The sequence below is a fragment of the Haliotis asinina genome, chromosome 10 (genome assembly GCF_037392515.1).
Source record: "Haliotis asinina isolate JCU_RB_2024 chromosome 10, JCU_Hal_asi_v2, whole genome shotgun sequence".
Classification (NCBI taxonomy): Eukaryota; Metazoa; Mollusca; class Gastropoda; order Lepetellida; family Haliotidae; genus Haliotis; species Haliotis asinina.
Window position 1 is genome coordinate 13,380,485 of NC_090289.1, and position 60,948 is coordinate 13,441,432.

Genomic DNA, 60,948 nt, shown 5'->3' on the forward strand with positions numbered 1-60,948 from the left:
GCTGTGTTTGAACAGGTAAAAGCTCTGAATTCATCTTGTTGAATCAGAACTCAAATGTGTGCAATCGATAGAGACTAACTATATGCTTTAGTGACCGTATCTGGAACAGAGTCGATCTATTGAAGAAGGGCTATATGGTTTAATCCCTCAGTGCTTCATCTACCTTGATAATACGATATACGATAGCTATATGTATTTGAATATCATTTCACACTAGTCAAATTTGAAGATGTCAGTCATAAAAGCCAAGTGTATTTTTGTCTGAAATTTAAGACTCGCCTACTTGTACAAGAGAATTCTTTAATCCGTGTTCGAGTAGTCCTTCTTGTTGCTACAGTGATATTTGAGTAATATTATGATACCAGGTGTTCACGGAACATCTCATGTTCAGTGAGTAACACCCGTCAAGTGTCCAGGGCAAGAGAGTTGCGCCGTGTACCACAAGTAAGAATTCGCGATGATACACATAACATGAACTGCTGGGCGCAAGACTTTACCCATGTTTGAACAAAGAAGAAATAGCTTTTCCATGTACATTTGATCTTTTTATAGGGTTTTGATGTTCATGTGTTACATGGCTGGTGATCTCACCTACCTGTGACAAACCCTACTAGGATGCATGACAACATCATCCCTGGGAGAGAGATATAATTCCAAATTCGACCCAACTTTTAAAATATCATGGGAGGTGCGATCATTGAAAAGTATTAATCTTATTGGCTGGATTTGTACGTGATCCATACATCCATACTGAAAATCCCTCACCTTAAATCTGTGTTGTCAGAAAACACCACCAGCTAACATCACGCAAATGGGCCATTACTAGCCCGGGAACGTCAGAAAACCAGGCCCACTTAAAGCATTCCGGAATTGAGCCTGTACTAGTTTGCATATCGGCGTTGAATGAGCAGACGCGTCCCCCAGTACACAACTGTTGCACCATTGGTCCTGTACAGTTTGTACTGGCTCGTTTAAGTTTAATACAGTTTCTACTATTTAGAACAAGCTGATACCAAAGGAAACTCTGAAAAAGAGCAAAAACACAATATTATTATTTCTGAGTTTAATTCAGAAAACAAGATGTTCAACACAACTTTCAAAATTAAACTTACCTGATAAAGTTTTTTAAAAAAGTCTTCATTTACCATTCAATCGTTTGACGTTTTGTCCAGTGTGACAGGATTATCAAACAATACTATAAGCTATATATTGAATTTATGTTCTTGAATGAGGCATGTCAACAGTTTTTTTAATGATCTAACAACATGACACATACTCAATGTTTCAAATGCCCTTGTCCCAGCAAAATTCATGCTGCATGGTATTGTGCAAAATTTACCTCCACACTTCGGCTTAATTGAAAATGTAGTCTTTATAAGTGCTTCTCAATAAATACCGTTCCTTTTTAGTGCCACATTAAGTAAATTTACATTCAGAAATGTAGAAAATATCACACTCTACCTATTTATTGGCCACCTCTCTCGAGCAGACCACGTGGTATAACCCCTCACAATTCACCAGACAGGAGGTGCACTGTCTATAATAGGCTAGTATTGGCCCAATACAGTTTTGGCTGTAACGGGCCACTAACGAAAAACATGCACTAGTCCAATAATAGCTCTGTACTGGGGTACGTTGTGCCAGTACCAAAGGTACAGGTCAGAACGATGCGAGTACTGGCCCAGTACTGTGATATTAGCTGAGCATGCATGACCACGGTTCATCGCAGTTTTGCCAGTTTTTATTAGACGAAAACGCAGCTATTCACGATACTGATGACAAAATCCCCGACTCGTTCATTCTCATAGTTCTGTTGTCACTGTTTTAATTTGAGTAATATGGAAACCCGTGAAGATCCGGGTTAAAACTGATCTTCAGTAATCCATGCTTGTCGTAAGAGGCGACTAACGGGAGTGGGTGGTCAGACTCGATGATATGGATGAAGCACCGTAACCGAGATCTTCACGGGTGATTCCAGCACAAGTATGGGACTGGCAAATCTGAAAACATAATCAGGGAAAATCTTGGATTCGAACGAATGATTGTAGTTTTCTAACAGGTTGGAGCGACATAACTCTCCGAGTCGATACATAACACTAAATCTTGCTATTTCTCATCCACAACGGGGGTACCGCTGCGCAAAACAACCTTATCTATGACAGTCGGCGTTCGATGTTGAGGTTTTGGGATTGAGAATCACTTTAACGATAACATAGCACGTACAGCGGTAAGTCATAAACAGGCAATGACACTTCCTTACTCGTCTGATCCAGTCATAAAAGAAGCCAAAAGAGCAGCGTGAAAACACTTTTAACTGTTCAGCGATATTTTAAGCAGACTATTGTCCAGTAAAACACACGTTTCTTAAACGACAGTTCAATATAGTTTATGATTACCACCATTCTTCATCAACATCGCCCCAATAATATCTAAGTTTGCCTTATCGTGGAAGATACACCAAAAGCACAGGCTTCAGGGTATGCATAAAAGTAAGCACCTCCACCTGTTTCAGGACAGGCCGACGAATTTTATTTGATGCTGATTTATATTTTGCGTAAATATTAACATATGATAGATTCACAAAATATGAATAATACCAAAACAGCCAAAGTACAGTGAAAAAGAAAACAACTTTAAATTGTAGGATGAACAATGGCTACGGTTTCAGTTTCGTCAAGGGTACGAAAAGTAGAATCTCGCGAGAAACTTAAACAGACCCCGTGGGACGATGGGACACGGAGATACGCCCTTCAAACTCTGAAAAGAATGTCCGTTGTTTGTGGAATGCTTTAAGTATATGGGGAAAATGCAAGTCATGAGTAGCCGAAATACAGTGCTCAACTATTGAAACTAAAGTCCGCGTTGTGTGCACCAAGGGGGTATCCTATGTCCTTCTTTAAGTGACACGTGTGCTATAATCCAAGTTATATTCAGTCAATACCAACGGATAAGCCGTATTTTCTTAGCAGCCGGGCATAAACACTGTCAAAACAAAACTTCGTCTTTCACTTAATGAAAAGGAAGGATTAACCTCTTAGAAAGTACACCCAAATACAATCTTGATCATATCTGATCAGAATATCAAAATCATACAACATACACTCAGCCGTTTCGTCGACTAAAGTGCCTCTTTACTTTCAAAAAACTGAACCCTAAACCCAATAGTCATTTCGCTCCGAAGACAGTATTTTTTACTCCTCAAGACCGAGCCACGGAGCATTGCCTTTCACAAAACTCGAGTGGCCTCTTGCAGATCCCATTACCGGAGTACATTCTGTACCTTTAGAAAGTTTATACACCCAGTTCAAACATAACCCATCGTTTCCAAATACGTCTTTGCAGATTATTTTCACAAAGTCTTGCCCTGGAGTGAACTGTCAACTGTGCGGTGCAGACAGAGGAATGGTACAGGCTGTGGCGTCATAATGTGTTATAATGACTGAAAACAGTACCTCCCGTATTGTAGGTTATCGCTGTGTTATCCTATGATATGCGAACCATATATTGGTATATGTAGTATATATAGGATATAACATCCCATATCACCAGATTATCGTTTAGATGTCTTGCCTTAATAAAGTGAATGCGTGAATGAGTGAAGTTAGTTTTATGCCACTATTAGCAATATTCCTGCATTATCAAAACGAGGGACACGAGGGACACTATGTTTTATTGTTGAATCAGTTCTAAGTCAAAGACTTGTAACAAGCAATGACAACATATGCTATCACATATACATGCACATCTTCTCAAAAAGACTGAATTTACTTCAGAAAAGTTTAAACTTAAACCGGAAGGCAGACGGTAAAGGGCTACATGACCGTTCGTCAGTGAGAACATTATGTTAAAAGGTTATATCTAAATCGAGGAGACTATGATAAGTTTGAACATGTTTTCTACATATCGATGTGGGACAAAGCAAAGATGCAGTTTTGAAAAAAACACCAGAGATACCAGGACAGAGCTATCGGTATGGCTGACATAGAGGTTCTGAATGGTACGTTGTAAGGACTTTCAGCTGGCGTCAAACCGCCAGCGACGTCAACGGTTGCAACGGCACTGAGATACTCAGTCACAAAACTGCACGAATCACGCTTGTGTGGACTGACCTTGACCCCCACTTTGTTTCTTTTCATGGAGCTGCTGAACAAGATGATGACGTGTTTTCGCTTAGTACTTTAATACATGCTGACATATGCTAGAAGCATTTGGATGTGAAACATTTAGAAGTGATCAAACGTGTAGCCTAGATCCTCTCGAACGTTTTCCGTGTGAAACAGTTTCATTGTTTTAGTGATAATAAAAATGACACACTGCAATTCCAATGAGAACGTTATATACGTCAAACGTTTATAATTAAACCTTCAAACATACCAGAGGTGTTACGTGTCCCAGGATATACAAGACGAGTGGTGAGCCACCTTTCCTCATTAGCTGAAGGAAACTGTCATCATAACTATTAGGATCCAGTCGACATATACCTTCAGGTACATAATACCTGGGGCAATAACATTATAATGACATTTCATGATTGCGCTTATAACCGCATGCCGTGCAACATGACAGCTGGTTTTTAGTTAGAGGTGTTGCGTGTGCAGAGTTGAGAAATTAAGAGTGAAGTTCGATACTGACCAATATCAATTTATGTATAACGGCCACGACTGCTGCCAGTGTGTTCTGTGCGTGTTTTGTTTTGGTTTTGTTTTGTTTGGTTTGGTTTGGTTTTGTGTGTGTGTGTGTGTGTGTGTGTGTGTGTGTGTGTGTGTGTGTGTGTGTGTGTGTGTGTGTGTGTGTGTGTGTGTGTGTGTGTGTGTGTGTGTGTGTGTGTGTGTGTGTGTGTGCACTCTGATCGTCTCATGTGAAAAGAAAGATATCTATACGTCCACAAGCAGTGGAAGCGTTTCCAAATGGCGATTTCTTGCGGGATGTTTCCTCTATTCCATTTCGTCTGATGTAACATGAGTGGTGTCGGAAATGATGGTAGCACAATGTTGAAAGCGCTTACTCATCGCGTAAAGATTCTGGTTTGATTCCTAAGTAGGGTATAAGGTGTGATACTTTTGCACGTTTTCCTTCCTCCTCGTCATGCTGGAGTAACTGCCAAGAGCATCGGAAATGCAGAGATTGTAAATTAACGACCTTTAAATACCCGATTTGTGCAAGATTTCTTAAAAGTCCATTTTACGGCTCACACTCCAACGGAATTCTAACGTAACTTCAAATCATCGATACAAGCCTGTTAATGCGATTTTTGACATTAGAGACTCTCTGACTGACTTAAAATGGACGTCCTCCATATTTTGGCGCCAAGAATCTAATTAAAAAATCATCATTAAATCCGCTATCAGCATATTGCCTAAATACTTTGTAAAGGAACATAAAAGAACATTTTTATTGCGTAATGTGGATTTTAATTGCAACCACCCCGTCTCATTCTCCCGAGTTCCTAAGCCTTTGGTGTCCGCTCCGTCAGATAGCGGGACGCAGACGATTTCCTGTTCAGTCACGTGAGGTGATTTACGACTGCGCACTCAGTATCGTCCGGGGCGATACTTCCGGGATGGTTCCCGCCAGTCGGACTCTAAAATTCAAGTCTTCTTTCATGTACATGCGTGACTTTCATTTGGCATTTTTTTCACTGCAGATGAATTTATGTCTAGGAAGCACGTGGAATCGTTTTTGTGGTTTTGTCTGATCCTGTTCTGCAAGCTACCGATGCATCAGACTGCATTCAGCTTCAGACTTGGAAATTCTACATGTTCATTATTGGGTGTTCACAGAAATGAAAGGAACTGTGAAAATACATCAGATAACAATTACACAGTTTGATATGATTCTAACAGGCAGATCTAAACATTTCATACAAGTTCACTCCTGTAAATATAGGTAATTTTGCTTGTCCGGGCATTTGAGTGATCTCTCATTCATATCGATATAATGGGATAACGGTACACTAGTAATATCGTTATCATGTCATAAAGCTAGTGAATGAATGAAAACAGTATGCCTTGGAAGAGGGTAATTTCAAATTTGTCATACGTGTTCCAAGGGTATGTACTGGAGTATTAGGTTGATAAAAAACTTTAATGATTAAATATACATCGAAAAGGGGTCACATGCTGGGATTAGGGCCCCAAATTAGGACCTAAACATTTAAATGAAGGTTAGACCTAGCCACAACGTTAAAGGCATCTGCCTACCAGTCTCTTACAATATACGCTGGTTATCTTTCTCATGACGTTTATTCATTTGTGTGTTTTTTAATGTGATCGAGTCTCTTTGCTTATGTTATGTTATGTTATGTTATGTTATGTTATGTTATGTTATGTTATGTTATGTTATATTATATTATATTATATTACATCGGGACCAAGCAAACAAGTGATTGACAGAAGGAGTAACGGTACTTCCAATTACTGTTGCACACAGAATCATGACAAGAAATTATATGCATCAACCCTAAACCAGGCAACATATAAATGGCAATAAATAGCGACATATTATGCCTGTAACCCTGGTTGAGTTGTCAGCTGTAAGTGACAGCGTTCTTGGGTTTGATATACAGGTATAGACTAACACCTAGTCTCTGAAATGGACATATTTAACTGAAAAAAAGATTCAAAGTTAAAATAGAACAATGAAATGGAGTCCCAAGACTTTCTTCATTTACAGAAGCTAAGGAAATCTAGACTTGCCACATTTTCTAGACTTGCGTGGGCTTTCTTGGATAGATTTGCTTCATGATCTGTACGATAGACTAACACAGATATTATTAAGCTGTCTTCGAAACTGAAAAAAAAGTTGAATGTAAGCTCAATACAAGTCTAGAATAACTGGGCACGTTCTTGACCATTTGTGATAGTTTCAACTCAAGAACTGTTCTGTGCGTTTTATATTATGCATCGATTCGTTTTGCATGAGTTTATGTGAGTGTAAATGTCAGTCTAAAGCACTTTCAACAAGAGTGGATGTACCATTCACTTTACCAATAACATGATGTGACAGTAAAAGTGGGACGAGCGATATTACACAGTTTGAATTCTGAGAAGATTTATAACAGAAGAAAGGAAACGAAAGAAACTTCCACAGAAAGTAATATGTTTCAAGTCCAGGGGATGTGGATTTGTTTCGGATTATACACGGATTATCCCAGGCAGGTATGGGCGTGCCCTGGAACCGAGCACGAGTCGGGGTGAATTTCCTGTCGGCTCTGTCCCGTCCCTCCCCTAGGAAAAGTGATATCGCCAGCCAGACTACCCCGAGACGATCGTCGGCGAGACATTCAACCCCGGCGACTAAGTTACATGTGTATGTTTGTAAATCACAGTCAATGGCTCGCTTAGGATAAATACACAGAAATATAAGAGGCCCTGAATGGGTGGTTGAATTTGTAGACGAACTATACAGCGGTCGTTGAGAAGAAATATACATGTAACTGAATAAACCTTTGAAATACATTCTCTCTGTAGACCGCATTTTCAATAACGCTTGAATTTGGTTGCATATATAATTTATTAGCAGTGTGATTGTGTGTTGTTTTTAAAATATATAGTTGGGTTGACTACACATTTTTATATCGTCAGTATAGCAACTGGTGCCTTTTTTCTACAGGTATGTTATTTTTCAACTGAACAGAAAAAAATGTGTACCCTACCTGAACCCCTTTAACGTCTTTAAATTACCCGCTTGTGAAGAAAGTAAATCTTGCATTGGAAGATCTTTGCACGTTTTAAAAAGAGCTTTTACCATAGATCAGACGGGGGCCAGATAGGGACTCCTTATTAGAATGCAAATCTGGGGATCCTTTCTGTTGGCACTGTAGACAGACATCTCTAAATAGGGGCTGGCTAATTTGCTTGTAATAGTACACCCCCTGTCGCTACAACACATACCCTCCCACAGAAGTCGCGACACGTACGCTTTTTAACCTTTAGAATGTTAACTTGATCGCATTTAACCAAGTCTTCCCCTAACCAAAACTAAATTTCCCAAACATTATACAAAATAGCCTTTGTGGGTAATTATTAAATTCAAAATTTTATGACGATTTAAAAGAATGGTAATTTATACCACAAGCGATGAAAATAGTTGATTTTTCTATTTTCTCGTGACCTTAGCCCTGTGCAGGTTAAAGGTAAGTAGCCTTTAGAAACTCACCTGATGTTATCTGTCTGTGTATACAGTCATTAGCAGCATATGATTGTAGTAACTGTATAACGCTGATGACGGCACTTTGTCGCGTGTTTACATTGTGGCTGGGGAATCTCTGTGCTGACAGATCTCTTCACCTGTCATTTCAAGAATTAACAAGAGGCATTTTTAGGCATGACAGGTGGGGTCCTCTTGTGAGAGATCGGGGTACACCGTTGATTGTCAGCCTGGACTTTTTCTGCCATTGCTCAAAATGATATGACTCCTGTATTTTAAAGGTCCAATCGGTATACACCCCGAATTTTGTTTTATTTAATGTATTCTGTTAGGCCAAGAACATGATATTAAAGACTTCAGATTACTAGTATATTCACAGTATTGTTTTCATAAAAATTGGTAACACAAGTTTTTTCCCAGTATTAAATATTCATGTAGAGTTATCGTCCCTGGTGTATTTTACGACGGATTAGCGCCCGATTCCTATGCCTGAACATTTTTCTCAGTGTCAATTTTTGCTTTAAAAGGAAATAAATTATTATCAGATTAAGTATGTTTTTTCACCTGCAATGCGCATGTCACTGGCCATACGTAGTCGGAAACTAATGCCTTTGACGACCTTTCGGTGGAATTTGCGAAAACCAAGATGGCGTCTAAAAGCAAACGAAATATATCACGAGGGTCTCTGAGTGACAGAACGCCCTCGTAACTCGGAATCACAACACAGGCGTGCGGTACGTTGACGTGCACGTAGTCGGCCCCGTGAGGGTGCACTGTTGATGCAGGGTCACCTGCTGGTGCATACACTGCACCCCCCGTGATAATCCACCACACGGGGACAAATATGTCCCCCAATGTCGATGTGGTTGTCCTTAGAGTCACTTAAGCCGTGAATTACGACACTCGGGCAGTTGTTTACTGATAAATGGGTTATCAACTCAGCAGATAGGAATTTAACTGACTGTGATAATATGGTTGTGGAAAGGGTTATTGTTTTGTTATTGGATGTGGTATTTGCAACCGAAAGAGAAAATTGTCTATAAATCCTCGGGGCAAGGAATATCCTTTCAACAGAAAGGCGGAGATGAGTATTTTAGTACTGCATTGAAATACTTTTGAACCATTAATCCTCATTATCGCATATTATGTAACTACATCGTTCAAACTGTTACAAATATACATGTCTTTCGATATTTAAAAGGTACAAATGCATCATTTCGACCTTTGAACTTACACTGAACGCATCCCATACGCCCACATTCAAACTGGGAGTGTAGAGGGTTTTAGCATTTAAACTGGATTTTATTAATGGACAAAGCTTTTCTTCGCTAAAGTCTATAAATACATCTGAAACGATGAGCTGAACACTGTTTTAGCAATACACCATTTGAAAGCGATGCACAATCGCTTGCCCGTATGGTTTCAGTCAGTATTTAACAGAGGACGTTCATCCTAGTTTTCCTGTTATTATGCAAAGAGTTTCGTCTCTTTCACGTGCATGTCGTCTTGCATGTCCAGCGTCCGTCCAGTGTTACAATAACTGTATACAACATTCGTTAAAGAGCCAAAATAAATGCACCCTGGTTAAAATGCCACTCTGCATATAAGTCCATGTTTTTGCCAGATCGGATTACCTGCCCTTAATATACTCTGGTTATAATGCCAAATTGGATATGGTGCCAGTTGCCAACGTTGTTTGTTTTTATAACAAACGCCATTTCCCCGTGGCTATAACGCCAATTTACACTAGCTACATCTGGTATTCGTACCTCATTGTCTAACTGACATGACACAAATAATCCACTCATGGCTCCCTGGATATATAATGCCATATTTTCTTCTGGACAAAAACCAGGATATACTGGGGTGTTTTTTTTATAACAAACGTCATTTCCCCGTGGCTATAACGCCGATTTACACTAGCTACATCTGGTATACGTACCTCATTGTCTAATTGACATGACACAAATAATCCACTCATGGCTCCCTGGATATATAATGCCATATTTTCTTCTGGACAAAAACCAGGATATACTGGGTGTTTTTTTATAACAACCGTCATTTCCCCGTGGCTATAACGCCAATTTAACCTAGCAACATCTGGTATACGTACCTCATTGTCTAACTGACATGACACAAATAATCCACTCATGGCTCCCTGGATATATAATGCCATATTTTCTTCTGGACAAAAACCAGGATATACTGGGGTGTTTTTTATAACAAACGTCATTTCCCCGTGGCTATAACGCCAATTTACACTAGCTACATCTGGTATACGTACCTCATTGTCTAATTGACATGACACAAATAATCCACTCATGGCTCCCTGGATATATAATGCCATATTTTCTTCTAGGCAAAACGGTGGTACAAAAACCAGGGTATACTGTAGAATATGTTTTGCGGGCGTGTACTCGAGTTCTACAGTCACATGTCCTCAGCGTATTACCCTTAGTCTCTATTTATTGTGAAGAAATGTGTTATCGATCGGGTCCTCCATCGCACATTGATTTCAACCACAGGTTTCTATTAATCGGAATCGATATTTTTCAGTTTACAGTGTTATAGGTATAAACATCTTGATTTCATGGTACATATGACCTTTTCATTCTCCTTGAGAACAGAATAAATCTCTTTAATATGTTGAGTTTGTGCATGTCGTATCGTAAAGCTTACCTTTGGACACGTATTTTCACAAATGATAGCTAAACAACCTTATATCTTAAAAAATCCCAACATATAAACCGTTTGAGGACATTCATAAGAACGTCCGTTTTAAAGAAATATTTTATGTGACAATGTCCAAATTTGACGTGGAAGGTTCTCACGAACAGAAAAATCTATTCTAATATATTCCAGATAACTGTCAGAATGTAAGATAAGCATGTAAGTAAGTAAACACGGGTCTGCCAAGCTTGTTGATTATATACTCTTAAAATAAAGTAGGGGATCAGTAGAAAGATAACTATTGAGGGCAGTACTCGATTCCCCATACGAATACAATGCGTAAGGTCAATTTCTGAAATGTTTGGAATATTGCTAAAAACGGGGTAAAACCCAACTGACGCATTCTATTTATATCTCGGTTTTACTGATTCTGCGTATCTACGTTTACGTTTGTGTATGCCGTTTGTGTATGACGTTTATGAATGACGTTTTGTGTATGAACGTTTGTGTATGACATGCGTGTATAAACGTTTGTGGATGACGTTTGTGTATTAACGTTTGTATATGATGTTTGTATATGATGTTTGTGTATAACATTTTTGCATGATGTTTATGCATGAGCTTGTGTGTATGCTGTTTGTGTATGAACGTTTACGTACGAACGTTTGTGCAAGAACGTGTGTGTATGATGTATGTGTATGACGTTTGCGTATGAACGTTTGTGTATGATGTTTATGTATGACGTTATTGTGTGAACGCTTCTGTACCAACGTTTGTGTATGACGTTTGCGTACATACGTTTGTGTATGACGTTTATATGTGACATTTATGTACGGCGTTTTTTGTGTGAACGTTTCTGCATGAACGTTTTTTAATGAACGTTTGTACATGACGTTTGTGTATGAACGTTTGAGTGAACCTTTGTGTATGAACGTTTGTGTATGACGTTTGTGCCGGAACTTTTGTGTATGACGTTTGTGTATGAGGTGTGTGTGTGTGTGTGTGTGTGTGTGTGTGTGTGTGTGTGTGTGTGTGTGTGTGTGTGTGTGTGTGTGTGTGTGTGTGTGTGTGTGTGTGTGAACATTTCAATATGAACCTTTGTGTGTGAATGTGTGTGTATGGCTTCGGTGTATTACGTTTGTGCATGATGTTTATGCATGAATCTTTGCGTATGACGTTTTTGTATGAACGTTTGTGTATGAACGTCTGTGTATGAACGCTTGAGTATGAACGTTTGTGTATGAACATTTCTGTATAACGTTTGTGTGGGAACATTTCTGTATGAACGATTGTGTATGATGTTTATTCATGATGTTTGTGTATGACGTTTGTGCATGGCGCTGGTGTATAACGTTTGTATACACTGGGTCATTGTCCTTGTTTTAACCTCTTAATGCCGGGCACTAGGTATGGTAACAACGCGTATCACCATTACCGTTTGTTAGCATGCCTTTGACTTTGAAAAAGCTTTCAGAACGACTTAATGACATTGACAATATTCTCTTTAAAGTAGGCAAGACAGTACTTCCGATACACTGGGAGGATACACTGAGATGTACAAAAAACGTCCCTTCTCTGATATGACAGCATAATGGCCACCTTTGCTTGTAACTGGCATAACTTGGCACTTTACACGTTGAATTTCGTACGTTTACCTGCTCGTTTTACACTAACATCAAAGGGCATATAGACATAGGGCGACACCTGCACTGGGCTCCCGACATTATGGCGCTGTGTGGAGTCTGAATACGGAAGGAAACGGTAGGTGGGATTAGAAATGCTTTGCTGCTCGACTGAATGAAAGATGACAATGGGTGCTTGAGAAAATTCACTCGCAAGAAAAGCTTTTCTATTTGTGTGTTAATATATTCATTACCTGCGGTTTTCATTGCTGTCATTCACGAGTGTTCATTGTTGACGGGTCTCTGGTATCTGTATGCATTCTTGAAAATACATTATTCGTACTGTTTATTGAATAAATAAAGGGTTTCCTTAATGGGTTTTAAATGAATGAGATTGTATTATTACAAAACGAATTTGTTTATTCAAATCGCAAGAACGTAACGGACAGGAAATACTTCAGTAACACAGATTTAAAATAAATTCAATAAGTTTAATGTATTTTAAGAATGAAGTGTTTATTAGATATTTTATGCACAATAGTGTGATGCACAATAGCATCGGGGGAGCGGTCTGTCATACCATGAAAATACAGGCATAGAAATTGGAGGTTTCGCTCTGATTCCAGCACAATGAGCGAGCGGGTTTAGTTTACACTGCAATATTCCAGCTATATGGCAGTGGTCGGTCTAGAGACCAAAACGTCGACATACGCAACTGAGATACGACGACACGTGTCATCCATGTCATACAGCCTGACCATCCAACCACCTTAGTCACATCTTACGACAAGCATATGTTACTGAAGATCAATTCTAGCCCCGGGTCCTCAAGGGTGGTTCCCTCTTGGATTCGAAAGAATGATGATTGTTTCCTGGCAGTTTGAAGGGACGCAACTCTTTCTTTCTGACATTGGCTCCCATCTGCGATTCCTCAAATACAGGTGGACAGATTGAGACAATAGAGACAAGAGATTTCCGTTTTCTATCTGTTATTAAGTTCTCAAAAGTACACATGGTCAGACTGAAATGCGTCATTTTAATAATGTGAATATACTCCAGACGCATTTTTCGCATTAATGTCATGATCTACAGTATATCAAATTTGCCATATTTGCTGTCGTTCCTGTTAACGATTCTCGGTGTTAATTATTAGAAACAATAGGATTTGCACATTGTCTTCATTGTAATAATAACAGTGATTACACGTGTATATGGAATAATCAAGTCGGAAGGATACTTTGTTCCTTGTGGGTAAATACGGTAACTATTTACTCTTCAATCTGGTTTTTAAACTATTCACTCTCCAAGATTGTCCGATTGTCCATAATTATTAATAGTTCATATGGTTATTCATAAAAATACTGTCTCGTCATTTCGATGATAAAAATATTTCTGTGTAAAAATACACCTGATTCATAGTGAACAGTAAACACAGGGTACGATGACTCACAATTTGGTAATTATCATTGGCATGTAAAGACTATTTACACAGTGTCTAGAGTGGTGAGTGAACGCTAAATTTAGAACGTCAACGCCAAAAAATGCCCGGTCTAATTATCCTCAGAAATATATCCCTTTTGCTGTAAAGGAACAAATGGCGGTGACATATATACGCATTGATCACTAAAAATCAACGATGACACAAAAAATGGGTAAGCCCTACCGGGATCCTGTCAATTCCCCACCCGGACAATACCCCACCCAAATATATAGGTGTGATTGAAAAAATCCTCGAAAAAGTCCTAAATTTGCCTTGGAAAAAATCATCTTAAACAAGTCTTGAATTTTTGACAAAAGAATAAAAAGGTTTTTTAGTTTTCCATAGCGTTTATTGGCTTTCATGTATTGTATGTCCATATAACAATTGTAAAATAGACCGATCTTGTATACATTACAGACCCTTGTTGGTCTGAATAACTTCCATGGTGGAATCGTTTCTGATGTTGTACTGGGGTATTATTTATACCTTACATTATAAACTGAAACCAGTAAGAGGTAATTTTCTTAATTTAATCAGTCAGACGAAACACTGGCTTACATTGGAATCAACTAAAATCTCTACATGATCAGTGAACAAAACCATGCATGGACACCTTGACACACTTACCTTTGAAAACTTTATTTTAAGGATCATAGGTAAAATTTGAAAAGATTTTAAAAGTCCGTTATAATCACTAAATGTAAGTAATTTACGTTTCTAAATGTCGTGTAAAAGATCAATGACCAATCCAGGTATTTACTAACTCATATGTGTGAGCTATCAATGTTTCTCTAAAATCTTAGACATCAAAGTTGATGAAGAAGAATGTTTACTACAATAAAACGTAACTGTCTTTCCGGTACTTTTTAACCGGTACTGTTTCACTGAAACCTTTTTTCCTAATAAGTATTAATTATATGTGGCCGGTCAGTTTTTTTATTTGGCTCAAATATAAGAATGAATGAACAAGAAATTAATCTTTCACCTGATAGGGGAAAAAACCTGATGGGCAATCACCCTACACCGCAGCTCTACCTTACCTGTTGTACCACCATTCCAAAATAGCAGTATTTTTGGCCTCACCCCTCACAAAAATACTACTGTGGTTTAGGTGCTGATGAAAAAAGTCTTTTTTTGAAAGACAGTGCAAATTACGACTCGACAAATTCACATATGATATCAATAAAGAAATACTATTTGACCTATTAGTGGCATGTCTATTTGTTTGATATCCGACAAATCATTGTTGATATCACATGGTTATCACGTGACAAGAATCAATGGCTGTCGAGACTGGTTAATTAACCCGACTGGTGCAAAACGATTAATCAGCAATTAGATCAATAGAGGCATTTATCTGGGGGATGGTTTGACGCGACTCTGTCGGACCGGCTTCCATAAGCATCCAAACCACAGATTTATAACTAACAAAAGCAGATATTTATAACAATTAACGCGAGAGAAAGGGATTCTTTCTGACATCTGACGTCCGTCACATGGCCACTGGGTTGATTACGGCGCCCTAAATGAACATACGGAGCCGGGGAAGTGTTTTGTCAAAATGGTCTGGTCCGGTCTCGGCTTACCATGAGGAGAAAAGACGTATATCACGGTCTTTCTGCATAAGCCGAACTGTCGGATGAAAGCAATCAGAGCAGCTCGTCTCTTTCCGTGAGTCTTCGCGAAGAACTGTGCCTGATGTCTTCAGATTACGATGAAATATGTACTGATGGAGGTGTGCCGAGTGCACTCTCAGTTCGTAGAGCTCATGTATAATAATCACATTTTTCTTGATCTGTTTGCACTAGCTCTCGTGGGTTGTGGGGTGGAGATTAATTACGTTGCTTGCTTGTAGCTTCATAACAGCTGGCCCTGACCCATGTAGTCTCGTATCATGTTTATGGAATATTCAGTTTTAAAATTTGATGAGACTTATTTCAGATGATAATGAACAAATCTAAATACGCACTGGACACAGTTAGATCAAAGAAATTTCATGTGAATTGTTGTGAATTCATATCTCATTTCATGGAATGAGGCCGAAATGTTCCATTTTGCGAGCATACCGCCAGTAGCCAACGCCAGTGCATATGAAAAAATGTAATACATCAATATATATGAAACATTTCCAACGGAATAGACGAAAGTGCTACATTTCCCTTAATTTCCCTTCAACATTTGTTCCCGCCTTGACATCATCATTCCATTTGCATTTCATCAATCTTGTAAATCCATTGTCCCCATTTTTTTAATGTTTTAATAATACATACATATTACCTCAGTCAACATTCACCTGATTAAGGAGCAAGAATTAATCCTAAAACGTCGAGTGAAGATTTAAAAGACGTTATGCATCAGATGTGTCATATTTTCATGTCCGTGCACCTTCTGTTTATGCCTTTCAAGAACGACATAGATCTGCTTTCATCAATTTGTTAAGGATATTGTTATTCATATACCGTAGCACATGGTACACTTACATGGTACATGGTACACTTACATGGCACATGGTACACTTACATGGCACATGGTACACTTACATGGCACATGGTACACTTACATGGCACATGGTACACTTACATGGCACATGGTACACTTACACGTCACATGGTACAAGTCCACTTCTATGATCCAACGAGAGGTACTCGGGTCAAATTTGTCATCATCGACATCTCCAAGAACACTCGAATGAGTGTAAGTGAATTTTGTTTTAGCAATATTCTACCTATATCACGTCGGGGGATACCACAAATGAGCTTCACATATTGTAGCAATGTGGGGAATCGAACCCGGGTGTTCGACATGATGAGAGAACGCCTTAAACCACTAGGCTACTCCACTACCCCTCGGCGGGCGTAAAAGGGTGAGTGACTTGGGTTTTTTACTTTGGACTTCACCCACTGCGCACAGGTAGGAATTGAACCCGTTTGTTCGGCATGACGAACGAATGCTTTAACCACTATGCCAGCCCCACAGCACTCCAACACTGGAAGCGGGAAGTTAATTTTCACGTCCTGCAGCTCTCAGCTTTGCATATTACAATAAGTTCAATCACTACAGGCCATAGCAACGTGAACAGATACCTTTTCATATTCTAATGAACAAATGGGGCCTGTTACCGTGTAACTGTATTGCGTAAAAATTTCAGAACCTGAAAGCACATACGGTCACTGCGCCGAGTATTTTTTGCGTGTAGAAGAGAAACGCGAAATTCGCAAAACATAAACTGATACAGAATATTTCCTGTTTACAGTATCTGATTTTGGAAACACTTTCGTCGCATCCGGAGTCGAGTGATTGTGTTACTTTTCCAATCTCGAATAGAGAACAAGTAAAACCGAGGCGCGCACGGAAGTACAGTGATCAGTAAAAAGAGCAGTTACAATATTCTCATATTGGCTAATTTTATCATGTCCTCTGAATACACTACACCCATCAGCACAGGTGTTCAAATTTGTGCATAAAAAACCTATAATACCAGAATCTTCCCATAACAAATCCCGACCCTGAAGACCGTCTACATCCCATCAGACAAAACAATTGTAGCAACCGGCTGAGATTATCTGTTAAGTTTGTAGTTTGTACAGTATACACCTTCTGTTGAAGCCATTTTATCAGTTGTTGCTGCGGAGCAAGTCAATTATTACATCACATTGCGCATGCGCTGTAGACCAACTATCTAAACGGTACATGCCTTATCAAAAAGAGACTACGTTTAAGAATTATGTTTACGTAATTTTGTATTTAGAAAGTGATTAGAGGATCGTGTTTGTCGTACAGGCTAAACTTTATGCTTCCCTCAATGAAACGAGGTCGATATAAGTGTTTGGAATTTTGATGGTCGCCGCAGGATGAGACGGTAAGGTTTAACCCTTATTGAACCAAGTCACAATAGACGGGCGCCAAGTTTAAACACAGACATTCGGGAGGGATGGACGGTTGGGGCGAATTTTAATTTGACTGAAAAAAGAAACGTCAAACGAAACCTTTCTATATGACTGAAAAGAGAATCTAATTGTGTTTGTGAAAGGACATTGTTTTAAGTAGGGATAAGCATGACATACCAGTTTATACATCAAACGTATTTTCACAGGGATAGGGCAGAGGCAAAAATAACCTCGAATACAGATTTGACTCTTAAAAATTAATGGTTCTTTTAAAAAGGATTTACCTATATCATATATACAGTTCCTAAGACGGAGAACAAGGGGAGGAGAAAGAAGAAAATATATGGCCGATTTGTCTCCCAGTGAATAAAACATACAAACTACTCAGTAAAACACAGCTTGTCATTTGACCTGTCGTTAACCAGTAATAGTAGCGATACGGGATTGTAAATGACAAAACAATATAAATTCCAGCTTTAAAGATGTACCAGAACGTGGCCCTTTAATATTTCTCACCGTACCTATGTAACTATGTTCAACTCAAGGATATGTTACTGTCAAGATCAAAGGAGTCAAATAACAAAATCGAGCGTGAGATATAGTAACAAACGCACATCTTTTTCTATAACCAGTGACTTAAACATTTCTACAGCAAATCAGCCCCTACTGCTTTTATCAACCACGCACGAAAACTACATACCTCCTGCTAAGCTTAATGTTTAATCTACACCACGTTGAAAATAAGTACGTCGACGGTAAAACCGCTGCAGACAAGACGTCAAATGACAGCGCGTGTTGATTAAATAGGAACTTGAACGTGTCCTTTACATTGAACACAGGCGTGCGTTTGCCGTCTTCTTTCTTGAGCCCCGTCGAATCCTCCCCCACGAACAGTCAGTGTAATATGATCTACACACGTTGAAGTTAGATCTACTCCTTGGGATCTGTGCTGACGTAGATCAAAGTTCCGCCGTAATCTAGATGGACATTCTGTATAAATACCTTAAACGATATCGGTCTTATATTAGGTGTTGGGGCAATGGTATATGAAAGTATAACTGCAGTTGTGTATGTAGGATGTGACTGTTTTGTGTTGATGTGCGCCTTTATTGACGTGAATGCTTTATATATAAGCACATTAGTGGCGGGGGGTGGATGTTCAGATCTCGACTTCAGTTGTCGGACAAGCGGACAGACGTGTCATTCACTGCATGGTTTGATTTGCTCGTATTGAAAAAAAACACTCTCTGCAGAGATTCAGACAAAACCAAGTCATTATTTATTGCCAATATATGACGACGTCATGCAACGGAATACACTTCAAAGCGGCGTATAAACCAAAATCAAATTATTCAGGCTAAGTAATGTCTTTAATTGTTTTATTTATACAGAGATTAACTTTCTTTGAAGAGTAAACATTACATTTCCAATTTCCAAAGTCGTAATTCTTTTTAATTTATTTATTTACTGAGCAGTGTTCATATAGTTACTTAAGATTTGGAAGAATTATGATAAGAAAGTCTATTACGTATGGGTTTGTTTTTAAAATTAGAATTTCTGTTTGTAGTTTCATAATTAAATGTGCCTGTTACCTTTTCGGTGACCTGTTTGAATAGAACTGTTTTATCTCACTTTCATTCATTTTCTGTCTATTCATAGGTGATTAATTACCTCCGTGAGAGTGTCATTATACCAAACGCACCATACATTTGGAGTAGGGATTTCACGTTACCAGTCAACCGAGCAACTGTCTACACAGCAGCCTTTTCACTAAGCGTAAGATCAAGATGAATTGGTAGGCATGAAGTCTTGACACCAAATACATACCCCATGAACCTATCCTACTGACGTCCCCATTTAGCATGCACGTGAATATTACCTTCAAGTAAACGCTAAAATCTTGCCGATTAACATGCGTCGCATCAATTTAAAATCTCCGACGCATTGTGCATGGTAGGTAGGCCCAAGTGGAGATGTCCCTCACTGTTTGCCGAAACATTAATTACATATTTTCAAAATGCTCTGTCATTCACAGAGACTTTTTGGATGAATAGTCGTAGCGATTCAATGGTCCTTATGTAAATGGAACGGAATTTAAAGAATGTGTCTAATTTCAGTCTACTGCAAAATGCAAAACGACTTAAACGAGGAGTTAGCTGCCGCGTTTGCTCTCCGATTATGTTTCATGAAAAAAGTTTGATTTTTGTGTAATGTTATTCTAATATGCATACTCTGGATAATTATGATTTTTTAAAATATTCTGTGTAATAACTGTTTACAGACCTTGGAAACGAATTTCATGTTTATGTAGAAACTTTTTTGAGTTTTCCGTGTAAATGGTGTAGGTAATGAGATATCAGTGATAAACATTCCTGAAAAAGAGAATAGAAATAACGAAGGCAATCAAGGTTGAAAATCGTTACGAATGCTGTTGAATATACTGAAAAGCAAAACAAACTCAACTTTAGCATTTTATCAAGTGTTTGAATAGAAGACATAAATATGAACGCTTACTTTCATGAGATTTCATGTTTTTTGTTTGTTTTTTCCCGAAGACTGACTTCATTTTGCTGTTCAGTATGCTTCACCTGTGGACATATGATTGAAAGAACTGAACACCAGATTGAGCAGACAGTTTCAAAATATTTCTCAGACATTCTTCATACTTAAAAAAGTGACAACATTTTTACTTCATCCTCGGCAATCCAGGGATTAATATCTCAGCTCTATTATGATAAGTACCCTGGACAAAGCCACCAGCATAGCGGAAGTGACGTCACCATGTCCAACTCTCTGATCACAAACTTAGTATAAGCCTTATGTCGTTGATTAGAATGATTATTTTGTAGGGTTATTTTAAGAGCTCTTGATTTTCATCTTGGGCACAATACAGAGCTTCGGGAAAATTAGCCATATCATATTACCATTTTTCATTGATAATTATGACCTTTTTATCATTTTAGTTCATAAGCCATCGTCATCTTATTAGTTCCACTAGCATTTAAACCAAGAAACTCTGACATCAAGCTTGTATATGAACCGAATGTTAACAAAAACTGAAAATTGTTTTATTAATCACAAATCTGTCACCTTTTGGCGGTGTGGCATTGGTTTAGAGCAGTTTGAAAGAGCGAATTAGCGAAGATCGGCATATTTGATTACTTTAATTATAAACGCGATCAATTTTGCCATTATGCTTGAATGATGTCAACGAGAGTTAACAAAACTACATTGGCATAGTTCTGTAAGCGTATTTAAACCTGACATTCCTGGAGAAACTGATGCAGGTTTTAATGGACACATTCCTATTCCGACGCCATCAAGGTCTTCAGGGACGACGGAATCTAAGCAGTCTCTAAGTAAGTCCTTGTCAGACTTCTGTTATAACGAAACACTTGTAAATAATGGAGTTGATTTTTGCCAAACGGGCAGATTTGCTGAAGAGCTTCTGAACACATCAGGAGTTGTTCCTCAAGAACAGGTTTATCAATAATTGACCGGAAGTTATAGATGTTCATCCGAAAAGCTTGTCCAGAACAGTTTCGTGAGTGAATGATCCCCTCAGAGGTGATCACTCCAGAACTCATCCACCCACTCATTCCACAAACAATATACATCAAATACAATTATAAAAAGACCCCGCAAGAGTTTTTTCCTGGGATTTGCATTGTGGAAGGATCATTTGTTGATGAACTTAGCTGTTCTTGACTAGGGGTCATATCAGAGGGATCATATCTTGACGAACCTTGTTGTGATGAATCTCTTCTTATTTATTTATTTATTTATTTATTTATTTATTTATTTATTTATTTATTTATTTATTTATTTATTTATTTATTTATTTATTTATTTATTTATTTATTTATTGGGGGGATGGGGTGTATTGGTGACTCTGAATAGTTTCCTTAAGCACATGGTCACCAGATGAACACCAATCTGAGGTCTCTATTTGGTAAACTTGCGAATCGGGTGTGTAATCCTACCGAACGGCATTCCACTCTCATAAACATCGTTTACTCTTGTTTTGTAGGATCTGGTAATCATATGAAACAATATGGGTCGTGATGTGAAGCCATATTCACCTACAGCTCACTCACGCCAAGATTCACACATCCCTGTTCTGATTGACATGAATATACAAGTTACAATACAATATACAACACTCATCATCTCATCATCAACGAATAGGTGCACAATGCTGATGCTCACTCACTCACTCACCCACTCTATGATTACGTGAAGTAAATATCCTTCACCTGGCAATACAAACATTTGCAGAATGTCACCCAAAAGAGCATGCATTCTCCAGTTATTTACATCCAATGTATATCTATTTATCCCTCGCAAACATCTAAATAAATTTCATCGATAAGACTCCGGTATTTGTGTATGCATATTTACATGATATACACACATATCGTCTACGTAATAGAAACACTTCTGCGAAATGTCAACCTATTAGGTATTCCATGTTTAATGTTAAATATTTCGTCATCAGATCAAACAAATATTTTGTGGAAAAATTCTTTGAGGGTCTTTGATATCTACATATATTTATACACTCATACGTTTTTATCTCAGCTGGTAATATACGTTTGAAAGAGAGCAAACTGGGGACCGTTATCTTGTTAAAACAAAATCCAGATCAAGACACAACTTTCGTGACGCTGACTTCCAATACGGTCGAAAATATTTATTCAAAACCATTTTAAGTAAATTTTATAAGTCTTCACATGAAAACTTAATATTCCACAGGTTAATCCTCCCTTTGTGCCAGAGGGATTAGCGGGTAGACAAAGTACACAGTGGTGTTTGCTTGGGCTTAAGGTGGGGGAGAAGATGTCCTATAGCGAAACACATCCAGTCGCCCAGGCTCCCACTTCAGTTATCCGACGATCATCTGCAGTCATTTATTACGGCCCCAGTCTAACTGAAGACCTAGATACCTGATGTGTGTGTGTGTGTCACAGGTGTTCTGTTAGCATGCCACCCTACCTTCTCGGGCTCGTCGCGTCTCGTTATCACCTGAGTGCTGTGTTTAGGACTACGCGCTACTTCCTTCTGTAGGAGAGAAGCGTGTCCCTCTGCAGATTTCTTTGTTGGAGCATTCTCTTTCTCTCTGTTGTACTCTCTCATCCTCTTGGGCAGGGGCGTGGCGGCGTCGTTTTATTACGGTGTTTGAGAGTCCGCCCTTCTCTCCATTTAACCTCACGTGCATGTTTTCCTTTGACTCTTCTATCTCGAAATACCACTTTCTCAGGTCACTCAGTTTTATCACCCAGTCTGTCCTCTCTCTCTCTCTCTCTCTCTCTCTCTCTCTCTCTCTCTCTCTCTCTCTCTCTCTCTCTCTCCTGATTTCCCTAATCAATTTCAACATTCAGTCAACAGCTCTCCTTCTCTCCTGATTCCCTACACTCACAGCCTTAAACCTTAAACCTCTATCTTACCCCACCCAGTTTCATCATTCAAACAACCTCTCTCCTTCTCTCCTGATTCCACACACCTAGTCTTACACTTCTATCTCTCCCCACTCAGTTTCATCATTCAATGATACTCTCTCCTTCTCTCCTGATTCCCTACACCTATCCTTACACCTCTATCTCACCCCACTCGGATTCATCATTCAATCAGCCTCTCTCCTTCTCTCCTGATTCCCCACACATAGCCTTACACTTCTATCTCACCCCCTCTGCTTGATCATTAATACAGCCTCTCTCCTTCTCTCCTGATTCCCCACACCTAGCCTTACACCTCTATCTCACCCCACTCAGGTTCATCATTCAATCAGCCTCTCTCCTTCTCTCCTGATTCCTTACACCTAGCCTTACACTTCTATCTCACCCCCTCTGCTTGATCATTAATACAGCCTCTCTCCTTCTCTCCTGATTCCCCACACCTAGCCTTACACCTCTATCTCACCCCACTCAGGTTCATCATTCAATCAGCCTCTCTCCTTCTCTCCTGATTCCCCACACATAGCCTTACACTTCTATCTCACCCCCTCTGCTTGATCATTAATACAGCCTCTCTCCTTCTCTCCTGATTCCCCACACCTAGCCTTACACCTCTATCTCACCCCACTCAGGTTCATCATTCAATCAGCCTCTCTCCTTCTCTCCTGATTCCCCACACATAGCCTTACACTTCTATCTCACCCCCTCTGCTTGATCATTAATACAGCCTCTCTCCTTCTCTCCTGATTCCCCACACCTAGCCTTACACCTCTATCTCACCCCACTCAGGTTCATCATTCAATCAGCCTCTCTCCTTCTCTCCTGATTCCCTACACCTAGCCTTACACTTCTATCTCACTCCCTCTGCTTGATCATTAATACAGCCTCTCTCCTTCTCTCCTGATTCCCTACACCTAGCCTTACACCTCTATCTCACCCCACTCAGGTTCATCATTCAATCAGCCTCTCTCCTTCTCTCCTGATTCCTTACACCTAGCCTTACACCTCTATCTCACCCCACTCAGGTTCATCATTCAATCAGCCTCTCTCCTTCTCTCCTGATTCCTTACACCTAGCCTTACACCTCTATCTCACCCCACTCAGGTTCATCATTCAATCAGCCTCTCTCCTTCTCTCCTGATTCCCCACACCTAGCCTTACACCTCTATCTCACCCCACTCAGGTTCATCATTCAATCAGCCTCTCTCCTTCTCTCCTGATTCCCTACACCTAGCCTTACACTTCTATCTCACTCCCTCTGCTTGATCATTAATACAGCCTCTCTCCTTCTCTCCTGATTCCCTACACCTAGCCTTACACCTCTATCTCACCCCACTCAGGTTCATCATTCAATCAGCCTCTCTCCTTCTCTCCTGATTCCCTACACCTAGCCTTACACTTCTATCTCACCCCACTAGGTTTCATCATTCAGGGAGTCTCTCTCCTTTCTTGATTCCCAACACTCCGAGACGTACGCCTCCATCTCACCACACCCAGTTTCATCATCCTGTCAGTCTCCCTCCTTCTCTCCTGATCCCCAACGCTGAGCCTCACATATGTGTCTCACCTCACTCAGTTACATCATTCAATCAGACTTTCTCTTTCTCTCTTGATACCACCCAATCCCAACCACCCCTCCCCTTCCACCTGCACTATCCATCTCATCACGTTAGTCCAACGTTAATGTGATAAACTAAGTCCCTATCACATTAATCCCTATCATTCTAGTTATGAAGACTTCATCAGTGAAACCGGTCCGTGACTACTATCTGTCTGGATGTAGAGATAGTTAAGACAATGTGACGTGTTGTAATAATACTTCTATCTTAACTAACATCCAGTGATGATGAAGACGTTAACGTACTTAAACACTTGTCTTTAATTGCACCAATCTGGACCCGTCCCACTAGGCTATCTATGCGCCATGGTGGGTTATAACTTGGGTGAATATAGACTAACAGCTAGTCTCTGAATGAACACATTTTACTGAAAAAACGTTCATAGTGAAAAAAAATAATATAATGAAATGGAGCCCTGAGACTTCCTTCATTTTCCTGAAGCTAAGGAGATTTAGACTTGCCACATTTTCTAGACTTGCGTGGGTTTTCTTGCATATAAATACTTCAGGGTCTGTACGACAGACTAGGGTGACTGTTATGTAGAAACAACTATTGCGGTACTGATAGTCTATTAGACCAACTATTGCAATGTCATTGCAATAGTTTCGTTCTCCTTGAACTGCCCCATTTAAAGTCACTTCCCAAATGAATGCTCAGTTTATATGAAATAAAAACAAGCCGAGGTAGTTTCAGTCTCTGTTAACTGACAGGAAACTTGAAACCCAGTTCAAGCAAACACTTAAAACAAAAGGTTAAGGAAGCTGCAGGTCTGCACCCAAACGTCCTGCAGTTTGCGCTGCGAATTCGGAACGGAAGTTACACAATCGATGCATCGATAGTTTTTCTACCATCGATTTGCCATCGGAAACTCAACAGTTACAATCCATTGAGAGTTCGATGCATCAGTACAACTCTAGATGTAACCTTCATACAACATAGGCTTTCAACACCCCCAGTCGAGACGTTTGCTTTATGGTGATCCGATACGACGCTCATTTCTGTTCCGAACATAAATATTTTACCTGTGGACAGTTAGTCAGTGACTTATATATTTAGACTTTTCAACAGAAATGGGGCTTAATAGTACTGGCTTTTAGTAGTTACCTCCTTACTGTTACATTTAAAACAACGTGAGAATAATATGAACCCTATCAGCAGACGAGACTTCGGTTCACACAGGGGGGGGGGGGGGGGGGGGGGCGGGGTAGTGTAGTGGTTAAAGCGTTCGCTGTTCATGTGGAAGACCCGGGTTCGATTCCCTACATGGGTACAATGTGTGCAACCCGTTTCTGGTGTTTCCCGCCATGATATTGCTGGAATTTGCTAAAAGCGGCGAAAAAAACCCAAACCCACTTACTCAGTTCACACATCAGTGGCATGTATAGCGTCATTGTTGTGTTTTATTGGCTTCATAACTGCTACTGCCAAATATCTTTTCTTTGGCTAACATAAGTATCCTTTGTGTGGCTAACATACGTATCCTTTGTGTGGCGAAAATTCCAATACGTTTTTCTTACTTTTAAAGGCGACTATAAACTTTCCTGTCTGTGAATCGCCTTTGAATGTCCCGGAAACCAATAGTACATGATAACAGGACCATTGTCGTGTAAGAAATTCATTGTGTGTTATTTGAAGTGGCCGTTCAGATTTGTTTACACCCAGTTTGTTGAAGTACTGTTTTAACAGGGTAGATAACTGGGTAAGCGTACTCCATTATTTTGTTACGAAATGAAACACTCTGTCCCTTGTTTAACGTCCAGCTGAATGACGACGTCTGTTCAGGCATCAGTCTGACAACTCGACCTATTTAGTCGCATCTTACGATCACCACAGAAGCTGCGAATTCTTTCCAAGACGGAATCTCGACGGTTGACATGTGAGTGAATGGTTGAGTGAGTGGGTGAGAGACTCTCTCTTGGACGATGTGAAGTGCTGTTCTGCCATTCACAGTGATTCCTCCCCACACCATAACAGAACCATCACCAAATCGGTTATGTTGATGAACGTTGGGGTTAGCGTAATGCTCATCCTGTCGCCGCCAGACCCGAGAACGCCTATCCCGGAAGTCTGTAGTGAACCTCGACTCATCAGAGAACATAACCCTTGCCCTTGCCCACGATTTCCCCAGCGGCGATGTTGTTCACACCATTGACGTCTGTCTCTGATGTCATCAATACTGGCATAACGTACGGTCGACGAGCCCTAATCCCACGTGCATGTAATCTGTTTCGAATCGTCTGACCAGAGACTCGAACTCCAGCTGCAGTTTCAAGATGGGAGGCGATCTGACGAGCTGTTCTGGTTCGATTCCGAAGAGCATAAGTTCTGACAAGTCTGTCATGTGACGCAGTTGTTGACCTTGGGCGACCGGAACGAGGATGATCATCGGCATTTTGGGTTCGAAGATACCGGGCCCACAATCTACTGATGACAGATTGGGAAACATTTAGAATCTGGGTGACTATTCTCTGTTTTGTTCCGATCTGTAACATGCCAACGGCCCTTAGACGTTCCGCTCGCTGCAGACGTCGCATTGTGTCGTAAAATTTGAACAAAGACAATAATGTGTTGTAAAGACGACAAACAATCGTTTAAAGTCATCGGATGTTTCTTGGGGTCACATTATTCAAGAAATTATTCAAGCATGCTAATGTAAAGTGTAAAATCACCAGTTGCACCCCTACCACGTGCAACACACTGTCATGTGACATGCACAGGTGACATGAGCTGAAATGAATGGGTATGCGGGCTTATAACATAAGCACACACAATAAAGATGAAACCTCATATTTGTCACCATTTTCCACGATATTATTCAAAACCATATTTCAACATCCCCTACTTATTTTGAACAGTATATCATGCTAGGTATATAAAGTGGAAAGACCAAAGTTGTGCGACACGTCATAAGTGAGTATGGTTTTATGCCACCTTTAGCGTTATTCCACCGGCGACACCAGAAATGGGCTTCACACATAGTGCCCCTATGGGGAATCGAACTCAGGTCTTCAGCGTGACAAGCGGACGCTTTGATCATTAGGCCACTTCCATGCCCCAACTGGTCATAGACCTTGACCATTGGGTGAAATCTATAACCATGGTGCTGACAATCTCTGGGAATCAGGGATGACAACTTAGGTTTCTCTCAGAGACACGCCTCGATTGTGGATCTTCAGATGTCTAGGTATTCGCCTTGCCGTCCACCCTCACTTTCCACGACCCCTTCACGGTGTGCTTGTGACCATTGTCCAGCGCCATAGCCGGTGTGAAATGATTCTGGTACAGAGGCTGCTTGAGTATTTAACATCATCATCATCTTTTGTCTGAAAAGATGGCACCCTAATGTTCCAGTTTCAGCTTGTCAGCGTGAATGCGTTAATTATGCAATAAAAGATGCAGGGCTCATGACTTATGTTTGCACGTTCCGCTTTGCACAACTGCATTGTCTATATGCTTATCACGCAAATGTGAATTGCACAAAACACTAGGAAAGGGAAAATGTCTCAAACTATTCAAGGGCATTGCAAAATCCCGGAAACAACTGACATCTATAAATGGCTTAAGGCTGTTAAACGATGGATCCTGTATTTTGACGCTGCAAGGTTGCCAGATAGTGCAAACCTTCGCTTATGATCCGAAATCCAACGTTCGAATCCATATATGGTTATATCTCAGTAAGTTTCTGGCTATACTGAGTTAACTACATTCACTAGTTATTCTGACGTTATTCTTCACTGTTAGTTTTCATTTTTTTACAACATGGATCAGATAAAAAAGAAAGAAAACATAAACCTGTTAGTACTGATCAGTTCATGTTCCCGGAAATAAATCTCCATCTCCTCGGAGACACGTGTCACGGTGAGTTGGTGAGTGAGGTTCATCTAACGCAGCCGTGTCAAGCATTTATATTATATCACGACGAATCCGTGTTTACTGCTTTTATGACCCCACGACCCAGACAGAATGGCCACGGATCGTGTCTGGAAATATATGAGATTTGAACCACTATCATAACGAATCACACCATACGCAACAGATGCAGCTCGGCTCGTCGCTCTCGTTACGCGGAAGACCTGGGGTCGATTCCCCACTTGGGTACAATGTGCGGAGTACATTTCAGGTGTCCCCCAAGGTGATATTAAATGGAATATTGCTAAAACCGGCGAACTCACTAACTCGGTTTTATCTTTCCATTTTACACAAAAGATGGTTATCATAATATGTGCATGTTTAAACATAATAATATTTTATCCGCCCGAAAGGACTACACCACAAAACAATATTCACTCACTATATCCTTTCCCTGTATGTCACAACAAACTAAATTCTAAGTGCCATATGTAATACTGCTCTGACACCAATACATAGCCCAGGAACAGTTAAATATTAGCCAATATGGCTACGTTTTATCGTAAGAGGTGACTACCGGAGCGCAACAATGTAAAAATGGGCTCTTTATCGCCAACAACTGTTGGGAGATGAGCATGTATAAACCCACTTTTAAAAACGTATTTGTAAACGTTTTTACCTATGTTTTTTTTTTCATCTACAATGTAATCTCTCATAACCCCATAGTAGGTGTCCCGATATATTTTACGTGTGTGTTTTATTTATGTCTGTGTTCAGTGTTGAAATGTACCATGGTGAGACTTAAATTTTAAAAAATCGGTCTGTTATAAAATGCGATAACTGGAATAAGCAGGTTGGCTTCCATCCTTCAGCTTCCATAGTCTTTTATATAAGGGCATTTCAACAGAGAAGCTGAATGATAGTAATAAATGATAGTCTTGACGTACATGATTACCATTATCAGAAGTTGAGTAGCGTATTTCAATCCCACATAGCCAAAGGACAGTGGTAAGATATGCTATTAGGAACTAATAGCACAGCAGACTAACTCTGGAAAACATATTATATTTGAATTCTGTTTTTCGTGCCTTCTGCAACACACCTTCATAAAAGAAAAGGTTAGACTCTCTGGGGGTTCTTCGAAAACAACACATCAAAATACGCGACATGATATTATTGATTTGGGGGGGGTGTCCGCTTTTTTCAAATCCCATCTGTAAATGTGACAAAAGGGAAGTCAACTTTTTCCCGCTACCAATTCCCCTCGCATCATCCCATTTCACATCTGTCACAGAAGAGTTACCGAACCTAGTTCCAGGAGTTACGAAAGACCGTAGAGACGCACTCAAGAAGGGTGCACGCTTTCACTGAACTTTCCGAACCTGACTCGCAGTTGATTTTGGCAACCAACATCAAACGCTAGTTCAAACGAGATTTTTCAAATGGTGAAACACAATCTCCTAGTAAATCAATTTCCAGCCCCACAAGTTACCCTCTGGTCAGTGGTCAAGCTTTCTGGCTGTGGTCACTCTTGTCCGATGTTTGCTATCCCATAATGCTACTAGACTCAAGCGATTGGGTTTCGCCGCGGCACGTGGTGCACATAGACCATAATCCTTCAGTCAACATGGACGACTTTGGCTAATGTTTTCGTGTACATGCCTTTGAAAACAATCTTTGGGTTTTAATCTTCAGGTCTTTGCCCTTTGGACTTCGTGGTTGACTTTAGAAACACTTGGATGTCAGCCGACATTGTAAACGAGACTAGCATGAGCTAGAAATGTTACTCAGAAACGAAAACGTAGAATATTTCACGTGGGGCTGGTCCTCGTGTCTTGGGGGGCTCAGTTTTTACTGAAAAACATATACCTCTGCAAAGTTGTAACTAAAACAACAGATGGAAATCTGTCAGGAAACTGACTGTAAATACATCGGACAAAACTATGGAGTGTCGAATATCTGCCAATACTTTACCACTTGGCGCCAAAAGCAAAATAGAGGTGGCGATTATATGAAAATAATTGTGAAAATCACCGAAAATAAGCGATTACACTAGGAAATAGCAACGAAAGGTTAGCATACCACGAGCAGTAGCACCTGTCATACAATTAGCAAGGTTGAAAACAGGCGGCAACTTTTGTCAGTTGTCCTTTGAAGAACTTTTATGGACACATCTCAACTTACGACATAACATGACAAGGAAATACCGATATCTTTGAGAAATGAGATACAATGGACTTTTTTATATCGGCGGCGTTAGAAATGCGTCAAAATTGATAGGGTGAAACAGCATATCACGGGATTTTTAGAACCGCGGTATTTTGTCTTCGGTTCGGTTTACCGTAATGCAATCCAAAAATTCGTATTTTCGATTTACGTACCGGAATTTCTATCAAGTCATGAAATAACTGTTTTGTTCATTCAAAATAACAAAAATTATGGGTGTTGCCTTCGATGTTATCAAACAGTGTAAGGTTTGACTCTAGTTAAATTTCTGAATCAATGCAGAACGCCGTAGAGCGTACCGTTTCACCCCCTACAGTATGGATGCAAACCTAATATACATATTTGTAATGTATCTTTTTCTAAACTTTTTATGTGAAAAGCCGTGATGTAGCTGACCTAAAGCTGTGTTCAACAATATTCACAGACTCAAATATAAATGTTAAATAAAAATTGGCTATATCTTTCATGTTGTGCTTTTTTAAAAATCATTTAGATTTAGGGAAAATATATTTCACTTACTGTAAATATGTATACTTCTCTGCTAAGAAAGGTAAGTTCAGTCACAGCACTTTTAATATTTTTCATTCATATCATTTATTCATTTAAATGTTGAATCTCATTTCTGAATTCTTTTATGTGTGCCCTGGCATGAAATTTTATTTCTCAAATTTATTCAACCGTCGATCTCAACGAGCCTGTCAATTTCATTTGACATATTCAAGCGTACGATTGAACTGCTCGGGTTAAAGGTCACGACCCTGATAATGAATAATTTATACCTGATTACCTAGGCCACCTACATAAAAGTTTTGATAACAGTTACGACAAGCCATAAACTGACGATCAAACCTTTCAGCGTTAGTGTGAGAAAGTTTTCCACTTAACAGCAATTTATGCTATTCAGTCACTATTGACATGGCCATTGTCTTCCCCCAGCAAAGATCAGCACATACGTATAATACCTGTTGAATCTAAGTTAGATAAAACATGTTTATTTGGTATTCGCATCTTGCCGTTCAATGAATCTGTATATTACCGCTGCCTGTTTGGCATTGTTTAATCCTGTGGTACAGGATTTTTAAAGTATGTGTATTGTTGATTCGTTGGTTCGGAAGATGATGGTCAACGTGTTCTGGGTGGATCTGTAAATAATCGAATGTGGAACAGACAATACACAGACTCATATTTAGGCGTGAAGCCTCGGAATCAACTCTATCCTGCAGACTGATCAATATGGCAGCCACCAGCCACGTCTCCGGGAGACCCGTACGTGAGATACATTTATATTCACGGTTTTCATTATGTTACTGAGATTTCGGAACGCAGGGGTCATTATGATGTATTATTATAAAGTTCGGACACGTAAGAAACACCTGTTGTGTCTTTTTAATCACATAATGACTAGAAAACATTTCTTTTAAAACATCTCTTACAAAAGATAACCTTATCCAAAACACAAACTATCATTCAAATATTTAAAATACCTGTGAGGCTCAACGCGTCTCAACACCCCTTGGTGTAGCCGGAGTAAGAACTCAAGATCTATGATCTAAGATCTAAGATCTATGATCCGACGATATGAGATTGGTTGCTTAAAAATGCCGAACACAGTTGGGTTTCACAACACAATATCATTTTATCTGATTCTGCATATCGTTTAAGACAGTGATGCCTTTTGGTACCAACCCAGTTGGCTTCATCACTGTGGCTCAACATCAGTATCGAACAACAAGATAACGATAATTATATTCGCTAGATGAGCTACGCATTAAGGTATAATCACCTTCCAATTTCGATGATTTTGTCTTTAGTCTCTCAATGCAAATGACGTGCTTTTTTTTAAAAAATCAACAACAGAAAGTTAACAACAAGCAATCAACCTTGTAACCCATCGTGCTGTTCAGCAATGCTGTTAAGCTTGGCGAACTATCACGAAAAAATCCAACCCCGGTTGATAATCATCAAGACAACAAGGCCGAAATATGAAACAAGATTTGATATCACAACACACATTGGCGATTTCGTTAAATAAAATTCAAGAGACACACGATCTTAGTAAAACACTATCAACTGTTTTCTTGGCCTCATGTAACAGTTATGTATACTACTGTGTGAACTCGGATCTTTTCCATTGTACGATTCAAGTTCTACGACCGTCTGAGTAGAAAGAGCCGGGGTCCGCCCGAGGCTTCTGCGTATCTCTGTTTCAACTTTTTCTTATTCCGATAATCACACGGGCGATGTATCAACATCGTTCTCAGCCACGCGTTTCAACAGATGTCCCCAGAGCGGAGAACCAAGGCACACTATCATGCCGTGTTTAGTCTTCAGCGGCAATGTTATTGTGTTTAATTTGATAATAAATCTAAACAAATTATGTTTTATTTTCATTTAAAACGCGGCATGTTCGTTGAGGCGCTTTTGCAGTGGCACGGAAGACTTCCCATTGGGGATAGAGGAGGTTAATGTAAAATAGTTGCAAGGTTTTGAAGTTTGTTATGAAACGAAAATAAACTTGAGTTGTTAATGAAATGTTAATCGTTCGTCGTGCCTGAGGAAATATCAAGGAATTCCTCACTCATTCAGATGTTAGCAACGTATGCGTTAAACGAAGCACTTAAGGCATGTTTTGTGAGAATAGAAATGCCAGTTGCAGTATTAATCATCTCGTTTCCTGGTACATATGTTAAACTGTCCTTTTCTAAGTATGTTAATTATTTTTCACAGACATATTTAAAAAGGAATCTGTCGGACCACTTCTGTTAAGGCTATATCTGAGAATGTTAAAACATCTGCTCAATGACGCATTTGTCATTATCCAGCGAATACAAAACCAAGGTTGTGTCAGAGTTCTTCTGGGTTAAACGTTACATCAGGCAATTGATGCAAACCCCGTTTTGTGTTGAAGTACTACAGATACCCGTTATTGAGGATAATGGACAGTCATGTTATGTTCAAAGTCTTGGGGTCTTCCTTTAAGACGACTCTTTATGCAGTTTGCATTCATATAAGAAACTGTTATTGATTTACACCACCTCTTCAGCATTAACATCTGATAACCACACCCTTTCGGGTACACCACGTGGCACATTCAGGTGTGGAGTGGTGTGTGGTATATTCATGTGCAAAGTGAAAAAATGGTCATTCGTGTTTTGGGAGATATCAGATACAACCATGTGTTGGCGTATAAGATCGTATATGGAACATTCATATGCATTCATGTGCAAATATATATATGTATATATATCTATGTATATATATATGTGTGTGTGTGTGTGTATATATGTGTATATGTATGTATGTATGTATGTATGTATGTATGTATGTATGTATGTATGTATGTATGTATGTATGTATGTATGTGTGTGTGTGTGTGTGTGTGTGTGTGTGTGTGTGTGTGTGTGTGTGTATGTATGTATATATATATATATATATATATATCGTTGAGGTGTATGGTACTACCTTGGAAGGCATGTCGATATCTTCACGGACGTTTAAATTCCACGAAGCAGTATTAAGCGGTCATGTTCTCGAAATCAAAACTACAACAAACATGAGAGACGCTTAGTTTAGTTTAAATTACTTGAATTGACAGAACTGACCAAACACGTAGACATAACATAATATTTGTGTGAATGGCCGTGAGGCCAACATTGCATCGCCATCACAATAGTATAGATTTTACACATCAGTTGTATGTGACGGCATTACTTTTGTACAGTACACAGCTAAACGTGTGATATATTAGGTGATTTTGAATTCAAAGGTGTTATATACTTATGAGGAAGAGGGTTGGTGTAATAATAACATGGTAAATTTTGTTTCGTACATCGTTATACAGTGGATGTTCAAGCAATACATGCCACTCATTTTTTAAATCATTAAAACAATGTGGTCACATACTAGTTACGATATCTGACTTTTCAATCTTCTATATAATTTTATGGTAAGACCGGCAATATCACATCGAAATCTCGTCAGTGCTCAACGCAGAGTAACAGAAAAGAACACTCGTAGGTGAGTTTCCAGCATTATATAAAGTTTATAGGTTGAATGTGTGAGCAAATATTTGGAAATGCTCACAAAAGCTGACTGCTCTTGATAATAAATATATTTACATCGTTGCTTGAATATACACATGAAAATTCTCTTTTGCCTACATTGTGGTTGCACAGAAGATAACACAAGCCATTCTGACACAAAACTGACCATTTCCTGAGGACTATCTGATTTGTTATACATTAAAAACACTGCATATTTTTGCAGAGAGGCCTTCTTAAACACAGAAAAGAACCCCTCAGAGCATATGTGTGTTATGAACCCTCAACTGTGTCAACACGCAACCAAGGAATGTTAATGAGAAATGCTCAACCATAAACCCACGTGATATTAAGTGAGACCGAAATCTGTACACCTTAAAAGAGGATAACTGTAATTGTTAACCTCAATGCTTGTATTAAACGAGGCAATATCTTTATAATTGGGTTCTCTAGTAATTTACAAATCCATGTTGTGAACGTTTAACATTGTCAGCAGAGTATATCAATGACAGACAAGACAAGTGAGGTATATATCATACACAATACTTTACAACCGCTACGCAGGTAAACGAGCGACCCCATTGCTTGGGGCCACTTCCGACTCCGAGCTGTCGCCTTAGACCTAGCGCGATGTGTCAGGCCTCCCATTCATGTCGCCAGTGAGGTATGACAGCGTCAGCTGCTCGTGTGTGACCGAGCCGAGGATGAAAACACTATCGCTTTCATTGCCACGGTTTTTGAGAACATCAATGTGTTTAAAAAGTCATTATCGTTTGGGGAAATATGTTTTGTAAGCTGCAGCTATTATGGGTGCAATTGCTCCAGTAGGCATTATTATAAACGCTGTTACGTGAACGTCATCTTGAACTACCAGGCACAATGTCAACGTGAGTGCTGCAAGTGCAGATGCCAACAATTAAATTAACAAAAGGTGAGAAAATCAACATAACATAGAGAAAATGTTCCTGTGATCCATGCAGACTATTTTGTTTCCTAATTTATGTTTTATTCAGTGTAATAGACATACGAACACATAGGCGATGGGAGTAGTCTAGTGGTTAAAACGTTCGCTCGTCACGCTCAAGATCCGGGTTCGATTCCCCACAAAGTGTAGCTGCCATTGGTGCTGGTGGACTATTATTAAAGGCTACGTAAAGCAATGCTCAGTCACTCCCTCACAAATCAGTTATATTCATGCATCTAGCGAGTAGTTTCTTTATAACGGGTGCACAATGACGTTGAAAACTGCAGTTACTTTCCCTATCCGTGTCCTTATAAAATGTCATGGGTAGTGGGATAGTCTAGTGGTTAAAGTGTTTGCTTGTCACGCTGAAGACCCGGGTTAGATTCCACACATGGGTAAAATGTGTGAAGTCCACTGAAGTCTCGCCGTGATGTTGATGGAATGTTGCTAAAAGCGGCGTAAATCTAAACTCACTCAAAAAATAAGAATAAATCCAGATGTTCTGTTCGTTATGGTGGAGTCGTTTTCAGACCAGATGCAGTCTGCAAGACGCAATAAAATATGATTATTCTTTTTAAAAAAGCCTACGTTACATACCAATGAAATTAAAACATTATTCATATTTGCTCTGAAACAAATCCAAAAACTCTGAAACAAATAAACATACTGACACCATAAAGGGTGTCACAAAACAAAGGTTCCGTACACGGAACAAACCTTTGCCGCATAGGTGAGCAATTAGCAGCTCCCTGTCGTATGGACCTCCTTCCCTGTCCAACTTACACATTCGCTTAGTCCAGTACCTTCCCCAACCTCAAAAACTCCAACCCACTCTGCCACGTACACCCTAACCATAATAAGTTTTGAGGGTTTCAAACACATTCAAAATTTTGTGAACGAAACAAGAGCATATTTCTCCAAATTCTTGTCGTCACATTGAGAAAGTGACATCATACAAGCATCAAAAGGAAATTGAAATGTTTACTCAAATATTTGATATGATTTGACAAAACGATCTATGTCCTCAGAGGCTACCATGGGATATTTCCCATACTCCTCGTAGAAGAACCTTTCTATATCCGACACATGTGTAAAACAAATGTGTATACATGGTGTGTATTTCATATCAGGCAATGAACGCTAGAAGGACGGACATAATATCTGCACTAGCCCCGAAAGCAGATACTAGTACAACAATGCCTAGCCACTGACAATTCCCTTGTTTAAATAAAATTCACATGTTTGTTGGATTCGCCAAATTCTTCCGCAGAAAGGTCTAGTTTTCATACACGGTGTATACTTTGACATTTACATAACGTCCCCAAGAACAGATTTGGAAAAATAGGCCTAATTCTATCGGAAACTGAAGCAAAATATTACATAGAGTTATGCCACTTTCGCCCTAAAGTGCCAACAAAAGATATGCTTACAACGACGTAAAATAAATACACAGAGTATGATAATAATAATGTGCTAACCTAATTATACACTGGAAGTGGGAAATGTTTTGCATTTCCATCTGAATAAAACACGTGAGTTGACAATGCGATTTAACAATGTGTTTCCTCGGGGACATGTGAGTGTATTTTGTATGTATGTGTCTGTACTTGACATATACTGACCAACAATTGTAACTCTTCTCATTGTAGTGGGTGCATATGGTTGAATATATAGGTGGCAACATTGAAGGTCTATAGCATCGTCTGTGAACATAAAAACAATGAGCAGATGACCGTGTATTAATAGATGCACAACTGAATATGCAGGTATTTATGTTATAAGGCTTTATAATGTTTTACACAAGTTCTTTAACTGCACAAGGAGTGGTACATGCTAGTACAGACATTTCTGCTAAACATATATTGGCACATGTTTGAACAGTGAGTTAAAATCGTACATAAGGTGGTCAATATTACAACCATATAGCGATACATCTGAACAGAGAGAGACTTCATCTGAAAAAATGTTCTGGTACATTCCTTAACTGAGAGGCACTTTGGAAATGTTCTGGCACATACCTGTACAGACACAGAATATCGACTGAACATGCATGGGAACAGAACTGAACACATGCAACATATGTGTCCATAGAATATAGAATGAACATGTATAGGAACAGAATTGAACTCATACAACATATGTGTCTACAGTATATAAAACGAACATGTATGTGAACAGAATTGAACACATAAAACATGTGTACATAGAACGAACATGTGTAGGAACAGAATTGAACACATACAACATGTGTGTCTACAAAATATAGAACGAACATGTATGTGAACAGAACTGCACACACACAACACGTGTCTATAAAAATCGCCACAGACCTGAACACGATGTGAGAAGTACCTGGATATTTTCTGGGGCTGTTCGTGGTTTGGGACATGGCTGAACATAGACAGCTATCAAAAAGGCATGTACACGTTTAATGCGTACCTGGGGCATATTTGTGGTCGTGGTTTAATATCTACATTTACCATTTTGCAGTCCCATTCACATTACGAAATGAACTCGGCTTTTGACTGCCAGATAATATGAAGTCTTCACATATGAGCAATCCAAAATATTTATATTCTCCATGAGTAATCAACATAAAAAGACTGGACGTATTTAATCCCTGAAAGCCAGTAGCAGGTACTTGGGATATTTGTAACCCAAAACTGAACCTGCATGTATACTAATGAATGTAATCCCAGATCTCCTCGATCCCCGGGGCACCCCCTGCAATGAACGTATTTATCCTCACTTACCAACAGAAATATGGTATCCAACATCACTGGTATCGAACATCTCGCTTTACTCTATTAAACATTTCCAATCACACTGTTGAATATCGGTTCAGATATATTGAGGATTCACAGTCAAACCGTTGAACATTTACCGTCACATTACAGAACATTTACCGTCACATTACAGAACATTTACCGTCACATTACAGAACATTTACCGTCACATTACAGAACATTTACCGTCACATTACAGAACATTTACCGTCACACTACTGGACATCTACAGTCACACATCCACTGTCACACAATTTCACATCTACCGTCAAACAATTGCACATCTACATACAGACTATCGTACATCTACCTTCACACAATTGGACATCTACAGTCACACTTTTGGACATCTAGTGTTTATTTATCCTCGTTGCACTTATACATAAACAATCATACTGTTGATTATCCTCACTATCCGCATTGTACACTTATAATCACAACGTTGAATACATACAGTCAAGCAAATCAACACATGGATGCGCATCACTACAGGTAATTAATCAGAATATGTCCACATTATCAACAAAAGGAATTACATGTACAATCACACAACAGTGCACAGAGACAACAATGATTCACACACAATAACAATGCTAAACAAACACAGTTGACAAAATTGCCGCTTGATGGAAGATAGGTATGATATTTTGATAATAGCTGCTATGCTCCTAACGCAAATCTTATTAATACACACCCTTAATCCTCTTAAAGAACTTAACTATTGTTGTACTGAAAACACAGATTATAGTGAAGCATTAAAAGAAAACATTATAATTAAACAAAGGAACCTACGATTTGAAGCATTAGCGTTTAATGGAAGGGATACTTTCTCTGTTGCAAGGGCTAACATTTTTCTTGTGAATATTTAATAAGACAAACCTTGATATCTTATTGACAAAACACATGTCAATTATTTTATGAGTTCGTCTCCAGACTGTCAATGCATTTTGTTGGTTGCGTTTTTATGTTGAAAAGGCCGCACTCGGGGTTAGTTGTGTCATAGATTCACCAATAAAACATTCATCATTGTCAGGGTTTTAATGTAAAATATTCAGGAGTCCTGAGAACCACTGAGAACAGCGACGTTGTGCCATGAATGACTTCCGCCGTTGATTTCTCTAAACAAGGCAATTAAATAATCCTGACAAATCAACAGTTCATTGGTTCAAAATCTCAAATAGGAAAAAAATTATCTGTTTGAAATGAACTTCAATACACGTTTGCAGTATAATCGTACGTGCATTCTACTGACTTATATAAAAATGAAAACTTACAATAGCAATTGAAATACAATTCAACACAACACCTTTCCACAATGCTGTAGTGCAACCTAGTCAAATAGAACACGCAGTATACAATAGAACAACGCCATACTCTAAAGCTGTTCAAACTTTTTAAAAGCTCGATTGTGTCGAATCAATGACAGGTTATATATTCAGGTTAAATAGTGCTAAACTGATATATTCTGTGAAGTAAACGACACAATGGATATCCAGTGTGTGGCGATGTTAGGGAAATAGTTTCGCTGCATACTGTGGACAGTAAAAGGAAACGATGCTTAATAACTGGGAACATTGAGGATATGGTATTCGGCTCTTGATCATTGAACAGTTGGTTAATATCTCACGAATTCTTACCAAGCCTTCGACTTCTATCATGACATTATTGGACAGTCACGCTACTGAACTTCTATCGTGATATACTTGAACATCTACATACATGTAGATATAAGGTAGTGTCTCGTGTCTCTTGGGCCATATGGTAAGATGTTTTATATATCATATGTGACACACAAATAAAATATTTTCATTCTTCATAAACGATTCAGCATCTTGGAGTAACACAACTGAAAATTTCCCTCATATAGATGAACACGTACTGTCACGAACACGAACATTTAGATGAAGGTAGATATACGTTAGCTACATATACACGAAGTCATGTAAAACAACGTTTGAGTCATGATTAAGTTAATCGAGTAAGCTCGCTCGACATAGCGCATTTCGAGCTACTGTGTGCGTTGTCTGAAGATACTAGTCCGCCTTCCTTTCATCCTTAATCTGATACTTCATCATCATAATAAAAGACAATGAAAGATATATTTGTTATGAAGCCTCCTACACCTCGTATTCACATACCTTCAAACGCTGTTACAGTCAGGGCAAATGCCATCAGCACAAACTCAACGCTTGTTAGCGATTGTGCAGTAAAAACAAACTAATTCTTCCGTACAAAATTCCTTTTCACAATAATTACTGACTTCACATCCTATCTCGATGCAACAAAAGCTATTTGGGGTGTTTGGTGTAAATATCATGAGCTGGAAATATCTCAGACATAATACAATAACAGCAAAACGCTCCCATAGCCAGACATCCTCACTGTTAAGAAAACACGACGGGGAAGGCTAGCTGTAGCCGCGTCTATCGCTAGACCAGCAGTCTAACTTGGCGACTGAGCAGCGCACACGCTATGGCCTGGCTTGGGGTATAGTGGATTAGCGCTTGAGGAAGACGGTGCGGGATTAGCTAATGAGCGATTGATCGGATTAGCCTACAACAACTGATTCTTGATTTGATTAGGAAGAAACAACCCCTAAACAAACAACAATGATTTTTACACGCCGGAGGAGAAAGTGTCATCGTGAGGAAGGACTGCCACCTACTCCCCATGTATACGGGAGGTACGACTCCTCAACTCCAGTCTCGTTCTGTTTCATACAGTAGACGTACTACCACAAGTCTCTTGTCGAATTAAGGGTGTGTGCTCGGAGTGCCTACATATACCACCCACGGAAGTGTGTTAACTGCTATCACCGTACAACAAACGTTTACTATCATCTGTTTCTACTTGGATGACTATTATCCTACACACTGATTGCGTATCAAGTCTTGAAGCAACTTGTGATTTTTTTTCCCACATTATCTTTTCATAAATATTTTTTTGAGAATTATTATTCTCAAAAATACTATGCTTTGTTTTGTGCAAGAAGCTTTCTCCAATCACAGGACCACTATACCGGCGATTGTCACAATATTACTATGGATCCACCTGTCACCAACTGTTGCTCTTTTGCAAGGTAAGTAAGTTTAATTTTTCAAAATACAGGGTTAGTTTTCTCATCCCTTCCTTAAGGCTGTGAGCCAAGGCGTATATAAGTAACTCACCTCTGGAGCGGGTGTTTGGCCTAGGCACAGCGGGTACGAAATCATACACCAAGATACGAACCCTCGCCCTATTCTTTGATGACAGGGGGTGGTCCTTTCATAGTAGCTGCATTTCAAGCGACAAAAGTCAGTATTAGATTTGATCCTATAGCCAGCTATCCCCAGAGAAACAACACAGCAGGTTGTCGCTTTAAACAGACCCACCTCCAATAAACCACAACTCTAGGCGTCCAAATGGCCATACAGCCGAAGGTATATCCAATTTGAAATTTACTACTTGTTTTGATGACAACCTCACGTCAACCTTAAACTTTGTGTACAATTTATGCGAAAAATAACATTGAGATAGCTATACCAATAGGTTTTTTCCCGTATCTTTGTAATTACTACCAAACACGTTTGATCAATGTTTTCCTTCCTTCACAGTAGCATAAAGGCTAAACAAAAAGCTCTTGGTCAAGCGGAGTAAAGAAAATATGTATAATTCAACGCGTGTTTGTTAGGACAACGTTTCTACATGCGCATCGGTGTTCCCTACTAGACAAATATGTTAGTCTACAGTCAAACCTCTTTATTCCACGGTCGATATAAAACCTAAAATATGATTTAATCAATACTTTTTGCCACCCGGGATCACGTAGTGTTGAAATCGCTGCCCTACCTTCGTCCAACGCTATTGATCTGTTAGCATTGATATAGATAACTCCAAATGTTTACGATCGCCTTCCTTAAAACGGGGTGTTATTTTATTTAATTCAAACCTTTAGTAAGGGCCATACTGGTGTAGTCTAAGCCCATTCATAACCCTCCCTGATGGCAATGTAATCTGATATTAAAACCGGCCTACTTACCCCGCAACACCCTGTCAACTTAGGCCAGCATTTCCAATGGTAACTGTTCATAAATCGATCGTTCACAAAATTAACATTAGGTTACTGTCGAAATAACATATATCAGCATTTGGTATTTTGTATCATATATGTATATGACCGGGGGTTATTTACAAGCGGCGGTCTTAATATTAATGTGTCCCTGCGCCTATAAGTCACCAATGTCATCCGAAACATATACAGCGACTGTAACACATAAGGATTGGATAATTGTAAGAGTTGTGTTGTGGTTATATTATATTGCACGTTAACTTGGAAGTAAGTGTGGCTTAGAGCTTGAACACGATCACGATATGTTTCAGCGTAATATTATCTCCCATTTAAACAACACCATATTGTTCTAGAATACATTTAAACCTGTGGGACTCGGATAGCCGCCCACATCCGATACAAACGGTATTATGTCAGCTAAACACCCAGTGTTTGCTAAATAACGGTACACAAACACTTCATTACTACGGTAAAGATAGACATTCATTTTATCATATGGTTGAATGATACGTGACCCTGTTTCAGTCAGTCCTTACACATGGAAGTATCCCGTCTGTAAAAGTGCACACACGGAATTTTGTTATATAAATAACAGCAACAGCTTCGCGAACCGCTATATATTTACGTTTAGATATTTTCACACCTTCGGGCTCTGCTGTCAACAATTTGAAACCAATGATCTAACAGAAAACAGTTTGTGGTTTTCCAGCACAGTTCCAAAACAACACGTCCATAGTTTTTCAATAAGGGATGTGTAGAGTGATTGTCCAAATATGCTTAGCACTGGAGCCTCATATTTTTTCTTTGTAAACTTAGTTTATTTATGAATTTGAAAAGGATATCCTTCACTTTGAGTATTGAAATTATGTTACTGTTGCGTAAAAATCGCCATTTGTAATTTTGTAAACTTGTGTTGATCACCTCGAGCTTCAACACAGATCCTTTGAAACAGCATTGAGGAGTCATGTCAACTTGAAACGAAGGTGGTCTGGCATTTACACACATGTAGGGTGTGTATTTCCAATATGTATGCATGTATGTTAAATCAGTTGTGATTCATTACAAAATATGTGTTAACGTTTTTGTCTCCTGGTCCCTAAACCTATTTGGAAACCCCAAGCTAGATCTACGAAGGGCCCGAATCATTTAATGTCAATCATTTTGTAATAATAATATTCCCCCTTTGTATGCTGGCGTATTTACCCTAATCCCAAATGTACTTTTATCATCCAGTGTAAGCTTCAGGCTAGGCGAACCAGCCGTAAATCACCATCGCCGCAGCCTTCACTGAGATGAGTAGATGCATGTTGCAAAACATAGAAATATGTACATAATTTTTACAAACAATTACAGCATTTCGTAATGATCCATCTGAATGTTATCAGGAATTATAATAATTAATCTTTCAGTAGGTACTTCAGTTAAATGCCACTTCTAATCTGTTAAACTGTCTTATTGCCAGGAATGTAATCAAAGATTGCTATTACACTTTATGCCATATGCAGAACAGAATCGGTTAATAAGTGTCAAGTGAACAAAGTAAAGATGTAATTCTAAATAGTTTTATTAGGTTCTATCTACTAAGATATTTCAATGAAATGTTATCAATCATATCATGGCCCCACTGCACACACGTCAGGTTATTAACTCCATTAAAGAAAAGTAGGATGTTTTTAATCATATATGTTTTGAAAATTGGTTCTCTTGACTGAGAGATAGCCGGCGTTTACACGTTAAGTTGATTAGCTCGGTCATTAACCAAACTTCAGTTCGTCCTATCGAATACGCCACAAGCCGAACAAACGCAGGCCATGCTTTCTCACGAGGGCGTGTTTGTTTTTGACCAATATCTAATATTGATTTACCCAGAGAATGTTCCGAAAATATAAAGTTAGGAAAAGCACGGGTACCATCCAGTGATGGATGAGGACAAATCCATCTGTAGATTTAGTGACACACACATTTTTAAACTTGGAATTATTTGTACTAAGATACCTTTGGATTTCTAGCTATCTAAGCCAAACCGATGTCAGTTACCAAAAGAGGATTTCCTTTAGTTTACGTCTACTCAACAGCCCCATTTTTTTATTTTTTTTCTACGGACATGAGCTAATAAAATTCTGAATGAAATAATTAACGATAAATTGTAACGTTTTCCCCCAAATTACTTCAACTTATACTGTCTAGACCGAGCGAGGTAAAACCGACACAGGAAGTAACTATATATATGTATCATGATTTTGATAAACTTTAGATTACAAACTTATTAACAGAAAAATATTTACATGGCTGTGTGTAAGTATCCGCGCTCATTCCTTTAACACGTTTATGTTCTCGATAAGCGAGAGATATGACTCTCGTCTTCAGAATGAAATCACGTGAAAAATTGGATTTATAGAGTAAGAAGGTTTATTTGACAGTCCTCTCAGCCTTTCCTTTGATTGATCGTACAGACCTGGGAGACTGTGCTAAATGTATGGTTCACCGTCTTTATTCATTCATCTTACAAGTGAAACACGACTGTTGTCTACCAGACCATAACATTGGTTAACATATTCAACTTAGATAAGTTAAAAACACACTGCTGACTTTGGCAAATGTTTGATTTCATCTGTGTTTCTGGTTCCTGTCTAATATCAATTCCACCGATATATTTACATGCTTAATAAAAGTCTCATTAAACACCCATTTATAATGTTTCTTATACATAGATTACTACCATATGAAATTCAGTTTTACGTATAAGAATGAAATTGTTTATACTCTAATAACTCATGGAAACATGATTATGATTCCAACGTTCATCTAGCACCTAATTAACCGGTATTACAAACTGTTCCCCTCCACTAGGCGTACAGCAGGGAGATCTATTGAGCCCGTCCTTTTCCAGGATTCTAATTGTGGTGTGGGTGCCTAAGGCATCGCTCTCTAGGCTCCCGTAGCGTTGTGAACACACGATCTGACAGTCCCACTGAGCAGTTGACGTGGCGAAACGTTCGGCTCTTTAAAGGGGCACAATTTACGTTACGGTGGCTTGTTTTGCTGTCCCCTTTAAAGACGACGGCACAAATCGCCCTGATTGAGTTTCCGATAAGCGCCAGGTAGAATACCTGCTCTCAGCCTCCCAACAAGCTTATGAAAAGCCAGGTGTCAGTCACCTCGCCCCGTCATCCCCACCCCCCGGGGCAAGCGCCATCCCGACCCCCATCCGTCAGACTCCGACACTAATAAGCTTCGAGTAGATTAAAAAAAACCTTAGAAATTTGATGTTACGGAGACATATGTAATAAGTCTACTCACTGACGATAACTATCTTTGCCTTAATCTTCCTGTCGGCGAAAGCCGCCTTATCGATAGGATTTATCATGATATTGATCCACCTAGTAATGCGTCCAACTCCTTAATAGCATTTTAATGATTATGATATACCGTTGTAATTGTATGTGTAGTGATGTAATATATGTATTTTGCTGTTTACAGGTACCGTGAAGCAGTGTAGCAATGAAGGCGAGGAAATCAACATTACTGGGATTACAACTGACCCTTGCATCGCCTGTTTCTGTCGAGTGAGTAGTAAAGCATGTCATAGTCTTCAGACAGTATCCGTTGAAACACAAATCATCATCATTCGTCTATACCCCAAACCACCAGCGAAAAAGGGTCCTGTCTCTGAGATGGTACCATTGAGCTAGCTGTTGGTAGACTGTGACGTCACAGCACGTGCCTGCAGCGTAATTACGCTCTCGGTCGCCATCTTGGAAACAGGGATCTCTTTTGTTTTGGGTGGTCCACTGCCTCTCTCATCGAGATGTACAACAGAATGCCCTTTGTCAAAGGCTAAGTTATCTAAACCCGACTAACACACGTGAACCACTCTATCCTATTGTCAGCGTACGCACATGTAAGATGTAACAAAGGGGAATAACTCAAAAGAGACTGGAAAGGTTATCAAGAGTGCTTGATTAGTGCCACTTCAATAAAATAAACTTCATTCACAATCTAACAAACACCGCAAGCCACATACTTGAGATAGCAAACAGGGACTGAGGATTCTGGTCGCGTTTTACGAGAAATATGATGAAACGTGTGTTCTATATTCAGTGACATATAAACATTTGCTGATATTTACATTTATGTTTCGGCACAAGATCTTACATCAAATATTTATTCATGTACTTAGAATAACTTATATGAGTTAACCTTTCTTAACCCGAAAGTTAACCTTCCATAAACTACATACTATCAAGCAACAAGTTTTCTTACTGAGTGAGTAACTGAAAAGAGAAAATTGCTAATTAAGGTCATTAGAATTCCCCGCCATGTGCATGTGGGTTTGATATTTGCTAAACAATGTTTAATCCCTTAGGTCAAAAGTTCTTCAGTTTAGAGTTCAAAACAAATACGGCCCGGTATCTCTGTATGCAGTTGCCATCCGGTCAATGAAGAGGAACAACTATGGTTACACGGGACGTTATCTTAGCTTCGCAAAACCACAAAGCAATCAAGACTTCCTATCTTATTCCAAATAGAGGATTTAAATATTGTCTCTAAAAACGTCTTATGCAATTTCAAAAATACGGCTATCTGCTGTTTCCTCTTTTTAGCCGATATTGCCTTAACGGTTTTCTTTGCATGTCTTGACTCGTTACTTTTCAATGTCGTTACAGCACTTGATTTACTCTCAATGATCATTCCTTTAAGTCGAGTAGTTTCAACGAAGCTGTATATCAGATCGTTTAATAACAAGCATAAACACTGACCGCCATCTGTTGGTGGTTGGAAACAGACGACATCGGCGCCATCTTGGCAAACGTTGTCGCCACCCACCCGACGTTGCTATTCTCATCAATAACAGTTGTCTCCCCTCGAATCAAATGTAGGATTGGTTGAATTTTGTGTATATGTAATTGTTTCTGAGGCATTACACAGGTTATCTTGTGAATTCTATTTTGCCGTTCATTGTGATCGAACAGATAGAATGGACACATCCCACTTTTCGTACACAAAACACGCAATATGTTCTCTAAGAGACCAATTGTATGGAAAGTACCGTTCATATTACGTGAAGCACTCAGACTTATGGTGACCTGTTCTGCTTGGTACACACGTGTTTGTGTAGGTCGCTGTAATTCTATTTCGGAATATCTTCAAAAAAGATTAATCAATTTGAAAGTATTGTGATGCGTAAATGTTGACAAAAGCCTTAGAAAGCCTGCGTGCGATCCTGCGTGCTTCATTAATATAGTGTAATAGGCCGTGGTGATGCTCCATCGCCTACAAATGCAGATTAGCTGATATGTCCGGAAAGTAATTTCTCTCGCGACTTTTCGGGGTTTTTTTTTCTTATTCCCATGACATTTGGGGGTATAAACCTATCTTTAGTCAAGCGAATTAGACGTGTTCAGAAGGTTAAAGGGTAAATAACAGGTTAAATTTGAACGTCGCATTATTTTTGCGAAAATTCTTGGTTTCGAGTCCAAATTATTTTGGTTAGAAAACCTGTGCCAACAAAAGACAAAGAATACCATCAACTACATTTAGATGACGTTTAAGGGAGAGAACTGTTGTGTGGATTGGCGACGGACGATTCGCCGCAGGGTACGGGGTAGCGTCTACCTATTATCCTTTCTGTGTTCGTTCGCTTCGCTTTGCCTCCATTTTTGGTCTCTGCCCACCCGCAAGTATTTGAGCGTCTGTCTTTGTCTCACGTGTTGATCTTTCCGAGTTAACACAAGATAGGCGACGTTCGCCTAGTACTTGCTGTTTACATGAGTAAGTCGAACCCTTTCACGCAGAAGCGCTCCCATGCGGTCACGTGACCTCTGGCCCTCAATGGCAGACGACACTTACGGAAAAAAAAAAATTAATCTTTGGATTATATTGTAATCTTTGGAAATATTGTAAAGAAAATGGAAGGAAAGTCCCAGATGAAAACACAACACGCTTCGAAACGCTTTATAATGCATGTAAAATATATCCGTTGTGGAAGAAGTTAAAACTATGCTAAATATATTTCATGTTATTTATCTAGTCTACTGATGCCACCACAGGCTTTAAACGACTGGTGTATGTTACACTGCAATATAGTCCATCCACAAATATATGCAAAAGTGTTAAATACTCCGTTTCGTCAGTCAAAGAAGAAGACTGGAATGCCAGTCCCATAAATAAAATAACGTCGTCAGCGGCGGATAAAATTGTCACTATAAGATGGATTTGGTACTAATTCCCCTAAGATTGAAAAAGGAAACCTTACTTATCATGTTCAAAGAGAATAAAAGCCCGCCCGCAATTTGCGTTTCCTTTTGACGGGGGACATAACTCTTGTCGTCACATAACAGTGAATCATTTTGCCCAACGGTTTTTACCCTGACATCCTTGAGTGTCCAAACGCGGATAAAATGTTCACACCTAACTAATTCGTAGTTATGATAACCTAACCCTTTCATGATACCCCTTTGCAAATATTTATATTGGAAGACGAAGGTCGGGAGCTCATCTGGGCATGCCAGCAATATGAATTAGATAAGGCTGTCCTTACACATTCTTTGCCTATATGTATGTATGTGCCTGGTTGAAACCGGTTCACACTTTTATTAAATCCGTTATACATTTCAATCAAAATACAAATCGGCACACCCAGATATTTTTTGTTAAAAGTAATTCGTTCGTATCATGCGTTTGAGTCTTTCTCTAGACAATAAGCATAGAAGAGGTATCGCTTTCAAACAGAACCAGTCAATCTCCCGTCTAGCCCAGCAACCGGGCGGCATGTTTAGCAGGTAAATCTCTAGGAAGAACCAGCTTGTAATCAGTAGGGTAATTATATATCTATCTAACCCTCCCTATCACCAATAGGGATTTACACATTACTATAAATCTGGGCAAATTGAGATATGAGCGTCTAGTCTCAAGTGTAATGTATGGGGGAAAGTTAAAGGCGATATATATTTATTGTCGGGGTGTAACATGCTATTTTGACAAGCAAAAACAGCTGTTTCTAATGACAAGTGAGCTTGAGGTCACCGGAGGTCACGAAAAAAGTATCCTTCAGTTTTGGGAAGTACAGAAACGTACGTAGGCGTGAGGTGAAAGAGAAGGATGTGGTCTGGAGATGGAATGAAAGAGACCGCACAATTCTCGACTTGATTTGGCTTCCAGAGCCCCAACAAGTCCGTTAAGTTTATAGTGAGGGGGCATATCGTTAGTGCGCTTGCTGAATTTAGAAACAATTTTCATTTTTTTCAAATCTTGGCTACATCGCTCTGTTGTTTCAAAGAACACGTGTTTTTCCCCAGGCCGATTGTGCTGCAGATTTGAGTGCATCTAAGTATGTAATCAATTACGTTCCCTCCACGACTTTGATACTCAACAAAAAGTGCTAGATATCCCTGCGTTAACTTCGTCAGTTCTGGTGACCTGAATAACGTCTGATGTCGAGAATTTTGCCTCTATAAATAATTCCGATTTAGTTTTTGCTGAAGTGGTAGTAGGTGTTGGCCGTTGCCCGGTTGTTCAACTCACATTGCATCCCATCCACCGCGATTAGTGTGAGGGCTAATATGACAGCCTCTCTTTCCAAGCCTACTCGATATTTTATTACAACTGTTACTTTAAAATGTCCCCGCAAAGTGGCTCTATTCCTCTTGAGGACCATTAGCGATCGTAAAGACGGGTATGTTTGCTTACGAACTAAGATTTGATAGGTCGTCTGCTCAAGCTGGCGACTCGCAGACGACAATGAGAGCCATCTTGAAATACTCCAACTTGATGAATGTAATGCATCACTGTGCACATACGTAATTGAAATATGACAATTCATCTATACATAACATAAGTGTGGCTTTTAGTAAAATGTTTCTCTTATTCATTCCTTAACATTGAATGGAAACTGTGAACAAGTTAACAGCTTTAATTTTATTTTGTCCGTTCACATTTTAGAACACCCCATGGCGTTTTCTGCCTACTTGCACCTGCTTGTATTTTTGTATCTGTATTAACGGTCATTAACTGTCATTACAAAGGAAAATAGCCACATTCCTTGATTATGATATGAATCCATTTATTAATCTCAAACGGATTACATAAAATCTCCAAAATAGCTGTTACACACCCAAAGTAACCACTCTGCCATAATATGACATCGGTGGTCTGAACACTGAAAAGTCAGATAGTAATGTTTACCCTGTTTTCTAAAACAGACCGAAACGTGATTAAAATTTCAGCTGTAAGTGTCGGTATGGTAAATACAGGACAGGCTGTTTGTGCCCTGACGCCATCTGAATCTTGCTAAGGTCTACCCGTAAACATTACTTGAAACGACCTCACAAAGGCAATATGGCTTGACAAGCCAATTTTAGGCTGGCACCGAGGCTAGACAGAGGTGTGCTGTGAGTATACAAGATAAAGTACTGTTAAACTGGACGAGATATTTAATAGTGTTTCCTCAAGCCAACATGGCTCTGATCCCAAACAGGAAGGATACAGGCCTTGTTCTATTCTGTTGAACCCACGACATTCCAACTTTTCATAGTTACCTACATGCATTTTTAGGAGTTAGCAAATACGTATAAGGATTAAGGGTTGTTTAATCAACATTTCAGAAATGTTTCCTTTTGCAATCAAAGGACAGCTCTGGGCAGCCACGCGGCGTCAAAAATTGTCAAATGGAACGTGTAATATTTCAACATAATTCATTGTATCAATTATTTATATCCATGTTTCAGAATGGCCAAGTCGAATGTGAGAAAACTAAATGTGGAAACCTAGAAGGCTGCCACGCCATTTTGTTTGACGGTCCCAGTAAGAAGTGCTGTCAAGTATGTAAAGGTATGTAGAAAATATAACTGTTCACGCTTACAATAATAACAAGAAGAAAAAATATCATTTTGTTTTACTTGTCTTAAATATTTTCACGTTATCGTTTCTTTCTTTTTCTACAGGATGTGTGTACAAAGGGAAAAGCTACGAAAGCGGTCAGATTTGGTCCGACCCAAAGAAGCCCTGCGAACATTTTGAATGTCGGGTACGTACTTTATTTATGATAGTTGTAATTGCCCCATATGTTCAATATCCAGAATAAAACAATTGTAATCAAAGGGAAGAGCCGCACCAATATTCACCTGTTGAAAGTTTGCGAGCTAAGTCGCTTTCTTGTCCTTTCGGAACATCTTCAGGAATGTTTTGTTTGTCTTTATTCAGAAGAGGTATTTGTGAAGAAAATCACCAGTCAATAACCCTTGGGTCTATAGTAGCCTCGTTTTAGCCGCGTGGGGCTTGGTACACTGGCTGCTAAACTCCATTGTAGTTAGCAAGAAGACTCTAAGCCGTGGCTTTAAGGCCAACCAAACAATTAGGAGTTTACAGATCTCGTTGGCTTCTCAAACATCGCGCATTTGCACGAGATCTCAGACAGGTTTCTGGCAAATATTTTCCTCTCAACTACTTCCAGTGTATAACGTTCCTGAAAAGAGTATTACGTAATGATCCAAATTGCTTGTAAATCATTATTCGGCTTTAGTACTGTAAGTTCAGAACACGACACCAGAACTGACAGTTTGTTGACTGAAGTATACCCACCCTTTGGACTGTCTATACATACAACACCCAACAACTACTCTCAGCTGTCTCTACAGGACCTTTTTTATAAACTTAAGACAAGTGGTATGCCATGTTTTATCGTTAGACCGGAACACAGAGGTTTGGATCGTGTGAGAAAATTCACCCCAAAGCTAGAAAGGCAAAACGCGTACTTGAAATGGAAGATTAGAAGAGCTGATTTTCTTTCACACAAGTTAAATCCAAGGGGGCACACGTCGTCGGTGTGTATTATTTATCTTTATGATATACCGCTGGGGTTGGCCTCATCATGATATACCGCTGGGGTTGGCCTCATCATGATATACCGCTGGGGTTGACCTCATCATGATATACCGCTGGGGTTGGCCTCATCATGATATACCGCTGGGGTTGGCCTCATCATGATATACCGCTGGGGTTGGCCTCATCATGATATACCGCTGGGGTTGGCCTCATCATGATATACCGCTGGGGTTGGCCTCATCATGATATACCGCTGGGGTTGGCCTCATCATGATATACCGCTGGGGTTGGCCTCATCACAGTTAATAATGAAACGATTATACTGCATAGATATCTTTCTGTCTAGACTGTGAAATATGACCGTGTGCGTTATTCTATCAATAAATATTCTATTTTGTTTACAAACACATGGCTATTGTAACATGTTTACAAACACATGTCCATTGTTTCCAAGCATGTATGTGTATGCATATGATCATATTTAAAACGGTGTTGGCTTAAACAGGCATCGGTTTACACAGATGTGCATATTCATAAAGAAGCGAGACGCCTTAGGTGGGTTACCCAAGAAGACTCCCGCGTTCAGCGTATTGTTGTTTTACGTTGTTCCGATTTTGTTGTTCGGCAGATAATGACTTCTGTATCACGGGAAGCTAATAATTTGGATAGATTAGCTAACCTTTAAAGGTGATCTCTCACTGCTCTCGTCTTTAGACAAGCAGTTTTAATGACTGAAATATTGTCGAAATCACTCATGGCGGTCCAGGTGTGCTTGCGAATGTTGGTTTTATTGCAGTTTGATATGTCAGTTATCGGGACTATCTCTCAGTTTTTTTGTCAATGATCGTCAGGCATTGTCCCAAAGCGAAATTCAGGAGCAGTTTTAGAATGTGTATCATCTTAACGTCGCACGTACAGTTCCACACCAAGTACGTTTTCTTTCTGTTTGATATTTTACAGGTGTCATTTCCTACTGCATGGACGGTTTATTGTGTCTTTATTGCAAGTGTTAATGGAGTCGCTTTTCGTTTTAGGCTAGCGTTGTCACAAGATCAAAGAAACAGTGTCACGTCCCATGCAAAAATCCAATCCAATCCAAGAATGAATGCTGTCCTTCATGCAAAGGTATGTATAAAATACAACCAACTCGTATCATGATGTGAAACGAAATCGGATTGGCGAATGTACCCACATGACAACGCAATTGATCCAAGATTACCACTGTGTTGTTTCGGTTGCAAACATAACGACAAAATACTTGCAAACATTTGGGCATTTGTTGCGGACTTGTGCCACTGTTGTGACGTTTGTTTGGGTTTGTTTACAAACGTTAATTAAACAAGCCCGGGAATGCCAGTGTCCCCCTCCCTCTTAATTCACATCCCCCACAATTCCAAACATGACCATCATACATGACTCGAAATATTCAGTCCCCTTTGCCCAAACAGTGTAAATTACGATGTGCCTACTCAGCTAATTTAATTGACTTCACTGAAATGATTATTCCAAACGGACGTATAATCATGTGGCGTTGTCGTATCATTTCGGTCTGTTTCGGTGATTCCAAAGTGACAGATGGCGCGAGTGTTCGGGTGCGTCAGCGCGTGCAAATAGTTAATTTGATTGGTTCAGTGAACTGAAAGCCACCATTGTCAACAAACGACGTTTCCTCTCAGGCTGGACAAGGCACTGGGATTGTTCATGGTTGTTTAATTGTAAATAAAACTTGGTATTCCATTCAGAATAAACATCAATGGGATTATTGTACTCTCTGGTTAATAACACAAATATCTGGATATTCCTGAATACCTCATAAATGCACATTAACTTTGTGAATATCGGGCTTTCCCTCACGAAATCAAACAGACATGTTTTACATTGAAGATCTATTTATGGCATCAGACTAGTTATTACAGACACTTCTTCACATATTTAACTCTATTAAAACACCATTTACAATACAACCAGACCCCGGTGAGGGCCGTGTCTGTATCACGCTCAACGAACATCCAGTTTAAAGACACAGCTGATAGCGCATGAGGACTGACGTAGCACGGTAATCCACAATCAAAGCGAGGAGACCTTAAGTAGGTCAAACTTATATATGGACAGGCCACTGTCGGCGAAAAAACACGACAGGGGATTACGCAGTGAAGATATGTGGTCATAAATTCCGCAACTAGCTTCTCATCAACAGACATGCTTTTCCATCAACACCCATCCTAATAAATTAGAGCCTCATCTCGCCCCTCCGTGTCGTTTCCTCACTGATTTTATCAGATTTTAGTGTAAGCATGTTTTGGTATTTTGTATGTCACGTTTTCACCACCCACGTTCGGGCGATATTCCCTTTGACTCTAATCTCCTCCCGCGTAAACCAAGCAGGTACTGCACATCTGTTTCGTGCGGAGCAGGAAAACCACAAGAGTACTTCCGGTTTAAACGCCACCATGATGTTCGCCTGATACAACGGTGAACATTCAACGGTTACAACGCAGTTCGTGTCAAACTGTCGACCAAGTGTCAAACTGTCGACCAAGAAACACGTACAATTTATTCAGACAAATATATTCTTCTTTTAATTTGGGGGTTTCTGTTTTAGGGTGCTATTATGAAGGAAAGGAGTACAAGAATGGAGACATATTTTCCCTCAAGACAGACAAGTGTGTCAGTTGTTCCTGCAATGGCGGCTCCATCACCTGTACGAAGAAAGCATGCCCAGTTCTGAACTGCCCAGCCGAGTCTGTTTATACACCAGAGGGAGAGTGTTGCCCCAAGTGTAAAGGAAAGAGAACCATCTTTGACCTGCGGGATCTTTGTTACTACGCCAGAACTGTTAAACGCAATGGAGACACCTTCAGCCTCTCTCAACAAAATTGCACGACGTGCACATGTAGCGTAAGTCACAATATTCAGTATAAGACTGTATATTATAATGTGTGGTCTTCACAGAGATATTTCACATATCATTTTCATGATTAATATGCTCTACTTTTTGTCGGACTACATTATAGGGATTATATCACACGCTGCTTGAATTGTAACAGCAAAACAATCGCATGTTTTGTTGACTTTTTACACCCTTCCTAAGTGTTTGGCAATCCTTCCGCTCTAAGCATGAATGAATATGTCTAGCCTGTTTACACAATATATTACCTATCAGCTTGTTACACACGTTATCAATGGCATGCATTCAGCGGTGTAATATAAAACCCGGAGTTATGTCATTGACCTGTTCATAAGTGACTAAATGAATAGCATAGCGTGTTTTGGACACATTTGATCCAAGTTTAACATGAACGATTCCAATACTTTTTTCAGTCAGGGACAACCATATGTACTCGTCAGAGCTGCCCGCCCCTTGATTGTCCGGAAAGTGAGCAAATCCAAAGTGACGGTGCCTGCTGCAAGAAATGCTTACCTAAACGGGACTGTACATTTCAAGAAAAGGGATATAAGGTAAACATCATTTAATATGATTATAAAAAATCATATTTTTTTCAACTCATAAAAATACAATAACACCAAGCAAGCAATTATTAAATTTAATGTTTTAAATTAATATAAAATACAATAATAGAATCATTTTATTGAATGTTTTAGCACCGTGAGGAATGGCGTCCCAGTATCTGCACCCACTGCACCTGTGACGACGGTGTCACCTACTGCCAACGTGAACGATGCAGCAACTCGCTGTGGTGTCCAAAAGGTTATCGTCTCAAGTTCGAACCTGGTGCATGCTGTCCTAAATGTGTTGAACGTAAGTACAAACTATCCAAAACTGAATACATATTATCACATTTAACGGCATCAATTCCAACTTACAAGATGGTATCAAGAAATACAAAGGTTAAAAAAGACATCCAATATTACATATGGGACATAGTTATCAGTATTAATTATATTATTAATAACAAATCGTTTATATGTTACAGAAGATGCAGTCTGTACAGTGTTTGGAGATCCTCACTATAGAACCTTCGACGGCAAAATGTACAATTTTCAAGGAACATGCAAGTACCTCCTGGCCAAAGATTGTTCCAAGGACAATGCCTTCACCATTAAGGTCAAGAACGGTGTTCGTTTGTCCTCCGGGTTCGCTTGGACCCAAATGCTGGTTGTTTTCATGGGGAACACACGTGTCAGTCTTCTACAGAACCTTGTGGTCAAAGTCAACAGGAAGAGGATCTCCCTTCCCTATTCCGAAAGCAACAACAAGTTCACCATTAGGAAAGACGGTCATAGCGTGACCTTCAGGGCTGACATTGGGTTGAAGGTTGTTTGGGATGGTGACAGTTACCTTGAAGTCACCGTCAGCAGCAAGTACAAGAACCAGATGTGTGGTCTCTGCGGGAACTACAATGGTCTTGAGAACGATGATCTCGTTGGCCGAAAAGGAAAGATCTACGAGAAGGGTGAAGACTTTGGCCATTCCTGGAGGATTGGTAGCAAAAAAGCATGCAAGGTCAAGCCCAAGCTCCGTCGACTTACATCCCCCTGCGAGAGTGATGCCCGTGCCAAGATGAGAGCCAACAGACACTGCAGCGCCCTCTACGATAAAACCTTCGCAAAGTGTCGGCGCCAGGTGGATGTTCAGCCATATGTCACTTCCTGTGTTACGGATATGTGCGACTGCCCTCAAGGACACCAGTGTGCATGCGAGTCCCTTCGTGCATATGCCAATGAGTGTAAACGTGCAGGGTTCAAGGTCAAATGGGACAATTCAATGTGCAATGGTATGTATATATCTGATACGTAGATAATGTACAAAATGTTCAAATTTGTTGTAATATAGAATATATGTTACGTCAAAATACGTCCCAGTATTATCCAAACCCAAATCTTATCAATCTTTTTTTCTATTTCCAGGCAACACCAAATGTCCGAATGGCGCTATTTTCACCCCCTGTGCCTCGGCTTGTCCAAGAACGTGTAGCTCCAAAGGCAAGCTGGGATCATGCGGAAAGAAGTGTAAACCCGGATGTCAGTGCAAGAAAGGGACAGTTCTCCACAACAACAGATGCATTCATCCAAAACAATGCCCAAAGAAAGCATGAAGATGGTGATCGTGACTGTGTCAATTCCAACGCACGTTCCCCACGTGCAACTGCATGATCCAGTGCTATCCCCTCATGCCAGTGCTGTCCGAGTGTAGTCGACCGTTTGCAGCAGTGCTTGGAAACTGTGTCTCCGTCACAAAGTGCTAAGCATATATGTGCTACAGTTAATATTGTGATTGGGTGTTGATGGTTAATATGAAGGTGCTGGAACTCTCCTCGGGGTACTTTAAAAAGAGGGTACAGAGTGATATGAACGAAGGCAGTCCAGTGGTCAAAATTAATTCAGCAATGTTGGAAAGAAGGAAAGAACCAGTACAAGTGCGATTAACAAAAACGAAATCTTGAACGCTGTTGAATGTTCCCGAGAGGGGAGTGAAAACAAAATGACAAACATACAATCTATGGATTTGTTCAAACGATTGTCCATGTGATAGTAACTTACAACAATGCATTGCGTCTATTGTCTGTCCATCGACAGCAAATATTGTGATATCTTTAACGTTCCCCAGAAACATAACCGACAAACCTCAATTATTGATGTGCTCAAATGTCATGGATTCCTGTTTCGCTGTTTTCCACTTGTCAACATTTCAATCTCAGGCAATGATTTAGAAAAATCATGTCAGTTTATACGTGTCTGATTCGAAACGGAAATAGATGTTATGAAAAACATGATGTAAACGACGGAATTAACACTTCCAAAGTTATATATAATAAGGATTTTAGAAAATGCGAATTGCGGATTCGCAATATCATTTATTGTAGTGCAATATATTAACTTATCGACTTTCAATATTGCCCAAGTCTACCTCTTGAAAATGAACTCCTACTGCATTTCTGCACGAACGATTGTGCTAAGAGAAAGCTTTTTAATCAATGGCTTTCATTTCCAAGGTGCTATATTACAACGTCATCTGTATCATACTTCATTTTTGATGAGCTATTTATGAATGTACATATTCACTTTTTGTATATTTTGACTATTTTCCAGAATCTGGATGTAACTTATATTCGATGTACATATCATATACATATTAAAATTAATTTATTTTGCCAATAAATGAATGAATACATTTCACCTTTTCGCTTTTTTATCGGATCAAGTTGGGAGAGTGGAGGAAATAGAACAAGTTGGAAAATACTTACCAATCATATATGCCTTGTATAACGTAACTCTTCTGTCCAGATCGTGGATATGCTGTAAATCTGTCCAGAACAGGAATATATAAGGCATTAGTTTATGTCATATCACATGAACTTTATATCTGTCACAAATGACATGATTCTCACAACACACGGAGTGGTGTCCGCTCGACATGGGGGCTTGGGACCTCGTTATAACGAGGTGATTACACATCTGTCAAAACGCCCCGGCGTCATTCAAGCTCATTACTGACCGCTGCTAATACGAAACAACACTGTTAACACTGTAATGAGATGATTAAAAATCTGTCATCATTTAGAGTGTCATACGGGGTTGCAGGCTAAAACGCCACCACAGCACCATCAATCAGTAGCCGTTTTCACCAATATGGTGCCGTTCTCATCAAACGATTTAGGTGCCGTTCTGCTGTGGTGCCGATTTAGCTATAACCCGCTATACATACCTACGTTATACTTACCGCACGTATTGCACATTCCATAACTGTCGCTGGATAAGTGTTCCACGGACGTGTTCAGTTGCACATTGTCCACCTCTCCTAAATATCTATTCAATATACTTCTATTAAAGTCGATGATGTTCGCATTCTTAAATGCTTCAATGTCAAAAGGAAATCAATATGTTTATGAAAATTGTTTGTTCATAAGTGGCAGATGCATAAATGAAACTATATCAAATTAATATTTATTACTAGTAAGATTCAGCCGATTCAATGATAAATCGATTCAAATCACTGCCAGTCTGGACACAGCCTACACTTCGTAGAATGAACATTTTCCCATTTTGGTCATGTGCATGTTCAATACATTAATACTGCTCTCAGACACAAAGTTTTCAGAATATGTATTGCATTGAGTCCTATTAAAACCTTTGATTTTGTCTCATTTCTTGTCCGATTATCAATCATTTCCAATGACATAAAACATACAACAAACAGAAAGTTTCAATGTAAATAACGATGTTCTGGGCAATAACTAAATCTCAAATAACGCAGAGTTAAGTTTGTGGCATCACATTAAGTTTTCAACCAACAAAATATACATGAGGATAAATGCTTCATTATATTGTGGTAACAAATAAGCATTGTCATAACATACGGAAACAACCTTGCATCGATAACACATAATCACAGATCAACGTCGCAACTTACACAGCCAAGGAAAGGATCATACACACACGTGAAGATCCCCACTCTGCGCAACAGTACTTCAACCTCGTTTTAAGCTAAGGGTTTAAACAACTGTCCCAAATTTAACTAAAGAAACTAACATTACTTACTCTCTAAAACGTTCATTTTTATGTGAAAATGTATATATATGTAGGTTCAAGTGCCATTTCCTTTTGACCGACTGAAATTAAGACATTTTACAAAAAGCTGTTCTTGTGCATGATATTTGATGTTCGCGAAAAAAACAGTATGCCATTCAAAATGGAAAGCAAGCGATGAGAGAACGCAAACCACAGGTAGCATGAATCATAGACAAGGAAAACAAATTCTGTGGATAGTCAATTTCAAGAAATATTCACATTTCGCAATGAGTACGACGTTTCTACGTCGCTTGCTTAATAGTACCTAAGCCGTTACGTCGCAATCATTGCGGTAAAGAAGTTGACTATCCACAGAACGCGGTTTTCCTTCATCTTTACAACTTCTAAAATGCCTCCGAGTGAAATCAGTCATAGAGGTCATCGATTGTGATACTTACTGGTGTACCAAGTATTGAGTTTGAACATCTCGTACGGTTCCCATATGTCGTCAGTAAAAGAAACTAAATACTGTCTGTTTGCTCCTTAACTCTTACCTATATCACACTCACACTGGCACGTTGAATACTTATCTTTCATTCGCCGACAGCGGACCGGTGATAGTGACCATCTTCCGCCATTGATCAATTAACGGTGCTCACTAATCACACCTGACACTTTGATATCTGCCGCCACGCCAGTAGTGCATGACTACTGCTCCAAAAGGGTTAATTGCAATTAGCGGTCGCTTTTATCTGTAGGACAACAAGCGTCGGTATCTTTGACCTTGCGTGTTTGGGGTAAAACTGATTTTGTTCGTGGATTATTTTGACAAGGGCAATCGCGTGTTTGAAGGGTACCGACGTG

At 39.4% G+C, this 60,948-nt stretch overlaps 1 protein-coding gene across 1 annotated transcript; it reads left to right on the forward strand.

The window, feature by feature from the left end:
- Nucleotides 1–41,175: 41,175 nt before the first annotated feature.
- Nucleotides 41,176–58,747, forward strand: LOC137299073 (BMP-binding endothelial regulator protein-like). Its single transcript, XM_067831562.1, has 10 exons — nt 41,176–41,823; nt 46,273–46,358; nt 51,519–51,621; nt 51,735–51,817; nt 53,649–53,739; nt 55,217–55,512; nt 55,936–56,073; nt 56,218–56,374; nt 56,550–57,350; nt 57,484–58,747. The coding sequence occupies exons 1-10, from the start codon at nt 41,715–41,717 to the stop codon at nt 57,669–57,671; spliced, it is 2,052 nt and encodes a 683-aa protein (XP_067687663.1). The 5' UTR covers nt 41,176–41,714; the 3' UTR covers nt 57,672–58,747.
- The last annotated feature ends 2,201 nt before the right edge of the window (nt 58,748–60,948 follow it).

Coding starts and splice junctions, on each gene's coding strand:
- LOC137299073 (XM_067831562.1), top strand. CDS start 41,715: ATGCTTTGTTTTGTGCAAGAAGCTTTCTCCAATCACAGGACCACTATA. Junction 51,622..51,734: donor GTGCTGTCAAGTATGTAAAG/GTATGTAGAAAA, acceptor CTTTTTCTACAG/GATGTGTGTACAAAGGGAAA. Junction 56,375..56,549: donor CTGTCCTAAATGTGTTGAAC/GTAAGTACAAAC, acceptor TATATGTTACAG/AAGATGCAGTCTGTACAGTG.